At 38.3% G+C, this 64199-nt stretch overlaps 1 protein-coding gene across 1 annotated transcript; it reads left to right on the top strand.

Moving 5' to 3' along the window:
- Nucleotides 1–26972: 26972 nt before the first annotated feature.
- CLCA1 (chloride channel accessory 1) lies at nt 26973–57755 on the top strand. Its single transcript, XM_019414043.2, has 14 exons — nt 26973–27149; nt 31915–32055; nt 32221–32368; nt 34928–35033; nt 40379–40556; nt 43396–43614; nt 44187–44414; nt 47026–47200; nt 49054–49160; nt 51187–51402; nt 52239–52500; nt 53519–53689; nt 56157–56396; nt 57251–57755. The coding sequence occupies exons 1-14, from the start codon at nt 26988–26990 to the stop codon at nt 57637–57639; spliced, it is 2742 nt and encodes a 913-aa protein (XP_019269588.2). The 5' UTR covers nt 26973–26987; the 3' UTR covers nt 57640–57755.
- Nucleotides 57756–64199: the final 6444 nt, after the last annotated feature.

The raw sequence follows: 64199 nt of genomic DNA, 5'->3' as shown, positions 1-64199 counted from the left end.
AATAGAGCCACTAAAAAGGATGTGACATTGATCTTGACCAAATGGTGGGAAATAAAACAGACAAGAGTTGAGCCAAGGAGTATGAGGAATTGTGGTCACTGGTGAACTACCACATGAATAGTGACATCATTGAAGATTTGATCTGAGATCGTAAGAGGAGGAAAAATGTGAGCCAGTCAGTTATCTGGAGGGGGAAGAGAAGACTAGGTAGATATTATTATTATCTTCCAATGCCAGTATGGTTGTTGTTATTCAATAAATAGAAATTTGTTTTGGAAACTGAGAATATCCCCTCTATTTTTTTCTCTACTCTTAAAAGAAAGATAGCAAAAGAAGTTTAAATCTGAATGGAAGTAAGAGAGAAGTAGGAGGTAGAAAATTTCTAGGGGATGAGTTAATAGAGTCTATGCCCTGAGCAGATTGCTATTTATGTATGCACTGTTGACTGCCCCCCAAATATAATTTACACATGCATGTTAGTATCAGAAAGCCTTCCAAAAAAAAGTTACTTTATTTGCTTTAGGATTTTCCCTCTGCTATAATATAATGATTCGTAGAAGAGTTGATCCTGAAAAATAGCATTCACTTAAAACTTAATGTGACAAATCCAATTGCACTAATGGCAGGGTTGTTCATATGAAATGAATCCTCTTGCTAACAGGTATAATTCTATCTATCTATCTATCTATCTATCTATCTATCTATCTATCCATCCATCTATATATATATATCATAACTTGTTGAAGGTATTAGACACCAAAAAAGAAAAAAAAAAGTAGGTAGAAACTGGTAGAAACCCTTGAAAAAAGGGAAGAATTCTAGGTGAGACCCATATTTAACTAGCTTTTCCCTCTGAAGGCATTCCCAGTTTGCTCACAGCATCTGGATAGAGCCCAAGCAGAAAGTGGCAGTCTTACTGGATTGACAAGCTGAGGTAAGAGTTCTGGGTTGCCAAAGCAGTTGGAAATTGAGGGAGAAATTCCCCAAAAGGAAGCAATTACAAGGGGAAGCTCTCAAATCTGTATCCTCACAATCCTTAGGTGAGTCCTAAGCTGCAAAGGAATCTAATAGAAAACAAGAGCTTGGAGGCTAAAAGAGTTAAACATAGATTTCAGTAACTGCCCAGTACTAGGGAGAAAAAAGTTTACTCAAGTTACAGAGGGTTGATAAGAACCTTGTGTTTTCATTGAAACTCCAGGAGGACCATATTAGGGATAAGGACCACGTCCCCAGACTAAGAGTTATGCTGTAGAACAAGAGCAAAACTGAAATAGATCTGCTCTCACAAAGCCTAAAACCAAGTCTCCACAGAATCAAGATGATTCACCAATAATTAACTACTGCTAGAAGAAAACATATACTGATTCTCTACATCACACAGTATATAATAAAAAATTAACAGACATGCCAACAAGCAGGAAATGTGTCCCGTAACTAATAAAAATCAAAATCTGTTAAGAGAAGATCCAAAATTTATCCAGATTAGAAATTAGCATCCAATGAGTTTACAATAACTATTATAAATATAGTAAGTTATAGGTAAAAATAGGAAAAAGTAATGAAAAGAGAAGAAATTTCAGGAAAGATGCCAAAACTCTAAAAAGAAGTAAATGAGAACACTAAAATAGAAAAATACAATGTATGAAAGAAGATTTTTGTAATGGATTAACAACAGACTGGTACTACAGAAAAAATGATCAGATGATTTGAAGAAAGAAAAATGGAAATCATGCAAACTGAAGGAAGCATTTCATTTTTTAAAAATGGAAAAGCCAAAATGATAGGTGGAACACTATCAAAAAGTTTAACACACATAACAATTAGTCCCAGAAGTAGAAGAAGAAAAAAGGGAGCATAAAAATATTCAAAGAAATATTGGTTGAAATTTTTCCAAATTTGACTTAAACTATCAGCCTATAGATCTGAGATCCTCAGTAAACCTAACATAGGATTTATGCAAAAAAAATAGCACCTCAGTATATAATAGAAATAATGACTGATTACTCATCAGAACCAGTTGAGACCAGAAGACAACAAAATGACATCTTTAAGTGATAGAAGAAAAATCTGCCAATGCAGAACTCTCTATTGAGCAAAAATACCTTTCAAAATAAAGGCACATAGATAAAAGCTGCAATCGTGTTCATCAGCAAGAAATACCAAAGTAATTTCTTTAAGCTGAAGGAAAATGTCTGGTGAAAATACAGATCTACAGCATGGAATGAAGATCATTGGAAATGATAAATAGGTAAATGTAATATATTGTTGGTTTTCTTTTTTTACTTTCAATTCCTTTAAAAGGCAATTGACTGTTTAAAGTAAAAATAAAAACAATGTGTTGTGTTATTAATAACATAAAGAAGTAAGATGTATGACAGTAAGAGCAGAACAGACTTACACTGTTGAAAGTTGTATATTCAAGTAGACTGGGATCAATTAAGAAGGCATATTATAATTCCCTTGTCACCCATTAATAATAGAGAAAGGTATATCTAAAAATCTAATAAATGTGATAAAATGGAACACTAAAACTAACCAATTACCACAAAAGAAAACAAGTAAGATAAAATAAAGGAACAAAAAACAGAATGAAATAACAGAAAGCAAATAGCAAGAAGGTAAGCTGAAAGCCAGCTAAATTAATAATTATATTAAATATAAATAGAACTACTAAAAAGCAGAGATTTTTTGACTTGATTAAACAAAAAGCAAGATTCAACTATATGGAATTTATTTTATTTTATTTTTTTCAATATATGAAGTTTGTTGTCAAATTGGTTTCCATACCACAACCAGTGCTCATCCCAAAAGGTGCCCTCCTCAATACCCATCACCCACCCTCCTCTCCCTCCCACCCCCATCAACCCTCAGTTTGTTCTCAGTTTTTAAGAGTCTCTTATGCTTTGGCTCTCTCCCACTCTAACCTCTTTTTTTTTCTTCCCCTCCCCCATGGGTTTCTGTTAAGTTTCTCAGGATCCACATAAGAGTGAAACCATATGGTATCTGTCTTTCTCTGTATGGCTTATTTCACTTAGCATCACACTCTCCAGTTCCATCCACGTTGCTACAAAGCGCCATATTTCATTCTTTCTCATTGCCACGTAGTACTCCATTGTGTATATAAACCACAATTTCTTTATCCATTCATCAGTTGATGGACATTTAGGCTCTTTCCATAATTTGCCTATTGTTGAGAGTGCTGCTATAAACATTGGGGTACAAGTGCCCCTATGCATCAGCACTCCTGTATCCCTTGGATAAATTCCTAGCAGTGCTATTGCTGGGTCATAGGGTAGGTCTATTTTTAATTTTCTGAGGAACCTCCACACTGTTTTCCAGAGTGGCTGCACCAATTTGCATTCCCACTAACAGTGCAAGAGGGTTCCCGTTTCTCCACATCCTCTCCAGCATCTATAGTCTCCATTTGTTCATTTTGGCCACTCTGACTGGTGTGAGGTGATATCTGAGTGTGGTTTTGATTTGTATTTCCCTGATGAGGAGCGACGTTGGGCATATTTTCATGTGCCTGTTGGCCATCAGGATGTCTTCTTTAGAGAAGTATCTATTCATGTCTTCTGCCCATTTCTTCACTGGGTTATTTGTTTTTTGGGTGTGGAGTTTGGTGAGTTCTTTATAGATTTTGGATACTAGCCGTTTGTCCGATATGTCATTTGCAAATATCTTTTCCCATTCCGTTGGTTGCCTTTTAGTTTTGTTGTTTCCTTTGCTGTGGAGAAGCTTTTTATCTTCATGATGTCCCAGTAGTTCATTTTTGCTTTTAATTCCCTTGCCTTTGGGGATGTGTCAAGTAAGAAATTGCTACAGCTGAGGTCAGAGAGGTCTTTTCCTGCTTTCTCCTCTAGGGTTTTGATGGTTTCCTGTCTCACGTTCAGGTCCTTTATCTATTTTAAGTTTATTTTTGTGAATGGTGTGAGAAAGTGGTCTCTTTCAATCTTCTGCATGTTGCTATCCAGTTCTCCCAGCACCATTTGTTAAAGAGACTGTCTTTTTTCCATTGGATATTCTTTCCTGCTTTGTCAAAGATTAGTTGGCCATACGTTTGTGGGTCTAGTTCTGGGGTTTCTATTCTATTCCATTGGTCTATGTGTCTGTTTTTGTGACAAAACCATGCTGTCTTGATGATGACAGCTTTGTAGTAGAGGCTAAAGTCTGGGATTGTGATGCCTCCTGCTTTGGTCTTCTTCAAAATTACTTTGGCTATTCAGGGCCTTTTGTGGTTCCACACAAATTTTAGGATTGCTTGTTCTAGTTTCAAGAAGAATGCTGATGCAATTTTGATTGGGATTGCATTGAATGCGTAGATAGCTTTGGGTAGTATTGACATTTTGACAATATTTATTCTTCCAATCCATGAGCATGGAATGTTTTTCCATTTCTTTATATCTTCTTCAATTTCCTTCATAAGCTTTCTATAGTTTTCAGCATACAGATCTTTTACATCTTTGGTTAGGTTTATTCCTAGGTATTTTATGCTTCTTGGTGCAATTGTAAATGGGATCAGTTTCTTTATTTGTCTTTCTGCTGCTTCATTATTAGTGTATAAGAATGCAACTGATTTCTGTACATTGATTTTGTATCCTGCAACTTTGCTAAATTCATGTATCAGTTCTAGCAGACTTCTGGTGGAGTCTATCGGATTTTCCATGTATAATGTCATGTCATCTGCAAAAAGTGAAAGCTTAACTTCATCTTTGCCAATTTTGATGCCTTTGATTTCCTTTTGTTGTCTGCTGATGCTAGAACTTCCAACACTATGGTAAACAACAGCAGTGAGAGTGGACATCCCTGTCATGTTCCTGGTCTCAGGGGAAAAGCTCTGTTTTTCCCCATTGAGGATGATGCTAGCTGTGGGCTTTTCATAAATGGTTTTTATGATCTTTAAGTATGTTCCTTCTATCCCGACTTTCTCAAGGGTTTTTATTAAGAAAGTTTGCTGAATTTTGTCAAAGGCCTTTTATGCATCGATTGACAGGATCATATGGTTCTTATCTTTTCTTTTATTAATGTGATGTATCATGTTGATTGATTTGCAAATGTTGAACCAGCCCTGCATCCCAGGAATGAATCCCACTTGATCATGGTGAATAATTCTTTTTATATGCTGTTGAATTCGATTTGCTAGTATCTTATTGAGAATTTTTGCATCCATATTCATCAGAGATATTGGCCTGTACTCTTTTTTTACTGGGTCTCTGTCTGGTTTAGGAATCAAAGTAATACTGGCTTCATAGAATGAGTCTGGAAGTTTTCCTTCCCTTTCGATTTCTTGGAATAGCTTGAGAAGGATAGGTATTATCTCTGCTTTAAATGTCTTGTAGAACTCCCCTGGGAAGCCATCTGGTCCTGGACTCTTATTTGTTGGGAGATTTTTGATAACCGATTCAATTTCTTCGCTGGTTATGGGTCTGTTCAAGCTTTCTATTTCCTCCTGATTGAGGTTTGGAAGAGTGTGGGTGTTTAGGAATTTGTCCATTTCTTCCAGGTTGTCCAGTTTGTTGGCATATAATTTTTCATAGTATTCCCTGATAATTGCTTTTATCTCTGAGGGGTTGGTTGTAATAATTCCATTTTCATTCATGATTTTATCTATTTGGGTCATCTCCCTTTTCTTTTTGAGAAATGTGGCTAGAGGTTTATCAATTTTGTTTATTTTTTCAAAAAACCAACTCTTGGTTTTGTTGAAATGCTCTAGAGTTTTTTTAGATTCTATATTGTTTATTTCTGCTCTGATCTTTATTATTTCTCTTCTTCTGCCGGGTTTGGGGTGTCTTTGCTATTCTGCTTCTATTTCCCTTAGGTGTGCTATTAGATTTTGTATTTGGGATTTTTCTTGTTTCTTGAGATAGGCCTGGATTGCAATGTATTTTCCTCTCAGGCCTGCCTTCGCTGCATCCCAAAGTGTTTGGATTGTTGTACTTTCATTTTCATTTGTTTCCATATATTTTTTAATTTCTTCTCTAATTGCCTGGTTGACCCATTCATTCTTTAGTAGGGTGTTCTTTAACCTCCATCCTTTTGGAGGTTTTTCAGACTTTTTCCTGTGGTTGATTTCAGGCTTCATAGCACTGTGGTCTGAAAGTATGCATGGTATGATTTCAATTCTTGTAAACTTATGAAGGGCTGTTTTGTGACCCCGTATGTGATCTATCTTGGAGAATGTTCCATGTGCACTCGAGACGAAAGTATATTCTGTTGCTTTTGGATGCAGAATTCTAAATAGATCTGTCAAGTCCATCTGATCCAATGTATCATTCAGGGCCCTTGTTTCTTTATTGACCATGTGTCTAGATGATCTATCCATTTCTGTAAGTGGAGTGTTAAAGTCCCCTGCAATGACCACATTCTTATCAATAAGGTTGCTTATGTTTGTGAGTAATTGTTTTATATATTTGGGGGCTCCTGTATTCGGCACATAGACATTTACAATTGTTAGCTCTTCCTGATGGATAGACTGTGTGATTATTATATAATGCCCTTCTTCATCTCTTGTTACAGCCTTTAATTTAAAGTCTAGTTTGTATGATATAAGTATGGCTACTCCAGCTTTCTTTTGACTTCCAGTGGCATGATAAATAGTTCTCCATCCCCTCACTCTCAATCTGAAGGTGTCCTCAGGTCTAAAATGAGTCTCTTGTAGACAGCAAATAGATGGGTCTTGTTTTTTTATCCATTCTGATGCCCTATGTCTTTTGGTTGGCACATTTAGTCCATTTACATTCAGTGTTATTATAGAAAGATATGGGTTTAGAGTCATTGTGATGTCCGTAGGTTTCATGCTTGTAGCGATGTCTCTGGTACTTTGTTTCACAGGATCCCCCTTAGGATCTCTTGTAGGGCTGGTTTAGTGGTGACGAATTCCTTCAGTTTTTGTTTGTTTGGGAAGATCTTTATCTCTCCTTCTATTCTAAATGACAGACTTGCTGGATAAAGGATTCTCGGCTGCATATTTTTTCTGTTCATCACATTGAAGATCTCCTGCCATTCCTTTCTGGGCTGCCAAGTTTCAGTAGAGAGATCGGTCACGAGTCTTAAAGGTCTCCCTTTATATGTTAGAGCACGTTTATCTCTAGCTGCTTTCAGAATTTTCTCTTTATCCTTGTATTTTGCCAGTTTCACTATGATATGTCGTGTAGGAGATCGATTCAATTTATGTCTGAAGGGAGTTCTCTGTGCCTCTTGGATTTCAGTGCCTTTTTCCTTCCCCAGATCTGGGAAGTTCTCAGCTATTATTTCTTCAAGTACCCCTTCAGCACCTTTCCCTCTCTCTTCCTCCTCTGCAATACCAATTATGCGTAGATTATTTCTCTTTAGTGCATCACTTAGTTCTCTAATTTTCCCCTCATACTCCTGGATTTTTTTTATCTCTCTTTTTCTCAGCTTCTTCTTTTTCCATAATTTTATATTCTAGTTCACCTATTCTCTCCTCTGCTTCTTCAATCCGAGCGGTAGTTGTCTCCATTTTATTTTGCAACTCGTTGATAGCATTTTTTAGCTCCTCTGGCTGTTCCTTAGTCCCTTGATCTCTGTAGCAAGAGATTCTCTGCTGTCCTTTATACTGTTTTCAAGCCCAGCAATTAATTTCATGACTATTATTCTAAATTCACTTTCTGTTATATTGTTTAAATCCTTTTGGATCAGTTCGTTAGCTGTTGTTATTTCCTGGACGTTTTTCTGAGGGGAATTCTTCTGTTTGGTCATTTTGGATAGTCCCTGGAGTGGTGCGGGACTGTGGGGCACTTCCCCTGTGCTGTCTTGAATAACTTGTGTTGGTGGGCGGGGCCGCAGTCAGACCTGATGTCTGCCCCCAGCCCACCGCTGGGGCCACAGTCAGACTGGTGTGTGCCTTCTCCTCCCCTCTCCTAGGGGCGGGATTCACTGTCGGGTGGCGGGTGGCGTGGCCCGTCTGGACTACTTGCACACTGCCAGGCTTGTGGTGCTGGGGATCTGGCGTATTAGCTGGGGTGGATCAGCAAGGTGCACAGGGATGGGAGGGGCAGGCTCAGCTCGCTTTTCCTTCAGAAATCTGCTTCGGGAGGGGCCCTGCAGCAGTGGGAGGGAGTCAGACCCGTCGGAAGGATGGATCCGCAGAAGCTCAGCCTTGGGTGTTTGCGCGGTGCAAGATCCCTAGCAGGAACTGGTTCCCTTTGGGATTTTGGTTGGGGGATGGGCGAGGAAGATGGCGCTGGCGAGCGCCTTTGTTCCCTGCCAAGTTGAGCTCTGTTGTCTGAGGCTCAACAACTCTCCCTCCCGTTGTCCTCCAGCCCTCCTGTTCTCCGAGCAGAGCTGTTAGCTTATAACCTTCCAGATGTCATGTCCCGCTTGCTGTCAGAACACACTCCATCCGGCCCCTCTGCTTTTGCCAGCCAGACTCGGGGGCTCTGCTTGGCCGGCGGGCCGCCCTTCCGCCCCGGCTCCCTCCCGCCAGTCCGTGGAGCGCACACCGCCTCGGCGCCCTTCCTACCCTCTTCTGTGGGCCTCTCGTCTGAGCTTGGCTCTGGAGACTCCGTTCTGCTAATCCCCTGGTGGTTTTTCTGGGTTATTTAGGCAGGTGTAGGTGGAATCTAAGTGATCAGCAAGGCGCACGGTGAGCCCAGCGTCCTCCTGCATTGCCATCTTCCCAGGATCCCCCAACTATATGGAATTTATAACAGATACATTTTAAATTTAAAGACATAGAAGTCAAAAGTGAGAAGAGGAAATGGTGTATCATGCAAACATTAAGCATAAGATAGTTGGTGTTAGTATATTACCATAATACAAAATAAGCCTTGAGAAAGGAGAAAAAAGAGGGTCATTTTATAATGATAAAAAATAAATTTACTGATAAGATATAGCAATCCTAAATTTGCATTTACCTGTAAACAAAACTTCAAAATACAGCAACAAAAATTTCCAGAACTAAAGGGAGAAATAGACAAACCAATAATCAAACTTGGAGGCATACATATCCCACTGTCAAAAACTGTGGCAACTAGATAGGAAAACTCAATATTATGGAACAGTATTCAACAATGGAACAAGAATTTGAACAACATTATCAACCAATTATGGCATTATAAAACACTACAACCAACTAGTGCAGAGTACAAATTCTTTTTAAGTGTCTAATAGTCACCAAGTTAGATCATGTGCTATACCATAAAACATATCCCAGAATATAGAGTCCAGAAATAGACCTGCACACATATGGTCAACAGGTTTTCTACAAAGGCAATCAATGGGGCAAATCAATGGGGGAAGGCAACCCAATGCATAAAGGAGATTTCTTTTCAATAAATGATGATGGAACAAGTAAACATATGTTTGGGAAAGTGATTTTACTCCTACCTTATAAAAATATGAATTCACAATGAATCATAGGTATAAAAATGAATTAAGACATATATTTGTAGAAAAAATATAATATCTTCATAAGTATAGTGTAGAAAGATTTCTTATAACAGAGATAACACTAAGCATAAAAGGAAAAAAATAAGCTGGACTGCATCAACACTAAATATTTGTGCTCATCAAAGGGCACTGTTAATAATGAAAAGACAAGCCACAGAGTGGAAGAAATACTCACAACACATATGTCTGACAAAGAAGTCAGATCTAGAATATGTAAAAATGTTACAAATCAGTGACAAAAGATAAAGAACCCAATAAAAATGGGGAAAATATTTTTTAAATTTTTTTAATGTTTATTTTTGAGAGAGAGAGTAAGTGAGGGAGGGGCAGAGAGAGAGAGGCAGACACAGAATTCAAAGCAGGCTCCAGGCTCTGAGCCATCAGCACAGAGCCCGATGCGGGGCTCAAACTCACGAACTGTGAGATCATGACCTGAGCTGAAGTCGGACACTCAACCAACTGAGCCACCCAGGTGCCTCAAAAAATGGGCAAAAGATTTAAGCAGATACTTGACAAAGAGGATATATAAATGGCCAATAAGCACATACACACCAAGGCTATCAACACCATTAGCCACCAACAAATTAAAATGATAAATATCACAATATAGTTCTTCATTCCCACCAGCAAAGGTATAAAGATTGACAAGAAAATGTCAACAAGGATGTGGAACAATGGGAAGTTTCGGATATTGGTGAGTGTGCACGCACTTTGGAATACTGCTTGGCAGTTTCTTAAAAGTTATGCATATATCTAACCTTTTACCCAGCAGTTCCACCTCAAGAGAGATGAAACGATGTCCACCAAAAGACTTCCTCAAGAGTTTTATAGCCACTTTATTCATAATAACCCCAAACTGGAAACAACCAAGTTTTTATTAACAGAATGGATAAAACAAATGTTTCTATTTGTATGACTTCACAAGAGAATACCATTCAGCAACAAAAAGAAACAAACAACTGACACATGCAACAATGTGCATGAATCTAAAAAGCATTATCTTGAGTTAACTAAGTCAGACTCAAAAGAACACATACTGTATAATTCCACTTATTAAAAAGTTCAAGAATAAGAATATTCTCTGTATATGGAAATCATAAGAGTGGTTGGTTGTCTCAGAACAGAAGGGTTGGAGGTGACTGGAAGGGGCACAAGGAGGCTTTCTGGAGCAATGAAAATTTATATACATTCATTGGGATGGTGGTTACGCATTTGTCAACATTCATTTATCTGTGTACACTTGATCTGTGCATTTTATCAGACATAAACTTTACCTCGAGAGAAACTTAATATGAATGAATTTATTATATCTTTACCTGTTAGCAATCTTTACAGCAATGCTTCTCAAACAGAGGTAACTTTACCCTTCCAGGGGACATTTGGCAATATCTGTGGACATTTTTGATTATCACAGGTAAGGAGTTCTCTAGTGAGTAGAGGCCAGGGATGCCGCTTAAACAACCTACAATGCACAGGACAGCCCCCACAACAAAGATTTACTCAGCCAAAAATGTCAATAGTTCCAAGGTTGAGAAACCTTGCTTTATAGACAGAAGTGAAAGGGGTCATTGATAGGGATATTCAATACATGAATATAAGAAAAAGTGACTTTAGTGAAGGGGGAAGGGGCAACACAAAACTGTGAGGCAGGGGTGCCTGGGTGGCTCAGTCAGCTAAGTGTCTAACTCTTGATCTCAGCTCAGGTCATGATCTCATGGGTCATGAGACTGAGCCAAGAGTTAGGCTTTGTGCTGACAGCATGGAGCCTGCTTGGGATTCTCTCTCTCCCTCAATCTCTCCCACTTCCCTGCTCCCACACGTGCTCACTATCTCACTCTCTCTCTCTCTTTCTCCCTCAGAACAAATAAACTTAAAAAAAAAAAAACCTGTGAGTCAGATTTAAATGAGGTTGAGAAGACAAGAATGAAGAGAAAAAATATTTTAAATAAAGATGGTCCATGATAGAGGATACAAATTCAAAAGGTTGATAAAAATCCAATTGATGAAAAAATTATAAGGAGGAATGAATATAAAGTAGGAGTGTGTTTTATTACATATTAAGATATGTGTGGTCATTTATGAATGTAAAATATAGGGAAACAGGGAATAGAAGCAGCGGGGAAGCCAGATGAGAAGTGGGCGCTAAGGAAATGAGAATCTGATTTATTGTGTATCAGAGGAAACACAAAAGGCACAGATCAGGCCCAAATAAAGAGACAAAATAAGATATGAAAGTTAAGGATACTGATTATATAGTACATAATGATAGAGAGAGGAGCACTCAAGGACATAGAAACATATGTTCATACCCATGGAGGTAATTAGAGCCTGATCCCCAAGGCTCAAAAGAATGCCTCCCTCTTGCACTTAGAATATATCTAACTCTTATCAGCAGGATGGTTTCTGGGTAGGGTGGAGAGTGACCCAGCTGGCGGCCAATTTTTTTTCCCACTCCCTCTCATCTACAGGCTGCTGAGTCTTATCAAAAAAAGCTGTTTCTGAAAACAATTGCCTCAAGGGCACAAGGAGAAGGAAGCTATCCAGTACAGTGGGTAATTACTTTCCTACCTCCTTGGCTCTGTGGAGCAGGAGCAGTATAAATTAACAAACAGCCAAGAGGAACTTTTCTAAAATTGACATGACCTCACTTCATGCCAAGATAGGAAACAAGAAGCAAGAGCATGAAAAAGATAAAAGGAAAAGAAAGAGTGGGATAAAAAATAGAAAAGTAAAGAAAAAAATTAGAAATTTAGAGTAAAGAAGAGAGGACTCTTATGTCAATATGTTAAGTATTTCAAAAGGATGGTCTTTAATCCAAAATTTTTATTTTTATGTATAAACTTGTTTTAATTACAAAAGTAATACATGCTATTATAAAAAGTACAGATGGTTAAGTAGGATGTGATAAAGTAGACTTGAAATAAATAAGCTTACTTATTTATTCCTTTATTAAAAGAAATTTGAGTAGTTCAGTTTCTTGCTATTATAAAGTAGACTTTTAGGAACAGTTCATATTAACCTTGTGCATATAATCTTATGAGTTTGTCCCTTTCAAGTGTAATCCCATGGACCTGTGTGAGTATATTTGTAGGGTAAATTCCTAGGAGTGGAATTGTTATGTTGAAAGATACACACACTTAAATTTTGATCAACATTTCCCTTCAAAGCAGTTATACCAATTTTACTTGCATCAACAGTATATGAATACCTGTTTCTTGATGGTCTTATTATTACCATTACTAAAAGAGGTAATGAACTAGGAGTTGGAGGCAGGAGTCATATTGGGGTCCTATATGGCAAACACCTTAAAACTGACTCTTAAGTTCCATATCCTTACAATATACTTTGGTCATTCTTACTTGATACAATCTAATTTAATGCTCCAGCTTTCTCTATCCTGTTAGTTTCTCTCCTATCTCTCCCCACAAGGCTAAATTTGGGGTAAGTGGGAGAGAAGGTGAAGTGTAAATAGACTTTGTTTATTAAACAAATTTTATGTGCCAGGCATCGTACTAGCTGTGCGAGCTAGTGTTGTGTTTATTTTGCTTTTATTTTCAGTATTCAAAATACCAGTATACCATAGCAATGTCATTTAAAAAAGTAGATTTGATGCAAGAGATAATATTAGAGAAAATTTAGGTACTACAGAAAAGACATTTTATGATAATGATATAACAACCCTAAACTTATATTCATCAAATAACAGCTTTCAAATATATAAAGCAAAAATTGACTGAACTAAAGAAGAAAAAGAAGAAGAAGAAGAAGAAGAAGAAGAAGAAGAAGAAGAAGAAGGGAAAAGAGAAAGAAGAAAATAAATAGACAAATTCACAATCATAATTAGAGATCTTAATACAACTCTATCAATAACTGAAAGAATAGACAAGAAATTGATAAGAATAAAGAAGATCTGAATAATGTGGTTAACCAACTTGGCCTAACATATTTAGAATGCTATACCTAACTACAGAATGCCCATTTTTCTCAAGTGCCCATGGAAGATTTTACCACAATAAACCATAATCTGATTCAAAAAAGAAGTCTCAACAAATTTCAAGTATTTAAATTTTAGAGTATATTTTCTGACTATAGTGAAATTAAGCTAGAAATCAATAACAGCTTAATTATAGAATTTCCAAAGGTCTGGGAAATTAAGCAACATATTTCTACTTGGCTCATATGTTAAAAAAGAACTTAAAAGCTAGAAAATATTTGGAACTGAATGATAATTAAAATACAACACATCAAAATTTCTTACATGATGAAATGAAAGCAATAGAAGGAAATTTAAGAAAGAAATAATATCGGTTTTAGACAAACTATTCTGGAGAATAGAAAAAAAGAGGAAATTTGTTCCAACTCATTTTTTGAGGCAGATAGCTTTGATACTAATACCTGGCAAGGACATTACAAGAAAGGAAAAGTATAGACCAATCTTTGTCTTGAACATAGATGCAAAAATCCTAAACAAAATATTAGCAAACTAAAAGGATACCACATCATGATCAAATAGAATTTATACTACAAATATAAGGTTGATTTAACATTGAAAAATCATTGTAAGTCACCATGTTACCATAACAAAGAAGAAAAATCAATCACCTCAATAGATGCATAAAAAGCATTTGATAAAATTCAGCACCTATTCATAATTTTAAAAAAGGAAACTCAGGGAACACCTGGGTGGCTCAGTCAGTTGAGCATATGACTCTTGATTTCGGCTCAGGTCATGATCTCACAGTTCGTGAGATTGAGCCCTACAATGGGCTCTGTGCTGCCAGCATGGAGCCTGCTTAGGATTCTCTCTCTCCCTCTCTCTGCTCTTCCCCTGCTTGTGTGCTCTCTCCCTCTCTCAAAATAAATAAGTAAACGTTAAAAAAGAAGAAAGAAAACTCAGAGCAAACTGGGAATAGGAAACTTTCTTAATCTGATAAAGATATCTATAAAATATCTCTAGATAATGGCATACTTTATGGTGAAATATAGAATGCTTTTCCACCTAGGATTGGGAACAGAAGAAAAGATATCCATTCTCTCCATCTGTATTCAACATTATACTGGAAATCCTAGCAAGTGTAATAAGTGAAGGAAACAAAGTAAAAGACCTAAGTTGAAAAGAAAGAAACAGGTTATTATTCATAGGTGGCATAATTATACATAAAATCCAAAAGAGTCTAGAAATCATTAAAAATGAGAATTTAGCAAACTCACTGAATATAAGGTCAATACATAAAAATCTCTTATATTTCTATACACCAGCAATAAACAAGTAGGAAATGAAAATTTATAAAAATACCATTTAGGATAGCTCACCCCCCAAAACAACCTAGGAGTAGATCTAATAAAAGATTAACCTCCACCCCGAAAACAATAAGACATTGTTGAGATCAATTAAATAAAACTTAAAATGAGACATGCCATGCCCATGGATTGAAAGTCTCAGCATTATAAAGATGTCAATTCTCCTCAAGCTGATGTATAAATTCAGTGCAATCCTATCAGACCCAACAGATTTTTTTTTTCATGGAATCGAAAAGCTGATGCTAAATTTTGTATTGCAATGCAAAGGACTTGCAGGAGAAGTTAAGATGGCAGAGTATTAAGGGGATCCTAGGCTCCTTTCATCCCTCTCACACAGCTAGATCAGCATCAAATCCTTTTGAACACCTAGGAAATCAATCTGGGGATTAACAGAACAATCTGCATAATTATTTTTTTTTATTTTTTTTAACGTTTATTTATTTTTGAGAGAGACAGAGTGTGAGCCAGGGAGGGGCAGAGAGAGAAAGGGAGACACAGAACCCAAAGCAGGCTTCAGGCTCTGAGCTGTCAGCACAGAGCCCCGTGCAGCCCGAAACCAAAAACCGTGGGATCATGACCCGAGTCGAAGTCGGTCGCTTAACTGACTGAGCCACTCAGGCACCCCAATCTGCATAATTTGAAAGAGAGAACATTGCAGCTATGTGGTTTGAAGAGGTGAATTAGGGGACAGAAGAGCCACGGTGTCAAAGAAGAGAAGGAGCAGTTTTTGTGGAGGAGAAAGATGAGGGAGAGAGAGAGAGAGCGTGAGAGAGAGCAGCACATTGGGTTTGTATAAGAAAGCACTCCTCCTGAAAGCAGCTAGAGAAAGAATGAAAACACCACAGGGGACTGCATAAGAAAACTGTTCCCCATACCATTAATAGGGAAAAAGGAGAGGGTTTCAATACCATCAGTTTTTTATAAACAACAGAGTACAGTCTCAAGTTTCAGAGGTCAGCCCCTGGTGGTGCTCTAGTGAGGAAACAGGGTGGAGCCCTGGGAACAGGTAGCAGTCCAGTTGGAGGATCCCTTGGGTCTCCCAGGGAGAAGTAGCTCCCCTGCGTGGAGTGCATCTGGTAGAGGTGATACAGCCTCTCTACAGGCAAAAGACCCTTTGGGCAACATCAAGCCTCCACATTCACCCATATAGAAATAAAGATCCCAGCTGAGGGCAGCAAACCCTGGCACCATCTATGTGTTTCAATTTACCATAAACTCTGAGCCACTGCCACTGCATGGTGGGATAGCTGTTTCCTGGGACAAGCTAGCCACAGCGTGGTGAGAACCTCCCCCATAAAATCACTGCAGGTCCAAATCATGGGGGTCTCTGAAGTGCGGGGTTTTAAAACACAGCCACCCAAGATAAAACTCTGGAGAGAGGCACTGTCTGGTAGGCTGACAGCTCGGACACAGATGGGAAATGTAGGGAGCTGATGGAACTGGGGGACACAGGAGGGGTGACTGATCACACATCAATAAGGATGTGAATTTCCTCCTCTGGAGACTAAAGAGTGGGGTAAAGCCATTTTCACCATAGCCTGCCAACACTGATTGACCCCAGTGTGCTAAGGAGTGCCACCAAGTAGAGATGGAGCTGTTAAACCAAGCCCCTTCAGGCACATCTTCAGTAGGGTTAATGGACCTGAGAATTAGAGCAGCAGGCTCCTCCCCCAGAAATCCAACACAAACCCCTTGAAGGCATTAAGTCTACTGATCATAGAGTACTACAAAGTTGCAGCTCTAGGGGAAACTGGATGTAGCTTCCTTTGGGTTTTTTTGTTTGTTCATTTGATTGTTCAAATTTTTGTTGTTGTTGTTGTTGCTTCTGTTTTTGTTGTTGTTTTCTTTTCTTTTGTTTCTCAGATACAGAAATGGCAAAATTTTTTATTTCTTTAATTTTTAATTTGTTTTTCTTCTTTTCTCTTTTCTCCTTTTTCTATCAAGCTTCTTTTAACAAGCAGACCAAAACACACCTAAGATCTAGCTTCCTTTATGTGATTTTTTTAATTTAAAAATTTTTATTTTATTCTATTATTATTGTTGTTGTTGTTTCCTCCTCCAAAATGACAAGACATAGGAATTCACCTCAAAAGAAAGAACATGAAGAAATTATGGCTAGGGATTTAGTCAAGGCAGATATAAGTAAGACATATGAACTAAAATTTAAAACAAGCATACTAGTTGGGTTTGAAAAAAAGGCATAGAAGACACTAGAGAATCCCTTTTTGCAGAGATTAAAGAACTAAAATCTAGTCAGGACAAAACTAAAAATGCTATAACAAAGATGAAAACCCAAATGGAAGTCATAAAAAAGAAGATGGACAAAGCAGAAGAGCAAATTAGTGATACAGAAGATAAAATTATGAAAAATAATGAAGCTGGAAAGAAGACAGAAACAAAGATCAGGGACCATGAAGGTAGACTCAGAGAACTCAAGGACTTATTAAAATGGACTAACGTTCATATAGGAGTCCCAGAAGATAAAGAGAGAGAAAAAGGGGCCAAAGGTTTATGTGAGCATATTAGAGCTTAAAATTTCCCTAATCTGGGGAAGAACACAGACATCAAAATCCAAGAAGCACAGAGACCTTCCATTAAATTTAACAAAAGCCAGCCATCGCCAAGACATATTATAGTCAAATTTCACAAAATACACAGAAAAAGAAAGAATCCTAAAAGCAGCAAGGGAAAAAAGTCCTTAACCTACAAGGAAAGAAAGATTCATAGCAGCTGTGTCCACAGAAACTTGGCAGGCCAGAAAGGAGTGGCAAGATATATTCAACATGCTGAATGGAAAAAAAAATATGCAGTCAAGAATACTCTATCTGACAAAGCTGCCATTCAAAATGGGAGAGACAAAGAATTTCCCAGAAAAAGAAACCAAAGGAGTTTGTGGCCATTAAACTACCCCAAAAAGAAATTTTAAGGGGGACTCTTTGAGTGTAGATAAAAAAAAAAAAAAAAAAAAAAAGACCAAGGCAACAGAGACTAATAAGGACCAGACAGCATCACCAGAAACACCAACTCTACAGGTAACTCAATTTATGGCACTAAATTTATCTTTCAGTAATCACTCTGAATGTAAAGGGACTAAATGCTCCAATCAAAAGACACAGGGTACCAAAGGGATAAAAACAACAACAAGAAGATCCATCTAAATGCTACATATAAAAGACTCACTTTAGACCTAAAGTCACCTACAGATTGAAAGTGAGGGGATGAAGAACCATTTATCATGCTAATGGATGTCAAAAGAAAACCGGAGTAGCCATACTTACATCAGACAAACTAGATTTTAAAACAAAGACAGTCACAAGAGATGAAGAAGGGCATTATATCATAATTAAGGGAGTCTGTCTATCAAGAAAATTTAACAATTGTAATTATGTGTGCCCCCAACTTGGAAACACCTAAATATATAAACCAATTAATAACAAACATACAGAAACTCATTGACAATAATACAATAGTAATAGGGGACTTTAACCCCTCTTCCCCCTTACATCAATGGACAGATACCCTAAGCAGAAAATCAACAAGGAAACAATGGCTTTGAATGACAGACTGAACGAGATGGACTCAACTGATATATTCAGAACATTTCATCCTTAAGCTGCAGAATACACATTCTTCTCGCATGCTCATGGAACATTCTCCAGAACACATCACAGGTCACAAATCAACCCTCCACAAGTACAAAAAGATCAAGATCATACCATGCATATTTTCAGATTACAACACTATGAAACTTGAAGTCAACAATAGGAAAAAATTTGGAAAGCTCTCAAATACATGGAGGTTAAAGAATATCCTACTGAAGAATGAATGGTTAACCAAGAAATTAGAGAGAAAAAAATTTTACATACATGGAAGCAAATGAAAATGAAAACACAATAGTCCAAAACATTTGTGATGCAGCAGTCCTAAGAGGGAAGTATATTGCAATTCAAACTTATCTCAAGAAACAATAAAAGTCCCAAATATAAAACCTAACCTTACACCTAAAGGAGCTAAAAAAGGAAAAGCAAATAAAGCCTAAAGCCAGCAGAAGAAGGGAAATAATAAAGATTAGAGCGGAAATAAAGGATATAGAAAGAACAACAAAAACAGATCAATGAAACTAAAAGCTGGTTCTTTGAAAGAATTAACAAAATTGATAAGCCCCAAGTCAAACTTTACAAAAAGAAAAAAGAAAGGACCTAAGTAGATAAAATCATGAATGAAACAGGAGAGATCACAACCAGCATCATGGAAATACAAACAGTTATAAGAGAATACTATGAAAAATTATACAGGAACAATCTAGGCAATCTGGAAGAAATGGACAAATTCCTAGAAACTCACAAACTACCAAAACTGAAACAGGAAGAAATAGAAAATTTGAACAGACCCATAATCAGCAAAGAAATTGAATCAATAATCAAAAATCTCCCAACAAACAAGAGTCCTGGGTAAGATGGCTTCCCAAGGGAATGCTACCAGACATTTAAAGAATAGTTAATATTTATTATTCTCAAATTATTTCAAAAATAGAAACAGAATAAAAACTTCCAAACTCATTCTACAAAGCCAGCATTACCTTGATTCCAAAACCAGACAAAGACTCCACTAAAAAGGAGAATTCGAGCCAATATCCCTGGTTACATAGATGTGAAAACTCCCAAGAAGATATTAGCAAATTGAATTCAACAGCACATTAAAAAACTTATTCACCATGATCAAGTGGGATTTATTCCTGGGCTGCAAGGCTGGTTCAATATTCGCACATCAATCAACATGATATATACCACATCAATAAAAGAAAGGATAATAACCATATGTGATCTTATCAACAGATGCAGAAAAAGAATTTACAAAATACAGCATCCATTCTTGATAAAAAACCCTCAACAAAGTAGGAACAGATGGAACATACCTCAATATCATATAGGCCATATATCAAAAAGACACAGCTAACATCATCCTCAATGGGGAAGAAAGGAGAGCCTTTCCTCTACAGTCAGGAAGAAGACAAGAATGCCCACTCTCACCATTACTATTTAACATGGTACTAGAAGGCTTAACCTCAGCAATCAGACAACAAAAAGAAATAAAATGTATACAAACTGGCAAGGAAGAAGTCAAACACTAGTTGCAGATGACCCAAATAGAAAACCCAAAAGATTCCACAAATACATGAATACAGCAAAGTCACAGGATGTGAAATCAACTTGAAGAAATCTGTTTAAAAATTTGTTTAACGTTTATTTATTTTTGAGAGACAAAGAGAGACAAAGTGTGAGCGGGGGAGGGGTAGAAAGAAAAGGAGACACCGAATCCGAATCCGAAGAAAGCTCCAGACTTTGAGCTGTCAGCACAGAGCCCAATGCAGAGCTTGAACCCATGAATGGTGAGATCGTGACCTGAGCCAAAGTCACATGCTCAACCAACTGAGCCACACAGGCACCCCAAAATCTGTTGCATTTCTATACACCAAGAACAAAGCAGCAGAAAAAGAAATCAAGGAATCGATCCCACCTGCAATTGCACCACAAACAAAATATACCTAGGAATAAACCTAACTAAAGAGGTAAAAGATCTATACTCTGAAAACTATAGAACACTTATGAAAGAAATCAAAGATGACACAAAGAAATGGAAAAGCATTCCATGCTCATAGATTGGAAGAACAAACATTATTAAAATGACTATGCTACTCAAAGCAATCTACACATTTAATGTAATCCCTCCCAAAATACCACCAGCATTTTTTGCAGAGCTACAACAGACAATTCTAATACTTGTACGGAAACACAAAAGACATCTCATAACCAAAGCAATCCTGAAAAAGAAAAACAAAACAGGAGGCAACATGATTCTGGATTTCAAACTATATTACAAAGCTGTAGTCATCCAGACAGTATGGTACTGGAACAAAAACAGACACATAGATCAATGGAACAGGACAGAAAACCCAGAAATGGACCCACAACTACATGTTCAACCAACCTTTGACAAAGTAGGAAAGAATATCCAATGCAAAAGACAGTAACTTCAACTAATGGTACTGAGAAAACTGAATGGTGACATGCAGAAGAATTGGACCACTTTCTTACGCCGTACACAAAAATAAATTCAAAATGGATCAAAGACCTAAATGTGAGGCAGGAAACCATCAAAACACTACAGGGAATCACACTCATAAATCTCTTTGACTTTGGCTGGAGCAACTTCTTACTAGACACATCACTGAAGTCAAGGGAAACAAAAGCAAAATGAACTATTGGGACTTCATCAAGATTAAAAGCTTGTTCACAGTGAAGGTAACAATCAACAAAGCTAAAAGGCAGATTTCAGAATGGGAGGAGATATTTGCAAAAGACATAAGGATTAGTGTCCAAAATCTATAAAGAACTTATCAAACTCAACACCCAAAAAACAAATAACCCAGTTAAGAAATGGGCAGAAGACAGGAATACTTTTCCAAAGAAGACATCCAGATGGCTAACAGTCACATGAAAAGATGCTTAACGTCACTCATCATCAGGGAAATACAAATCAAAACCACAGTGAGATACCACCTCACACCTGTCAGAATAGCTAAAATTAACAACACAAGAAACAACAGGTGTTGGTGACGATGCAGAGAAAGGGGAACCCTCTTGCACTGTGGGTGGGAATACAAACTGGTGCAGCCACTCTGGAGAACAGTATAGAGGTTCCTCAAGAAACTAAAAATAGAATTACCTTACAATCCAGCAATTGCACTATTAGGTATTTACCCAAAGGATACAAAAATACAGATTTGAAGAGGTACATGCACCCAATGTTTATAGCAGCATTATCAACAGTAACCAAACTGTAGAGAGCAATAACTCTCTATAGAGAGTAACCAAACTATAGAGAGCAGTAACTCTCTCTATAGAGAGTCAATGGACATTGACTGTTGAGTGGACAAAGAAGATGTGGTGTGTGTGTGTGTGTGTGTATACATATACATATATATACGTTTGGGCTCTCTATAGTGTGTGTGTGTGTGTGTGTGTGTGTGTGTGTGTGTGTGTGTATTTATATGTAATGGAGTATTACTCAGACATCAAAATAATGAAATTTTGCCATCTGCAATTGATGTGGATGGAGCTAGAATGTATTATGCTGAGTGAAATAAGTCAACCAGAGAAAGACAAATACCATATGATCTCACTGATATGTGGAATTTAAGAAACAGCCAGATGAACATATGGAAAGGGGGTAGGGAAGGGAAGAGAGGGAAATAAACTACAAGAGATTCTTAATGACAGAGAGCAAACTATGTGTTGATGGGGTGAGGTGGGTGGGAGATGGGCTAGATCAGTGATAGGTACTAAGGAAGACACTTGTAATAAGTACTGGATGTTGTACATAAGTGATGAACCACTGAATTCTACTCCTGAAACCAATATTACACTGTATGTTAACTAACTAAAATTTAAATTTAAAAAAGGAAAAGAAAAAAAAATAAAGAAAGAAATGTAAAGGACTTAAAATAGCCAAAATAATCTTAAAGAAAAACAAATCTGGAGTGTTTACACGACCAGGTATCAAGACATACAAAGCAGCAGTAACTAAGACTATATGCTACTGAGGTAAAGATAACTACATAGACCCATGAAATGGAAAAGAGAGTCCAGAAACAGACCTGCACATTTTCAGGCACCTCATTCAGAATAAAAGCACAACTACAATTCAATGGGGGAAAGTATGGTCTTTTCCATAAATGATCTGGGCCTCTTGGCTATCCATAAAGGAAAACAAAACAAAACAAGACAAAACTTATGAATCTTACCTTACACTATATACAAAAAACACCTTGAGATAGATCACACACCTAAACATGAAAGGTAGAACAATAAAACATAACAGAATACTGTATAATATTTTCATGAACTTGAAAAAGCTGTCTTAAATATGATGCAAAAAACACTACCCATAAAACAAAAGATTAAATTAGAGTCCATTAAAATTAAGACCCTCTGTTCATCCAAGGGCACCATTAAGGCAAGCCACAAACTGGAAAAAGCAATTTACAATACATATATCCAACAAAGGACCTAGAACATGTAAAGAACTACTATAAATCAATAAGACAATCTAATTAAAAATTGGGCAAAAAAATTTGAACAGGCACTTTACAACAGATGACATCCAAATGACCAAAAACATAGGAAAAGGTACTTAAAAACATTAGTCATCAGGGAAAAATGCAAATTAAAACCACAGTACAATATGATTACATTCCTCTTAGAGTAGCTAAAATCATAAGGACTGACAGTACTACATACTGGTAGAAAAGCAGAGCAATCAGTATAACTACTTTGAAAAGTGTTTGGCAGGTCAACTAAAGCTAGACATATGTATACCCTGTGACCTAACAATTCTACTCTTGGAATCTACCCATGAAATCGATGCTTACGGAAGTTTTACTTACAATGGTCCCAAACAGGAAATAATCCAAGTGTTCATCAACAGCAGTTGGTAAGTAAATAGTGTTATATTCTTAAAACGCAATACAATGGATAAAGAACATATTACTATTGCATGCAACCTGGCTGAATTTCATGCAGTGAATGTTATGTGACAGTAGCCAGATACAAGAGGATGTACTGTATATTTCTATTATTTGAAGTTCAAAAGTAAGAATAATTAATCTATGTGGCAATGGAGGTCAGAATAGTGATGACCATTTGGGGGTTTCTGACTGAAAAGGAACACAAAAGAGATTTCTGGGTGCTGGAAATACTCTACACCTTTGGCAAAAGTTTGTCTCTCAGGGTGTTAACTCCCTGTACCTCTGGTTTGTGCACCTCTGGCCCACCTGCCCTGCCTCTGACAAAGCCAGATCCCACTTGCCATGGTGCAATGCTTTATCTGAGCCAAAGCCTCTGTGAATCAGTTTAGACCAGACTTGGGCACCAGAGAGAGTGGAGCTGCCACTCCAGCCCAAAAGAGGCCATGCTAAACTAGGCCCTCTCCCTGGAGAAGTAGACAAGATGAGGAGGACATGAGGAGGTGAGGTGGTCATGGCAGCAGCACAGACTCTCAATTGAGCAAGCAGCCAAGGCCCAGTAAGCAGGAAAGGCCAAGCAAATCTGGGGAAGCACCTAAACTGAGTTTCTCACAACTTTGTCATAGATAACTGCAAAAGCCACAATTCAATAAGGGCAGGGCAACTAAAGGCTCACACCCCTCAGGAATGAAGGCTCTGGTTACACCAACAGGCGAACAAACAATACAGATCAGCCAAAATGCTGGCTAAAAGTGAAGGAAATTGGTGATAAAGGAAGGAGATAAATATGCATACTGGCTGTGAAAATTAATATAGGGAAGCCTCACTAAAAATGGAATCAGGAGGGGGCGCCTGGGTGGCTCAGTCGGTTGAGCGCCGACTTCGGCTCAGGTCACGATCTCGCGGTCCCGTGAGTTCGAGCCCCGCATCGGGCCCCTGTGCTGACAGCTCAGAGCCCGGAGCCTGTTTCAGATTCTGTGTCTCCCTCTCTCTGACCCTCCCCCATTCATGCTCTGTCTCTCTCTGTCTCAAAAATAAATAAAAACATTAAAAAAAAAAATTTAAAAATGGAATCAGGAGGGTAGAAGCAGAGGCTGAAAGGGGGGACCATACCACTCAATGTCAATTACAGGAAGAATTGTTAATTACAGTCCCCAGTAGAGAATCATCAACAGGAAAGAATCATCCATTACAGGCCTCAACAGGGAAAGATTTACATGGCATCTCCTATAAGAAATCAACCGTACCTGCAACTCAGCCAATTTCTCCAATGGACTTTCCTTTGAAACAAACCCTCTCAATCTTCATAAAATACTGTTTCCTTCCTTTTTTTTTTCTTTGACTTGCCTATGGTTTTGCTATAGCTTGCATGCCCCAAATTAAAATTCTCGGTTATGGAGCACCTGGGTGGCTCAGTCCGTTAAGCATCCGACTTTGGCTCAGGTCATGATCATCTCATGGTTCGTGGGTTCGAGCCCCACATCAGGCTCTGTGTTGACAGCTTGCTCAGAGCCTGAAGCCTGCTTCAGATTCTGTGTCTCCTTCTCACTCTCTGCCCCTCCCCTGCTCATGCTCTGTCTCTCTGTCTCTCAAAAATAAATAAATGTTAAAAAATAAATAAATAAAGTAAAATAAAATTCTCAGTTACTCCTGAATAAACCCATTTTTGCTAGCAAAATGACTGACTTTTATTTTAAGATTAACATGGTCTTGAGACAAGTCCTAGCAGCAGACACTGATTTATTCAATAACTCTCTTGCTTTAGGTCTTTTAGAAGATTGCAATTGGCCACCACTTTGTAGGAGATCCTATGAATGATTGGACTTGTACATTCTCTTAAAGAAAAAGCAAAATAGCATGGGCTCGCACACACAAAAAAATGCCACCTCTACATTATAATATTAGAGCTAAATATTATGGAAGGAGAAGGGTGGATATGAGCAGTTCAAGGGGTAAATTGTGTTGGATTAATCTTACAGAACCCCCTTAAGATTTTCTTGGCCCCATCCATGCACTGGGCCCTCAGTTACTCACTCCTTCTTAGTACCTACTTGCTCCTTGAGGGCCCAAGTGGTTCCACTGTCGGAGGTCAACCAGGCACCACTTGGAATATAGCTCCTTATACACCACAAGGCATGGAATCGCTCTTTCCAAGCTACTGCTGAATTGGCTGGACAACAAAACCAGTAAGTTCAGGGGAGCTGATCACCTATAGGAGATGAAAAGCCAAATACTTCCTCTTCCTCCTTCCCATGGACTGTTCCAAGGCATGGTTTCATTCTAGAGCCCATTAGTAGACATCCCAAATGTCAGGGCAAGTACAACTGCAGGGTGGCCCGCTGGGTCTCTTCATTGTACCACAGTGGCCAGTTTAGTAACATTTCACCTTTTATTGCTTCCCAGCCATCCCTGACTATTTCCCCCTTTCCCTCACTCTCACTGCTCTGCTCTGGGATTAAACTCTCCAATTATTAACACATAAGCTTGCCCTAGACTTTGTTTTTTAGGGAACCCCGAAAAGACATATGTAGTTGGGGGTGTGAGATGTTTAAGAATCAAAAATTTTGATGTATGATAAACGCATACATTTTTTCAGTACACATTAAATAAATTACTTTTGCACCAAAGCATATTTAGATCATCTGGACAACCACTTTATAATTAGATATTCCCACTACTTCAATGCTTTACTTTCAATCGCTTAAAGACATGTACTTGAGCAATAAATTCTATTTAGTAGCTGTAAGTACTAACCTAACTTTTATGAGCCAACGTCAAAGAAAGGGGATAAACAAGGTGAAACTGATGCTTATCACAAATGAAGTCTTGGGATGAAGGGATATTTCAAGTAATTTGAATACAGTAAATTGGTAGACCAACTTGAGTTTCCATCTGAGGTTTGACAAATTTAAAAGAGTTTATGAAGTAGGTGGAAGTCCATAATTCATACTGAGAGAAATTTAGCTTCAAAAAATAATTTAATGTTGTTAATTTGAATTATATTGACCCATGAGCTGTGGAATAGAAAAATAGAGGTCTGATGAGGGAACTGGAGGGAATTTGCTTTGCACAGTGATATATAAATTTTATCTTTTCTCTCCATTATAAAACATTCAATAATATCTATGTTGCTTTCTAATTTTGTCGTTGTTGTTGCAAGTGGATTGTGTAAGAGAGCATCAAGAGGTGATGAGGTTATGTCAAGATCAATGAGGATTAAAAAAAAAAAAAAGACCACCATCATAGATAACTGGGTATATGACTTACACTTAATAGTGCTCACTGAATATGCAGAATAGTCAGGCCTCCATGGGGAGGTGAGGGTTGGACGGTGGTGTTGGGTGGGTCAGTGTCCCTGGATCAGCAAACATTTGTAATAAGTAAACATCTTTTAATGGCCGAGCTGCTTGTCACCTGTGAATTCCTCCAAGGAACAGGATGTGGGCTCCCCACCCTCATTCCCAGCATCTGGCACAGGTGTAGACAAGGCTAATAATCCTTTCAAATGAAATATTTGAAAGTACACAGAATTTGAGACTAAGCTATATGTATGGTTCCTTATATTGGAGACAAATGCAATGGTGAAAGAATTTTGGGTCAAAGGGTTAAACACTGTGATAAACCACCTCTGATAACTTGGAAAAATGTGTGTCTATATATTCATATATATATATAGAGAGAGAGAGGTAAAGAAAGATACCTCTAAATGCAGCATTCTCCAAAGAGAGAAATCAAAGTGCAATGTGCAGCAATGCGGTCATTTAAGTGTTCTGTTTTCATCTTGGTCCTTCATCTCCTGGAAGGCGCTGTGAGCAAGTCACTCATTCAGCTGAATAATAATGGTTATGAAGGCATTGTCATTGCAATCGACCCTAATGTGCCAGAAGATGAAACACTCATTCAACAAATAAAGGTAGGTTCAAAATGATAATTATCCATGCTTTGAAAACATTTTTTATCCAATTATTTTTATTTTTATTTTTTGATGTTATTTTTGAGAGAGAGGGAGACAGAGCACGAGTGGGGGAGGGCAGACAGAGAGGGAGACACAGGACCCGAAGCAGCCTCCAGGCTCTGAGTTGTCAGCACAGAGCCCAACACAGGGCCTGAAACCCACGAGCCATGAGATCGCGACCACAGCCGAAATTGGACACTTAGCTGACTGAGCCACCCAGGCGCCTCTATGCTTTAAAAAAAAATAAGTGTAATATTGTCGTAGAGCAAACATGAGTTCTCTAACTCCAGCTGTGTGACATTGCCACATTATTTTCAGGTCTGAGTATGTTTCTTCAGCTGTAAAATGTAAATAATAACACTAAACTATTAGGATTCTTGTGACAGATGAGACCATAAATGCAGTGCACATAACTCAGAGTTTGATACATCATTGGTGCTTAATAAATGATGTCTACACTGACTGGATTTTACCATTGGTTTATATCAGATTCTCCTTTTATTCTCCTAATTGTAATCCCCTTCTCTGTGATCCTATTTAATACAGGAGCCCAGGATGCAAATCTCTGACTTAAGAACAATCCTGACCCTTCCAATGAGAGGAAACTATGCATTTTACCGGCTCCAATGCAAGGGACCCTCTCAGGGCTGCTGGGCAGGCTCACCTCACTTGTTACTTCTCCCATGGGGGAAGGAAAAACTAGGGAAGCATCTAACTGCTAAAAGGTGGAGGGATTAGAGAGGTTGCATACAACAGCAAACTTTAAGAAGGAAATGCATTATAAAAGGCAAAAGTGTAGGTCTGTAAAATGGGAATAATAGTAAGCACCTTCCTCATAGGACTTTGTCATGATTAAGTTTAGCAATGCATGCATATAAGGGAAGCTGAGTTAAGGGTATATGGGAACTCTGTACAATTTTTTGCATGTCTTCTGTAAGTCTAAAATTATCTCAAAAATTTTTTTTAAAAACTTCAAAAATGTATGCATAATGCCTGATACATAATAAGAGCTCAGTAAATGTTAGGTATAGCCATCAATCATCAATCCCACTTTTAATCCTTCTAGATCAAAAGAGTTCCTCCCTCTTAACCAAGCCAAAGGGACTGAAGCTTGTTTCTAGGCAAAGTTCCTAAGTGTGAGTTCAGAAGTTAATAGTGTAAGGGCCCCAAAGGTCGTCCCCAAAGTTTCTTTGCTCTGAGCAAAAGCAAGACCAGAAATATGGAGTTTGGAAAAAGGGCCATCTCTACCACCAAGAGAAGGTTGGGGTTGGAGAAGTGCAGCAGTTGATGGGGGAGGAGAAGCTTACCTGTTTAAGTGGAAGACTATGAGGTCTACCACCATTGGTGAAAGAGAAATTTACATCTTTTGAAATCCCTCAAATCAGATACCTTGGGTAGGTTTTTGATTACCTCTAAATTTAGGCATGAGCAAAAATGAAGTAGCCACTTAAAGTAACAGACAAAGTATGGAAGAAAAAATGTGGCTGGCAATGTTTCTGTCTCTTGCTGGATAGTCAGTAGGGCTCAGGAAATACCAGGAGGAGGACACAGATGCCTTATCTTGAATGACAATGGTCATTTGTATTTATATTGTGCTTTAAAGCTTTCAAAGCTCTTTCATCTCACTATCTTAGGGGGATTTTCTTCCTGAGAAATGTACTTCTCACTACAATGATTAAATCTGCTTCCTGGTAGGAGTCCTAAATGAGTTGGGTATAAGTTGGTTTCTACATCTTCTCTGTAACAGGAACACTTTTAAGGACAATAGTGTACTCTGTGTCCCTGAGTAGTTAACAAAAGTGGGTTCCTCACTATTTGATGTTCCAGATCTGCAGAGTTGAGGGAGCTCACTGTTGGCTTTGCTGCCTTTCCCGGCCATCCCTCACTCTCTGCTTTCTAAGGGGATTCTCTTCCTCAAGCCCTTGTGGGGCAGAAGCTTCTAAGTCAGCTCTTAAATACTGGCTTTAGCAGGACAGTCCCTAACATTTTTTCCATATATAGGACCGGCAGATGGCGCTGCAGCAGTTCTATCCACAGCACCTACATTCTAGTCCGTTTTAGTTGTAGAAACAACAGAACACACATGACAGAGTGAGAGAGACTAAGGGAGAAACTCGCTCTCTGCTTGTGTGAGAGCTCTCTGTCTCTCTCTCTCTCTCTGTCTCTCTGTCTCTCTCTCTCTCTCACACACACACACACACACACACACACACACACACACTTACACACACATTAAAGATATTGAATGGGAGCAGTTTGGGGTGTTCTCAATGCGTGGGAGCCCAGGCACGCCCTGACTTGGCACTCCTGGACAGTTTGCCACTCGTGAAACCGCTTCGTTCATTCATTCTTTGTTCATCCATCCAACAAATATTCATAGAGCATTTACAAAATGTCAGTACCAGGAATCCACTGGTGAATAGTATACTATCCCTGCCCTTAAGGCATTACCAGCGCATCCTATAAACTGTTATCCTCAACCTTCTCCAAACCTCTTAAGTTTAAATGTCTATTTGGATATGAAGCCGCCTTCTCAAAATCTGGAACAGATGATGAAGCAAAGGTTCCTTATTAATGTTTCTATTAAAACATGGAAGACAAGAAAATTTCATGCTGCTCATTCTTCCTGGAGATAATGAAAATTCACATTTCACAAGTCAAATTGTAATATAATACTCTAATGTAGGAAGTTTTATATCTACTTTTCAACTTTTTGGTGATCGTGACTCAGTGTTTTTATTTTTCATTTTATTTTAAAAAAAATTTTTAATGCTTATTTATTTTTGAGAGAGACAGAGTATGAGTGGGGGAGGGAGCATAGAGAAAGAAGAGACACAGAATCTGAAGCAGGCTCCAGGCTCTGAGCTGTCAGCACAGAGCCTGATGCAGGGCTCAAACTTGTGCACCAGGAGATCATGACCTGAGCCGAAGTCAATGCTCAACCGACTGAGCCACCCAGGTGCCCCCAGTGTTTTTATTTTTTTAAACGAGACAATATTATATTATCCTAGTAATTGTTAAAAATCTGGCTTTGGGGGAAGAAGGAAATGCAAATTACAAGAACTTTAATAAAACTGTCCAGGCAGCCATTACTGTCACTATCTGAAGGGAGGGAACCTAAGGCTCATAGACATAAAATAAATTCCCAAGTTTATCCTGTTAGGAAGTGGCAGAGTAGGAGTCACTTCTGCATCAACGGGCAAGTACTTCCCCATGTAATGATGACCTGTTTCTGCCCCTAAGGCCAACCCTGCCAGGCACTGGACTCTAGTCATTCTGGTCTGCTCCAGCAAGGACATTCCTCCTGCAATGACCCATTTTTCTCTTAAATTATCAGTTCTTTTCCATTAGCATATACCTATGTTATAATAGTTTCCATTTTTTTAAAAAAAATAACTAAACCAAACAAAACTCCCTTGTCCTGAAGTCCTCTTTCAGCTAATGTTTCATTTCTCCATTCCACTTTAATCTACAGAAAAACTTGACCTGTTGTCTGTATTCACCGTCTCTGCTTCCTCATCCCCTAGTGTGTTTAACTCATTCATATGGAGCTATCATCTCTGTTCCACTAAAATGGATCACTCAGGTAGCCAAATTCATTGCTCAGTTCTTAGTCCTCATCATACTTGATTGCTCAACAGCATTAGACACCGATGAGGAATCTCTCCTTCCTTAAACACTCTCGCCACTTAAAAACAGTGCCTTCTGATTTCCTCCCCATGCACCTGCTGCTCCCTCCGGATCTCCTTTGCTGGCTTCTCCTCACCTCACCCCTAAATGCTGGGGGCCTGAGGGCTCAGTCTTCAGCCCTCTTCTCTCCTCTGTCTATACTTGCTTTTGTACCTTTCAGTGTTTTTCAGTCCTAGTAGACCCAATACTCCTTTCTATAATAAATTTCTTATAATACCCTCTCTACCACCTTGTCATGAAGCAGCTCAGGGAATGTGCAGAGGCATTTATAATTTAACACTACAGCTCTTTTCATTTTAGAGAAATAAAGTCAGGCGTAACTTGAAGAGAAATTAATTACGCCACTTCCTTATATTGAACACTTAGTTCTATACTAAAAATAAATACTCTCATATCATTTAGTTAACCCCAAAATTATTACAGGAGCCAGCAGTGCTACAGTTGCATTCATTTTAATTTGAGTTTCTCTCCCAGTACTACTTGGTGTGGGACTTTGAGACCTATACTCTCGAACTGTCAGTTTCTCCCTTAAAAGTTTATTGATCCTCAAAAGATCAAATGAAATGAAACCAATAACTAACATTTCATAATGGTAACACAATGTTGAAATGTTAACATTTCATGTTGCTAAGTAAACATGGTTCTAAGTGCTTCCTTGACTTCATTTGCTCCTCACAACAAATTTATGAGTTAGTCGTTAGAATATTTTCTACTCTACACGTGGAGAAACTGAGGTTCAGGGGAGCTTGAGGAAATTGCCTGATGTCCTGCCATAAGTGGTGGAACCACAATTAGTGTCAGCCTCTGGAGTCTGCATTGTCAACCATTATACTGAAATACACAGCATGTGGTAAGTACTCAGAAAAGATCAGCTATTATTATTAATAAAAGCTATTTCCACATTTCCCCTTCCCATCTTGATAAATAACTAGTCTTTGGAAATGTGAAATATGGATATAAATTTGAATGATTGACAGTTTTGCCTATTTTCTGTCATAAATGTGCTGGTTATATGTGTTTTCTTTTTTCCTAGGACATGGTGACCCAGGCATCTCCATATCTGTTTGAAGCTACAGAAAGAAGATTCTATTTCAAAAAGGTTGCCATTTTGATTCCTGAAAAATGGAAGACCAAACCTGAGTATGTGAGACCAAAACTCGAGACCTACAAAAATGTGAGAATATCAAGTTTTTTTTCACATTCAATTTCCTTCTCTAATTCAGATTTTTTTTCATCAAAATATTCTAGAATCAAATGAAATTGTTTCAAAATACTCTTGCATGAAAAAGGTCAATTCATTTGCAGAATTTTGTAATAATGACTATTTGTTAAATTTCAGGCTGATGTTCTAGTTGCTGAACCAACTGCTCCAGGTAATGATGAACCCTACACGGAGCAGATGGGCAACTGTGGAGAAAAAGGGGAAAGGATTCATTTCACTCCTGACTTCCTAGCGGGAAAAAAGCTTGCTCAATATGGACCACAAGGTAGGGCTAGAGATAAAATAATCTGGTATATTTCTCACAATTTAATGATTTTATTCTCAAAGTAGATCAATAATAGCATTATCTGAGTAAGCATATACAAGCAAAATAAATTATTATAACTTTTTTCACTTAAAATAGAGATTCAGTGCAAATTGGTGCAGCCACTCTGGAAAACAGTGTGGAGGTTCCTCAAAAAATTAAAAATAGATCTACCCTATGACCCAGAAATAGCACTGCTAGGAATTTACCCAAGGGATACAGGAGTACTGATGCATAGGGGCACTTGTACCCCAATGTTTATAGCAGCACTCTCAACAATAGCCAAATTATGGAAAGAGCCTAAATGTCCATCAACTGATGAATGGATAAAGAAATTGTGGTTTATATACACAATGGAGTACTACGTGGCAATGAGAAAGAATGAAATATGGCCCTTTGTAGCAACGTGGATGGAACTGGAGAGTGTGATGCTAAGTGAAATAAGCCATACAGAGAAAGACAGATACCATATGTTTTCACTCTTATGTGGGTTCTGAGAAACTTAACAGAAACCCATGGGGGAGGGGAAGGAAAAAAAAAAAAGAGGTTAGAGTGGGAGAGAGCCAAAGCATAAGAGACTCTTAAAAACTGAGAACAAACTGAGGGTTGATGGGGGTGGGAGGGAGGGGAGGGTGGGTGATGGGTATTGAGGAGGGCACCTTTTGGGATGAGCACTGGGTGTTGTATGGAAACCAATTTGACAATAAATTTCATATACTGGAAAAAAAATAGAGATTCAGAATAGTGTATTTCCCAGTTAAAATTTAAATTCTTCATGTTTAGCACACATGTGTAAGTACAGAATTTTTAATTTTTAGAAATTGTTATCAGATAGTATTATAATATACTTTCCAAGTATAATCAAATGCAATAAGTTTTAGATAATTAAGGTAACTAATAACTAGTACTAGGTTTCTTCTCTATCTTGAAAAGATTAGGACCCATTTGATTTTCTTCATTTAAATAGGGAAGGCAGAGAAAACAAACAAAAGAGTACTAGCACCTCAATACCCCACCCCCAAATACACGAATGCACTTATGGACCTTATCAGAAAGAGGTGTCAAACAAATGTACCTCTCTCTTGTTCCTTTACAACATTCCATCTCTACTCCATAACAGGAACAGAAAATTCCCAACCTATGGCTCAATATGTGTTGAACTGATTTACCTAAGTGCCCATCCCACTCCTGAGCCCACCTCAGCCATCATGGTCACCACATTTATAATCCCTTCTTTCTGTACTGTGCCTCCATGCCTGCTCTCCTACAACCTTCCCTTCCCTTTAAGAGGTCATCAGTTGTTCCCCAGCACTGACAAAATAGTCTAAATCTTTAATGTGAGATTCTAGGTCTTCCTTAGCATACATCCCTTCATATAACTGTCCAAATTCAGCCTACCTAGGAATTTACATTCCAGAAACACTGAGCTGAGTGTAAGCTCAAATACTCACTGAGCGCCTATTAAGTTCTAGGCACTATTTGCCAAGGCACGGCAATGAAGTCATGGTGTCTATTCTCATGGAGATGTGTCTAGTGTGACAGACTAGCATTAAAGAGTAATGAAAATATAACATGATAAAGTATCATAATGGGATATAATGAAAGTGCAAAGGAGGGGTATATGGACAGGTTTAGGATGTCAGAGAAGGCTTCTAGGTGGAGATAAGCCTGATTTTGAAAGAGGAGTAGGAGTTATTCAGAGAAAGAGGGAAAGAGTATTCTGAGTCAGAGGAAAACTATGTGAAAAGAACAAGAGACGAGCAAGAACATGGTGTGACTCTAGACAGCAAAAGGAGTTTAGAAATTCACTGTGATTTTAGAGTTTTGGTAGTGGATGAAGAACAGCAAGAGAAATGGCTTCAGAGAGGAGCAGAGCCTGGATCAGGAATCTTGTATGCCATGTTGAGATGCTGGACTTAACCTGAGCACCATAGGGGAGCCATCTAAGACTAGAGATATAGTGGCCAGTGGGTGGCCATTGCAGTGATTCAGGAGTAGGCAGCAGTAAGATTGGAAAGAGGAGACTAGGTCAAAGCAAAAAGCCAGAGGTGTAGTAGGCAGACCTTGAGGGTTAACCAGATATGAACCATGAGGGAGAAGGACATACTGGGGATGCTGGTCTGGCTGCCCTATGAATGCCTCTGGCTCCCACAACAGCCTGCACTGGGCTCCATCGTTATACTTGAACCACTAGGGATTTTAGTTATCTGATCATTTGTGTCATCTGCTAGACTGTGAGCTGTGTAAGGACAAGGCAGTTGTTTCGTCTTTGTATGAATAACTGCCTGGCACCTACTAGTGCCTGATTAACATTTGGTGAGGCAAAATAAGTAGTTATATTTTAAAGAAATGTGCAGTTGTCATTAGATTTTTTTTTTCCCCTGAGGAAATCAAAACTTTAACTGAAAAAAATTAACATAGCAATGCATAATGATGTTCAGAAAAATTACCTTCTCCTAGTGTGAGAAGATAGTTTTGTCATTCTTATTGTAATCCGGTGTTTAAACTATTTTCTCACAGGAAGGGTCTTTGTCCATGAATGGGCTCATCTGCGGTGGGGGGTATATGATGAATACAATAATAACCAGAAATTCTACTTTTCCAATGGAAAAAGACAAGCAGTAAGGTATGTGTATTTTAATTTAATTTTTCCCAACCTATTTTTAAGCTTATTTATTTATTTTGAGAGACAGAGAGAGCATGTGCACACATGGGCACTTGTGTGTGTGAATGGGGGAGGGGCAGAGAGCGAGGCAAAGAGAGACTCCCAAGTCGTTTCCACACTGTCAGTGCAGAGCCCAAGGGGGGCACAGAGAGCTCGATCTCACAAGCCTTGAGATCGTGACTGAGCTGAAATCAAGAATCAGATGCTCAACTGACTGAGCCACCTTCCCAAACTATTATAAAATTGCAATCATTTTTTTCCATGAATTGACTTCAAAAATATCAGTTTTTTAATATTTTTTATCTTTCATTCTCTTAGCGCCCTCTTTTTCAGCTTCCCACAAAACTACTTCTTTTGTTCCCTTTATAAGTGCTTCAATTAGTTGAATTGTCTACTCTGCAGCTACAAATCATTTGCCTCTGTGTGTGTGTGTGTGTGTGTGTGTGTGTGTGTGTGTGTGTGTGCAACGATAAGAAATCCACAGGTACCATGTTCAGTGTCTCCATCTCCCTATATCAGAATCAGGGACATAAGCCAGCCTAATGGGATTCTTTAGTGCCTTGAGGGCAGAATGGTATCTATGTGGACTTGATCAGTACAAATGGGCCTGGGAGGGACTGTGGAACTTACATAAATGACAACCCAAATATTAAAACAAAACAAAATTTATCCCAATTTAAATTAAACTTTCTGTACTGTCAATAGAAAGCAAAACGAATACTTGAAAAGTACTCTTGGCTGCCATTATTTTATGGGTGAGTTCAATTTCAGTGAATATAAACTGCTTTAGCACTAACATAAAAGGCAGGGAACTTCCAATTTACTTTAAAGAGGTAGCATCATTTAGACACTAAAACCTGACAGATGGCATGAAAAATAATTCTGTAGATACAGTTTTCTAAAAAGATTTTAAATTAATGGATAGTAAATTATATCTGGTAGAATTAAGGGGATAACAAACATACTAAGGCCAAGTAGGATATCTTCCAGAAATTTGAAAATATTGTGATATTAGGTAACTAATTAATATGGTATATTGAGTACAGAAGAAAAATAATGATGCCAATAGATTCTCAAAGGAGTTTGATAACCTTGCACACATATGCCCGAGTTTAAAAACAACAACTCCTTTTTAAAGACTAAAATTTGGTACAACACTCCTCTCCACTTCTGCTTCCAGTTCTGTTTGCCTGATGCTGTTCAAGGACGGGAGCTAGGATTGGGTTCAGTTACTGTCCTACGTGGTGCAACTGTTTCCAAGGGGAGCTGCACTTGGCTCAGCACTCAATCTTGGCTTCCCATTTCTCCCACGGGAGCATTACTACTCACCATTTCGCCTTTCTTTACTACATTCAAACTCTGTTAGCTAGGTCCACTTCTGTTGTATCTTCCCTCATTGTTACATAACCTCAGGCATAAATAGACATTACGTGCCTCCTAGAACCAGGCACAGTCCACCAGATTCCTTTAGCTTATTCCCTCTGCACCTCACAGACCACACCCAGGGGCCCTTCCCTGATGTGATCATACATTGGACCAACCTCTACAGTCTCAGCCAATGCATGCCATCCCAAACCCAACACCTGCCTTCCACACTTCTCTTTTCTAAGCTTCTACATAGTTGAATGCTGTATATTCCCTCAAGAGAAAAACTTATTAGTAAGCTTATTAGTCCTTCCTAGAGATATTCTAGACATATTTACATATACAGCATGTTCTTCCACAGATAACATTAGCAAAGCTGACATGATCACCATGTCCTCTTAACAAAAATGTAATTATAGTGTATTAATAATGCTTATTGCTTCTTATCTTCCAAATATTTTTATTGCTTTGAAGGGCTAGGAGCAATTTTAAAAAATGATGGTAGTGACCACAACAGAAAGTTACTTCTTTAATAAGATACAGAACATTCACTGAAAACTGATAGCCTTTCATATTTAATAGGGAAATGCTAGAGACATTCCTAGGAATAAGGATGACCACTATTAGCACATTCTAACTTTGTTTAGAAAGTTGGAGCCAATGCAATAACACCTTAAACTGAAGAGGTTAAAAACAGTGGGGCAGTAGGAGCTGCTACTCAAAGGGAAGAGAGAAAATTGCTTTTAAGCAGATGAGACATAGTCCACTCAGAAAACCCAAGGAAATAAATAGAAATTAAAACTGACAAAGGAAGTCAATAAGGTGACCAGATACAAAATGAATATTCAAATTACCTTTCCATAGATTAACAATAACAAGTTCAAAAATATAATGGAAAATTTCTTCTCCACTTAAGATAGCAATTAAAAGTGTAATAAAAGTAGGGGAGAGGTATCACCTCGCAGTGTCAGAATACCTGAACTCAACAACACAAGAAACAACAGGTGTTGGTGAGGATATGGAGAAAAAGGAGCCCTCTTGAACTGTTAGTGGAAGCGCAAACTGGTTCAGCTGCTCTGGAAAACAGCATGGAAGTTCCTCAAAAAGTCAAAACTAGAACTACCCTATGATCCAGCAATAGTACCACTGGGTATTTACTCGAAGAATACAAAAACACTAATTCAAAGGGATACATGCACCCCTATGTTTATAGCAGCATTATGTACAAATTATGGAAGCAATCTAAGTGTCCATCAATAGATGAAGGAATAAAGAATATTGGAACAATGGAATATTGTTCAGCCATAAAAAAGAATGAAATCTTGTCATTTGCAACATCATGAATGGATCAAGACCGTATAATGCTAAGTAAAATAAGTCAGAGAAAGACAAATGCCATATGATTTCTGTCATATGTAGAATTTAAGAAACAGAACAAATGAGCAAAGGGGAAGAGAGAGAGAGAAGGAAACCAAGAAACAGATTCTTAATTAACTGAACAAACTGATGGCTACTAGAGAGGAGGTGGGTGGAGGGAATGGGTGAAATAGGTGATGAAGATTAAGGAATGAGTGCACACACTTGTTGTGATAAGCACCAGGTAACTAAAATAAAAACTTAAAAAATAAATAAAATAATTTTTTTTAAGTAGGGTCAACTCTAAGAAATGTGAAAGTCATATTAGAATAAAACAGTGAGATCCTTCTAAGGAATTTAAAAGAATATCAAGATAAGTTGAGAGACTTTGAATTCATGGAAGATGTAAATTCAACACAAATCAATACATAGATTTTATGAAACTAGTTAAAATACATCTATTTTTACCTCATTTTTAAAATCCTAGAGATTATTCAGTAGATAGTAGCTAAGAAGAGTTTTGAAAAGAATAGTAATAAGTGGTCATTTTACTTATTGAATTTTAAATATACTCTAAGGCTACATTAATTAAAACAATGGGGTCTAATAGACACATATATAATAATTTATTATTTAATACAGCCAGAATTACATATCTATGAGGAAAGGCAGAATTTCTTAAGATATCAGAGCAATTTTTAACTGTGTGGGGAAAAAATTAACAGACCCTCTTTCCAGTTGGATAGGCTCATTAAGTATAATGAGTAAGAAACTAGATAAATATTAATAAATATTGAATTGTTATTTGGTGAAGTTCTTTCTATGCATTCAGGAATCGGAAAAAGACGTAAATAAAGGAATAATAAATTTGGCGACATATGAATTAAAATTTTGGTTGTACACAAATCAAACGTAAATTAAAGAAAAAGGTAACAACAGAAAAACATATCTATGAACATTAAGAAACCAGACTTTTAAGAGCTTAGTATTATAACACACAAAGAACTTTTTAAAACCAAAAACAAAATGGTAACTCCCTAATAGAAAAATAGACACTGGAGAAGAATAAATAACTCACAAATGAGGAAATAAAAATGGCCAATAAACATATAATAAATGCTCAGACTTACTAGTAATCAAAGAGGTACAAATGTGACTAGGATGAGAATCACTTATTACCTAGTAAGTAAAGCTACTTTCAGCGGGATGAGCACTCCCACAGATGGTTGTTGGAGGCATAAACTGGCATAACTTTCCTTAGAAAGCAATTTGATGGCACATATCAAATCTGTTAAACTTTTCCTATTTTTTGATCCAGTAATTTCATGCTTAAAAATCCATTTTAAGGGAAATGACAGAATGGGTTGTATCCACAGACTTTAAAATGTTCAAACTTTTACTCTGGGAATCAATCATGTAGCAAACTTGGAAACAGAGCCAAAACTTCATGTGAAATTTTATTTATTCATTGAAGTTTTACTTTTAGTACTGAAAAATCAGTACCAAATTTCTACTAATTGGGGGGGGGGGGCAAATTAAATAAATTAGGCTAGATTCATTTTATAGTATCAAAACATACAGCTATTAAAGTCACATTATAAAAGGATATTATGAATTATAATAATACATTAAAATCTTAAGTATACTAACATACCAAGTTTTTTTTTTTAAAGCAGGAAGCAAAGCTATATGTGCAATGCTATGTTGATATATAGAGAAGAAAATGCTTCAATATGTTAACAGTAGCTTATTTCTAATGGTGGGACATGATTTTTTTATATTCTTCTTTATGCTCCTTTGCTATTTTCCAAATTTTCTGTGGTGTTGATACATTACTTATATGTTTAAAAAATAAAATGTAGGGGCGAAGGGTACCAGGGTGGTCCAGTCAGTTAAACATCCGACTTTGCTCAGGTCATGATCTTGTGGTTTGTGAGTTTGAGCTGCTCTGCGAGCCCCACTGGGTTTGAGCCCTGTGCTGATGGCGCAGAGCCTGAAACCTGCTTCCAGTTCTGTGTCTCCCCCTCTCTCTCTGCCCCTCCCCTGCTCACGCTCTCTCTCTCTCTCTCTCTCTCTCTCTCAAAAATAAATAAACATCAAAAAATTTTTAATAAATAAAATTTGGGGGAAAGTCGTCCATTTATAATAGCCACAAACTCATAAGCATATAAAGAAAAATCTAAAATACCTACGAACATATAAGAAATATCAAAAATTGTATAACTAGAAAAACAGGAAATGTCTGTAAGCCTTTTGAGGGAAACAAAAGAGAGTTCCTGATTTTCTAGCAATGAGGGTCCTAGATTAGGAGGTAGCTAAGGACTTGGAAGTTTATTAATTCTGACAACAGCCATAAGCCAGAGTTAGCTTTTCTGCTGCAAAGAAACAAATTCTGATACCGTTTGGGGAACTCTTCAGATACTTTCTGGCAAATAAAAATGACTCTGATGAGAATTTAATAATTTTGCTATTTAAGGTGATCTATTTGTTTATAAGAGGAAATTGTAGACATCAGAACAACCTGACCACAGTCTAATAACCCTTCAAAATGATTACAGCACCTAAACGTATTAATGTGTTTTCAGATGTTCGGCAGATATTACTGGCAAAAATGTAATAAACAAGTGTCAGGGAGGCAGCTGTGTCACCAAATCGTGCAAACTCGACAAAGTAACAGGGCTGTATGAACAAGGATGTGAGTTCATACCTCATAGCCTGCAGACTGTGAAGGCTTCCATAATGTTTGCACAAAGTATTGATTCTGTAAGTATTCTGTTCTTGTATTTTTGTCTTCTTGACACTTATGAATTTAGTGAAGTATCTTATCCCTGATTGCTGCAAGAAAGGATCAAATTTTAGGAAATCACCAGTGAGCAGCTGATTCTCTGTGGGAGAAACTGGGAGTACAAAATCAGCGATAAATTCATTATCTCCCCCCCGCACCCCGCACCCCCTCTTTAGGTCCATTAGTGAGACTCCCATCATCTCCCTCCCATGAGCCTGTGGTTTCACTGCTTAGAATCATCTCAAATATCCTTAAAGGCAGACAAGCACAACAATTTTTGGTTAACTAAGAAATTTACCCAAGAGAATTAGACACTTCTTTTTATTCATTAATAAAAAGTAGCCTTAAATTTAATTTGCAGAGATCTCTTTTCAGTCTGCATATTTGCTTTTGGTTGTTAACTGAAATTTTCAATCCTTTAAGAGTGTTGCTGCCTATAAGGGGTTTGAACATAGTTTTAATAGTTTTAAGTAGTTTTTAAATGTGTCCTAATGTTTTTTTAAATGACCAACTGGTATATAATAAATTTGACAAATTATCCTTATTAGTGTTAAATATATATATCAGCAAATTTGCATAAACTAAAACTAAATGCATCAGTTTATCACTAACTAAAATCAGTGGAGAGACTTTGTGGGGAGATTCTCCTGTCTTTCAGTCTCATATAAAATTATGTTTTCCTTTTGAAATAGAAGGCGAAGTAACTTGCAAGATTCTGTCAATAAAAATGTGGTGTAAGTTTTAAAAATGTGATGTACCATGGTCCAAAAGGCCCATCCTTCACTCTGGCTTTGCAGTCTATTTCTAGACTTATTCAGAAACTTTCAAGAGAGGGCCCTCATTATGTTTTAGATTAACCACAAAGTTAAATTTAATGCATGATCAGGTTTAGGAACCTCTGCCTGGAGTTCACATACAAGTTTTTCAGAACCCCTGCTAATATGTAGCCATAATGATATTATGGAAACACTACCAAAATGACCTGGAGAATGAAAACAAAAAAAAATAAGTGCTTTACACCTAATTATTACTTTCTATATTACTAGAATCCTGGATATTTAGGATTTTTAATTGAATGATAATACTGCGAATAATAGTCTGAGAGGAGGAATGAGGTTACACGTTCTTTGCATACCAGGCCACCTTTTTTAATCCCCCCAAATGCTAGCAATGTAAATACTTAAGAAAGGGGAGGAAACTTTCATTTACTGACTGTGTTAGTATGGACCCTATTCCGTATGTTCTCATATAATTCTTGCATAATAACTATTACCCTTTTGCAGATTAAAAAAAAAAAACCTGACACGCAGATTTTAGAGTTACTCAAAAAACAACAAACTTATATTGAGCTTTTATTATGTATCAGACACTGAACCAAGTTTTGAGGAAGCAAAATTTAATGAGTCAGTTTTCTGCTATATTCGGTTTATAGCCGAATAAGTGTACTAACGATGTTAAAGGGATCTTTAACATCCCTTTAACATCCACGGGGTATTGGAAAGCCAAAGGGCTGAGTAGAAATTCTCTGGAAGGAAGGTAGGAAATGAAAAAACAATTTGAAAATGACCTTTTGGCTGAAAATAAAGGTAAAGTTCACAATGCAGAAGACAGAGGAAAAGGAATTCCTTGACAAAGTGGGAACCATGAGCAAAGGCATAGAGATATAAAACAAGGCAAGTTTGAGAATTTATGGATCACAGTGGGGGGAAATTAAAAGACTTGGGATGCACAGGCAGAGTGAGGATGTAGAGTGATGCAAAAATCTAAACACAGATTGCTCCTTGTTCTGTGAAATAGTCCAAATTACAGTGTATGAACAATGATTAGCCACCAAAGGGTCTTGAGTACAGAAATAAGAAAGAAGATGTTTCTAAAAGCTGCGCAGTGGACCAACTGGAGGGCAAACAAGATGGAAAAGTCAGATAGGAGACCAAAATAGTCTGAGTCACGGACCATGAGGGCTTGAATGAGGGAGATTCCAATGGAGAAGGAGAAAAATGATGAACTGGAGAGAGAGTGAAATATATGGATCTTGGTTATTTGGTAGAGGGAAGACGATAGGATTTCCTGACTTAGGTGGTTGTGTGGATAGTGGTGACTTAAGTTAGAAAACGCAGGGGCGCCTGGGTGGTTCAGTCGGTTAAGCGGCCGACTTCGGCTCAGGTCATGATCTCGCGGTCCGTGAGTTCGAGCCCCACGTCGGGTTCTGTGCTGACAGCTCAGAGCCTGGAGCCTGTTTCAGATTCTGTGTCTCCCTCTCTCTGACCCTCCCCTGTTCATGCTCTGTCTCTCCCTGTCTCAAAAATAAATAAACGGTTAAAAAAAATTTTTTTTTAAAAAGTTAGAAAATGCAAGAGGAGAAGGAGCAGAGTTAAAGGAAAGGGCATAGGTTCAATTATGAACACACGAAGGTTGAGGAGCCTGTGGAACATCTTAGCGGAAAGAGCTGGGATGTAGGGTGTTGGTAAGTGAGTGGGAAGTAAGAGGATGGAGAGATAGGATGGTACCAGCAGAGAAATGTTAAGAAATGGGTGGCTTGTAGATAGTGGTGATGGCTTGAAATGGCAAATTTTAGAAGTAGGAAGGAAGCCAAGAGCAGATCTAGATTGCTGATGAACACTAAGGATCCAATAAGGTTGAAGACATGGTATGAGATTGGAACTCTGAATTATGACTGTGAACTTCCCCAGCAGTGTTCTGGAGTGACTGTGGGATTAAGCCAAGTTGATGGGTTAGCCAGGCAGACTAGGAAGGAGGGCAAGGGATTTAAATACCCTTTTCTATTATTTATCTCTATAATTTTATTGACAATTTCAGGTGGTTGAATTCTGTACAGAAAAAAACCACAATAAAGAAGCCCCAAACCTGCAAAACCAAAAATGCAATCTCCGAAGCACATGGGAAGTGATTAGCGATTCTGAGGACTTTAAGAAAACCACTCCTATGACGACACAGCCACCCACGCCCACATTTTCATTGCTGCAGATAGGACAAAGAATTGTGTGCTTAGTCCTTGATAAGTCTGGAAGCATGGCGGTATGTTCACTGGGTCTTGCTCTTCTGGACTCTGGTCTCACATTTGCATATGCTATGATCTGGACTGCAATTTGTAACAGGTTGGGAATAAACACAACCCTTAGGGTCAGAACAGTTACAACAATAACATGACCATCAGAAACACCCACCTCAACTCTATTCAACAGAAATTTCAGCATCAAGTGTCTCATTTGCCAAATTAAATTAGCTTTCAATTTATGAGCACTGATCTGATAAAGTGCATAGCCTTAACATTTTTTATGTTTCACTGATAATATGTAGATCTATAGAACTGTTACTAAAGCAGTGATCTAATGATCAAACTAAAGCCAAATCTGATTTGCTCTTTTAGGGCCACTTACACAAAGGCCCTAAAATTCTACCCAAAGATGTTACTAAATATAAAGGAGAAATTTAATACAGAAATCTAATTTAATATAAAGGCCTTGAATAAGCTTGTTGTCATTTACTCTGTGTTGAGGGAGCTACTTCCAAATTTCCTCTAGACTGTTCTGTTATTAGTCCGCTCATCTAAACCCAACTGACTGCCTTTCTTCTACTTCTTCGTTCAGAATGGTGACCGTCTTAATCGACTGAACCAAGCCGGCAAACTTTTCCTTCTGCAGACGGTTGAGCAAGGGTCCTGGGTTGGGATGGTGACATTTGACAGTGTTGCCCATGTACAAAGTGAACTCATACAGATAAACAGTGATGTGGAAAGGAATGCACTCACCAAAAGCTTACCAACCGCGGCCACAGGAGGAACGTCCATCTGCTCTGGGCTTCGATCGGCATTTGCTGTAAGACAAGTTCCCTATAATCTGTCAATGTTTACAATTTGTTTCCTAAACATCTCTCTGTTTTCAACAAATTAAGTCAAATTTCCTCTAATATTAAGTTCTATCATAATATGGGGCCTACCTACCTTTCTGTGTTTACGTGGCAGGGATTCTCTTCCAGGTGTCCTATGTTTAAGCAAATTAGATCACCTGTCCTTCAGCACTTTCACACCTTTGCTAGGCTCCCCACTTGGAATACTTTCTCCTCCCTCTCCTGTAATTCAAATCCCATTCATTCTTCAAAGATCCATCACAGACGCCACCTACTTCTTGACATCTTTCCTGATTCCTTCAACTGTAGAGAATCTCTCTAAACACTGTGAACTTTAAAAAAAAATCTCTTACGACTTCTAGGTCTTCTGTCTTACTTTCTAATCATGCACTTCACTCAAGCAAAATTTCTTTAGGAACAGGACTTATCTCTTTACCTCCCAGGCTGCTGGCACAATATCTTTTATACAGAAGGTTCTCAATAAATAAAATTGAACTGAGTTATCTGATGGCACCTGATTCTTAATTGCTCCAAATATATCAATCAATATTGAATATTTCTTTAGAAGATATTTAGCCCCATGAAACAAAGAATAAGAGGCTGAGAGAAGCTGGCTGGCTAAGGTCTCAGAATATCTGTGGCATCTTGGGCAGGTCGGCCTTCTGCCTGATGTGGAGCACAATACATCATTGGGGCTGTTCCAGATTCCCAAGCAGCAGCAGGAATAGTTAGTACCCAGCTCACACTGTTGCATGTGGACAACAGACACTGTTGCATGTGGACAATTTCCTCACATTCGGTCTGTCCCTCTAGACCTTTTATTCCACCTTGAAGTTTAGTTCTTTAAAAGTGGTTTCCATTGTTTGTACAGTCAGCTGCAGATCCCTTCTCCAGATGCCTGTGTGCATCTGGATTCTCTGGCCTCTACCACTCACCCAAGCTTTGATTAAAGAACCAAATGAAGGAGGGGAACTGACATTGAAATCGCTGATGTGTTAGACTAAACTCCCGCTATGCAAAACCTTAGGGGAGATGACTAATGCCAGATGGCCTGGTGGTGAAGACAGAACTTCTGGTTCTGCATTTTCCTCTCAGATGGGTGAGAGAGAGTGTGAGAGACACAACTGGAATTTACATGCTCCTCTTGCCCAATGGAGCCCAGATGTGGGGTGGGAGGAGCTTATATGTGACTTTACAGTGATGAGGTAAAGGGCTTTGGGTCCTACGCTGTCCTTAAGTTCCCCATTGTTTCCTGCTGCAGGACCCATGTCAGGTCTGTTCTGGGCTCTTGTATCTGCTGAAGTGCCCACTGGACTTTGCTCTCCAGGTTTGATCAGGGCCCGGTGATCCTTCCTGGCTGACTCAGCCCCACTCTGGCTCTCACTATTGGAGCAGAGCCCTGAGCACCCCATGTCCTCCATTCAGCCCCTGAGCAGACTGTACACCCCTCAGCCTGTCTGGCAAGATGACCTGTTCTCTTATCTGCCAACTTCTGTCTTCCCTACGGTGTATGTGGGAACTTCTGCATGTTTTCCATGGCATGTAGCAGTGATGGGGAGTAGGACACAAGAATCCAAATGAAGCCCTTTCCCTGGCCTCTCAGGCTCTGCAACTTGGTCAAATCAAGGCCACAGCCATGGCTGAGAGGATTGTGAGCTCTGGACTCCTACATGCAGCAGCAGTCGTAGTTCTTCCCTCTTTCCTTGGGTGGCAGCCCTCTCTCAGAGTCCAAACAGAGTGGGGCAGAAGTCCCCTCTGTTCTTAGCTTTCATTTCAAGCTACTTAAGGTGCCTTCCCTTTCTGACAGTCTGGTCCAGAGAAGATTGCTTAGGCTTGATTGCTTGTCTCCCCTACTTCTGGGTCTCCCTTCTACTCTTCTTAGGGGAAGAGTGGACTCTTGCCTTCCTCTTCTGAAATGAACATCACTATTTTCTAATCTAATTTTCCTTCTATCATAACTTATCCAACATTGGTAAAAGGTTGGTTCTATACAATGTAAAAAGCTATAATCTGTGTCATAAGGAATGATTGAAACGTAGATGTCATAAGACAACTAGGAACTGTGGGTTAATAGTAATGAAATTATTTGTTTTTATTAGAGGGAATATTAAAAACTATTAACAACTCACGGGACCCGGGTACTTACCAGTCAGAACCAATGCCAACCATTTTATAAGCTAAAATCTGCCCTGAGTCTCATATCTCCAAAATATTATTCTCATTCAGTGAAGGTAGTTTCTGAGAATATCTGGGGACCTCTGAAAGCTGTCAAGGAGAGATCATGTGAAAGAAACTAGAAAAACCTCCTTTGCTGCTTCCACAGTGGTGTCCATCCCTAGAACTGTCTTGTATCCCTCTTAACGGAGCCTGCTCCATAGCAGGGTAACCAAGAGAAAACACTACTGTCAAGTTCCATGAAAGTTGTTGATTTAAAATTAATCATTTCAAGATAGAAAGATATGTGACCATTCTCAGGCACTCGTTTATTGCCTCTGGAATTTCTCTTCTCATTCCCTTTAAATGCAGTTTTCCCAACACCTTGGGCACCCTGGTAACTCATGCCCTGAATTATGTTCTCAGGTTATTAGGAAGAAATACTCAACAGATGGATCTGAAATCGTGCTACTGACTGATGGGGAGGATAACACGATAAGCTCATGCTTTAACGAGGTGAAACAAAGCGGAGCCATCATCCACACAGTCGCCCTAGGACCCTCTGCAGCAAAAGAACTAGAGGAGCTGTCTAAAATGACAGGTGAAGAGTGGCCTGCTGCATCCCACTGAATTGCCGCTTCTACTGCACTGCAAGCTCCAGTGAACTGAGGAGAAGGAGAAGGGTGGGATATATAGAGAGAGGGATAATCTTAGTAACCAACTACCTGCCCTTCCTCCCAAATGACCATTAGAACTAACTCTACCCATTTATTTTAAGGCCTTGGTTCTAGGATTAGGGCAGTCTGGAGGAAGATGGGAATCAGCACAGCACTCTAGTTAGGATGCAGGTCTCTCCTCCCAGACACTTTGTGAGGACTGGATAGAATCTAATAGGTTACCCAGGAACCACTCTCTTCCAGTTTTCAGCTGGCTAAGAGACCCAGGGGGGACAGATGACAAGCCACTAACCACATAATACCATGATACAAGTACCATATTAGCGGTAGAAAGCACTTGAATAAAAAGAAAGAATAGAAAGCCTTGACTTTATTGAGGAAAGAAGGTTCCAGGAGGATGATCTCCAAGCAGAGACTTTAATAAGGAGTAGCAGAGGTAGAGCAAAGGGTCTACTGAACCACACAGAGAGAAAATCACTCTGAAAATGTAGAAAACAATGCAGTTTCTCCATAAGACATTAATATTTTGTGCTTCTAACTCACATACAGAGACAGAAGGTTAACATAGATTCCATATATGCCTGGCTTCTTTAGCAGAGTAAATGGGCACATTTTTTTTTAACTTAGGGCCAGGATTATGCATATCAATTATTATGTGAGTTGCCTTCTGAGGCAGGTAAAATGATAGGACTGCTTGCTCCTATCTGCTTAAGACTGCTTACTTGTCTTAAGTTGGGTTTCCTAGAAACAGAGCCTGAGACAGGGAGTTATAGAAGGAGAGCCCTCAGGAGAACAGGAGAATTGGAAGTAGGATAGGGCAGGGGAAAGACGTAAGCACAGAAATGGATTTAGAGTCTAGCTGAAGTCTAAGCCCACAGTGGGCTTTCGATCTGGAATTGCATCACACACCTGGTGCAATCTTGAGGTAAAAGGGCTGACCTTTTGTAGCACTGTGTCCATCAGTCAGTGGCTATGAAGAGTTGAGGCAAGTTGGAGGTGAAGGGGCATGTTATTTCTCTGGCAAGTATAGCCCCTTTGGGTAAGACAACTCTCTGGACAAAGGGGTAGCTATCTGCCATTAGCAGCTAACACTCAGAGCAGCTGGGGAGAGATTCACTTGTCTAGGTAAGGGTATCTGAGTGAGGTTCCAAGAACATTACCAAAATACTTACCTTAAACTTTGGATGGCATTAATTGTTTAAAAGTACTTTCACATCAACTATCTTAGTTACATATGTTCTAAATAGCCCAAGACTGCGAGACCTGGTTTATAATCTTGTTTTTTTTTTTTTTTTTACTACATATTACACTTTTCTATAACTCTTCTTTGTCAGCTGTTATTTCTTGCTGTTGCTACATATACATGTTTTATGATTTAGGGGAAAACTCAAAATTGAAGCTTGTTAGGATTATGTCTAAAATAAGAATAAATCAATAGGCTTGGAATAAGGCTTAATGAATTCTCTTATATGAAAGTGCATGACTTTTAAAACATGAAATTTTATGATATTATTTTTGACCTATCAGAGATCCATGGTTGCTTTACAAATAATTGACATAGTTGGGCAACTGAGATGTTGCTAAAGCTATTATTTAGTATGATTAAAAAATTAGTAGCAGCTTCTGAGTTCATCTGGATGCCTATTTGATATTGCTCAATTAATACCTTAATAATGCAACAAAATATTTCACATATTCTGCTGTCTTAACAATAGCTAAAATGCTGCAAATACTTGCTTTCTAGAAAACAACTTCTGATAATGTAATTGCATTTTAGGAGGTTTACAGACATATGCTTCAGATCAGGCTCAGAACAACGGCCTCATTGATGCTTTTGGAGCCCTTTCATCTGGAAATGGAGCTGACTCCCAGCGCTCTATCCAGGTCAGAATTTTTACTCTTTGGTTTTTCATGTTTATAAATAATCATAGCCAAGATGGAGAGTTTAATGGTTAAAACTCCTAAGTACTATATTCTTCTAGTAGTAGATTAAAATTAAAAATAGAAGTTTCAGCCTGACATTAGACATTATTCCTAAAATAAAACACTACTTATTTAAACAAAGCAATTAGTGTTTACTTGTTTGGAAACAATGCTAACTGACTTCCTCATGGAAACCAGCAACATAAAATATAATAGGTCCAAGAATTCATTTTTAACATCTGCTAACAAGCACCCATAGCAATATAATTGGGTCAGAATTTTCTTCACAGTAGATCATCTTAAAACAAATTTTCTGGAACAAGTAAGTGTTCGGGGATTACTTGCTCTATTTTTCCATTACCTCAAACCCCTTATATTTGCCAAGACTTTCTTATAATGGGTGGAAAGTGTTTTGTTCTGTGAAAAGCCCATGATGTCAGTCAAGACACCTGGATCCTGGGCCCAGGCCTGCCATTGACTCTATAACTGTGGGTTAAGAACTTCATCTTTCTGGACCTCAGCCAGGTATGAACCAGAAAACATTCTTGGACCCTTCTGGTTCTAAAATTTCAAGAAAACCAAATTTTCTTTCAAAAGTCTTGAGGCTATTTTTTACGAAAAGAACAAATGTATTTTAAATGTTTTCCTTGAATAGTTTCAAAAGCTACTCCTATGAATTTTTAAACCTCAGAGTGAACAATCAGAACTCACATGTGTGTGAATTATGAGTTTTATTGTGATAATTTCATCGTGATTTCACAATTTTATTGTGAAAATTTGGACAAACGTAAAGGAATACTATAATGTCAAAACCAAATAATGACAAATTTTGAAGCAACAGGCTTTCTGGGCTACCAGCGTAGCATTTATTCAATTAGAGAAGACTATACTCATTTGGGTAATCCTAGCTCAGATTCAAAAAATTAAACTCAGGAGTCCAGTCTGGAAATTGGAGGATGGTGTCTGAAAAAAAAGTAATTAAACTGATGAAAGGACAAGTTCATAATCAGGCAGTTTCTGACCATTATTTTTGTATTTTGGAAACCTAACGGGGAGAGAGATAGAGAAATGAGCAGAACTCATTTACCTACCTGCCATAAAAATCAGATCCAAGAGCCCTTCAATTTCTCCACATCCAAGATCAAAACTACCTATGAAATTAGAAAATCTGATCCCATCACAGGTCACCCTGCCTTCTCATAGATATCAGTTTAAGGATGAGAAATAATTATCTGGGAGACAATCCTTGAGGTCACATTCTCTGTAAAAGTCCTGTTAAGTCTTCCCCACCTCAGTTCCTTCTCTACCATTCCTTCATTCTGCTCCAAACAGCAAATCTGCCTTGGCCCTTGACTTACTTCATTTATCTTCACAGGGCCTGCAATAACACTTGACCTAGTAATTGATTATTTGCAATCCAAATGATCCATATGTGGATGGAAAAAAAAGTCCCAGTCAGTCCCCTTAAGAGTTTATAGTCTAGTAAACAAGATGAGGTATAAACACTAGTAGGTATAAAGCAAAACACACTCTGAGAATATCAAAGAACTGATAGAATCAAGATTCTATGGGAACTCACAAGAGGGAGAGATTATTCTCAGCTAGTAAGTCAGATGGACGTCAGAAAAAGTTTCACAGAGAAAGTGACATTTGAACCAAATTTTGGAGGATTGATAAAGCTTGAACAAAAGGAGATTAACATACAGATTTCCAGGGAAAGCAGAGTGTAATAAAGTCAGAGTCATGGATTCATGAGTGTCATTTGGGGAAGTAGTCTGGTTTGGGTATAGGAATATACATCTTGGAAGCTAAGATTGGAAGAAAGGTAATTTAAAATTCAATCATGACTAGGCCTAAGTACCAAACCAAGAACTCAGGCATCACTGAAAGCTTTTAATGGGGCAACTGAGAGCTGGAAGCAGAGTGGAAGAGACTGTGTGATGCGGGCTCTATTCTCCAGTATGTAAAGAGTTGTTTTTCTTAACAGCTTGAGAGTAAGGGATTAACCCTCCAGAACAATCAGTGGATGAACGGCACAGTGCTTGTGGACAGCACTGTGGGGAAAGACACTTTATTTCTCATCACCTGGACAAAACAGCCTCCCAAAATCCTTCTCTGGGATCCTAGTAAAAAGAAACAGGATGGCTTTGTAGTGGACGCAAACACCAAAATGGCCTACCTCCAAATCCCAGGCACTGCCAAGGTATGGGGCCAGGTTTTATCCTTCTCACATTTGGACAAAATAATCATAGCTTTTTATTTATTGTTTTATTTTTATTTTTTGAAATACATTCTCATTTTTATTTATTTATTTTTTTCAATATATGAAGTTTATTGTCGGATTGGTTTCCATACAACACCCAGTGCTCATCCCAAAATGTGCCCTCCTCAACACCCATCACCCACCCTCCCCTCCCTCCCACCCCCCATCAACCCTCAGTTTGTTCTCAGTTTTTAAGAGGGGAAGGAAAAAAAAAGAGGTTAGAGCGGAAGAGAGCCAAATCATAAGAGACTCTTAAAAATCATAGCTTTTTAAATGTGCATGGTTGCTAAAAGGAGAGTTAGTATTGAATGAAAGGGAGAACACGGAAAATTCTCCATCTAATTCTCTGTCTCATTAGTATGACAGCAAATCAAGAGAAAGGAAATTGGTGATGTTTTCTCCATGTACTAAAAGGAGAACTTTCAAATTACGTAGGAGTCAAGATGCAAAATGGTCCTTGAAACTATGGGATCATGAAAAACATTTTCTCTACTTCAGGAACCCAATTATTTGATACTGCTTTTTCGAAACCAAGCAATGATAAGGACACAGCTTTCTGACCTCATTTTCCCAAATTACAATTTTCTTGACGATGAGAACCATGTAGTCATTCCAAATGTACCTAAGTTTCCCTTGGCTGACAGAATATCAAAGATCTTCTTCGATATGCTTGTAAAATGCTTGTATCAGATAAGCTTTTCCTATAGGTGGCATTGAAGTCAGGTCTGTGTCACCTATGGTTATTAATTGGAAATGTCTCCATTTGTTTTGATTAGGTTGGCATTTGGAGTTACAGTCTGCAAGCAAGCTCACAAACCCTGACTCTGACTGTCACTTCCCGTCCATCAAGTGCTACTGTGCCTCCAATTACAGTGACCTCTAAAATTAACAAAAACACAGGGAAATTCCCTAGCGCTATGACAGTTTATGCAAAGATTCATCAAGGAGCCTCACCGATCCTCAGGGCCACTGTCACAGCCATAATAGAATCAGTGAATGGTAAAACAGTTACCCTGGAATTATTGGACAATGGAGCAGGTAACCATTCAAAAAATTGGAAAATACATCTTTCTTTTCCAAAAAGCAACCAAGAAAACAGAAAGAGGGCATGGTCTGATGAGGATAGTTAGAAGCGGGGAGTCCACTACTGGGGGTCTGGTTGGGAGAGCTCTCTGCTTCCCCACAATTCCTATATTTTAAAATGTTGGACAACATGAAGACAGGCCTACCTTTTGCTTCCACAAAGGCCAAACACATTAGTGGCTTAAGCTCAATAAACTCAGAGACTCTAGGGAGTTGTCAGAGGATATTGCACACTCCCTAAAAGGGAAGGAGGAAAAGTAATAACTATCTTACGTTATCTTCATTTTTATCTTCATCACACACTTTTGAGATATAAACCATACATTACAGATGAAGAAACTGAGGCTTTCGTATTTAGAAAACAGCAGATATAAATTCAAATGCAGTCATATGTTACTGCTCTGTGTATGTAGACTCTGTATTAGCTTGCCCCCAAAGTGAAATTATTGTCCATTATTTTTTAAAGAATCTAACACAGAGAGTGAGAGAAAGAGAATTCCACATTTCTTTTTAGAAGGAACATGACTATGCTGCAAGTAATCTTACTAGAACAAATTCTGTAAATGAATTGCCTACCTAAATCTACCCTAGTGAGAAGTCATGAATTAAAAAAAATAATCATATAACATTTTTTTCTCCCCAGTAATGTACAGCAATTCAATTCAGTTCAAAAGATACTTATTGAATAGTTACCTGGTGCTATGTTGGATGTAGCAGAGACACGCGGCATGATGTCAGATTTCAAAAGGAAAGATAACAATTCAGGAAGACAAAATATACACACATAAAGCTACACACACACACACAAAGAAAAAGTAGATCTCATTCTTAACACAGTCAAATCCTAAACTCTCTTGGAGATAGTGTGACATTATCCTTGCTTTGAAAAATTTTAACCTTCATATAAGTTGGAAATATACAAATGCCCAGCTGCCTTTAGGATATTCATTAATCCCTTCATTTCCCTGTCAAGGTGCTGATGCTACTAAGGATGATGGCGTCTATTCAAGGTATTTTACAGCTTACGATGCAAATGGTAGATACAGTGTGAAAGTGTGGGCTCTTGGAGGAATAAACGCAGCCAGTCAGAGGTTGATACCCCAGCAGAATGGAGCCATGTACATACCTGGCTGGATTGAGAATGGTAAGAAGTTTGTAATAACACATCTGACGTGAGTAAAAGGCTTGAGATCAAGAGAAAACCATTAAGCCTGTGAGGAGAATGGTGTAATTTAATTTCAGGGTTTCTCAGTATTAAAACTACTGACATTTTGGGACACATAATTCTTTGTTGTGAGGGCTGTCATTTGCATTGTAGGATGTTTACTAGCATTTCTGCCCTCTACTCACTAGTTATCAGAAGCAACCCCCACAGTCATGGCAATCAAAAATGTCTCCAGACATCATCCACTGTCCTCTAAGAGGCAAAATAACCTCCACTTGAAAACCAATAGATTGAAAGTAGCTTTCAACTGCCTGGGTTCATATTAGAGCCCTCTAGCAAATAAAGTATTTTAGTTAATCTCTTTGTGCTTCATTTTCCTCACTTGTAAAATAGGAATAATAATGGTAACCACCTCATATGGTGGCTGTGAGGAACAAACAGGGAAATACATCTAATAAGCTGTTGCTGGTAAATAGTAATGTTCAATAAATGTTTGCTATTATTTTTAATAAATTTTAAAACATTTGTTTTTAATTTTTTTAACATTTATTTATTATTAAGAGACAGAGAGAGACAGAGCATGAGCATGGGAGGGGCAGAGAGAGGAGGAGACACAGTATCTGAAGCAGGGTCCAGGCTCTGAGCTGTCAGCACAGAGCCCGACGCAGGGCTCGAATTCACAAACCCTGAGATCATGACCTAAGCTGAAGTGGGATGCTCAACTGACTAAGCCACCCAAGCGCCCCATTTTTAAATATTTTTTAATGAAGCTCTTTCCACTGATATTGGCCTTTCCATAGAATAAGGAAATTTAGGGCTTATTATATATATCAGTATCTCAAGTCCACTGTCTCCTTTCTCTTGCTGAGACCAGGGAGACTAGTAGATGAATCTACAACCAGCCAGCACACAGAGCCCACATGCAAGCGTGCGGGGAAATTATGTACCAAGAAACAGACATTCCTATACCACCTTTGGTAATAAACACATCCTCTAGACTAGAGCTGGAACTGGGACCAAGACTAGTCCTCATGGGTTCCAGGACCTGTTTTCCATCAATTTCTACTCTGTCTTGGGCAGAGTGTGTTGGTGCTGGTGTATTATAAGAACAGCTCCTCCGAGTAGCTTCCCACTGTCCTCTTTACTTGGTTGGGTGTGTGCTCAGTAAAAGGAGGATTCTAGGACACGTGGTATCTGATGCAAAGGCGATCACAGAAAAGAAAAAAAAAACACTTTAAAAGACACTATTGCTTCCAAAGCTCTTTTATATATTTCACCTGAGTTTATTTTCATTTGTTCGTCTTTCTGAGTTAGGGGAAGAAGGCAAGGGGAGATCGGTGTGGTGGCTATATCTAGCCTCATGCTCAGTGTTTTACTCACATTAGGACATTACTTTCTCCTAATTATCCCATTCTATAGATGGAGAAACAGAGGCTAGGGAGACTATTGGTCTAACTGTGATAGAACTAACTGTGGCAGGACCTGGACTGGCATTGGAAAGTCAGTGTTTTTCCCTCTATCCTTTGATGAATCTTAATACCAAGAGAGATAGTCTCTATTGTTAAATTGAATACTAACTCTGAACTTGCTATCGTATACACTTCATCTTTGCCCAAGACGAGATTGATGGGTATGAAAATCAATCTGTCTCTACAGACAAAAATTTTAAGGGCTAAGGAAGTAGAGTTTATAAGAGAGTAAATTCTGACTAATGCCATGTTAGGGTATTATGGAATATTTTTATTGAAAAGACAGTCTGAGAACCCTACTGACTGAGCAGGGCAGGGTATTTGTTGAATTCCAGGATTACTTTTATAAAACCTTTCAACAACAATGTGACAAAAATTGAGATTGCTTCATGCACTAATTTCCCATGCATTCAATGAGAAAATAAGAAGTCTTCCAAAAGCATAACGTTTTAGAACCCCAACATAAAACAGTTCATGAGAATCTGCAATCTAATAAGGAAGATAAAACATGAACATGGAGAAAAGAAAAATGTATAGAATAAATAATCAAGGCAATTCTTGATAGTCCAGATGATTACCAAATAAATAGGAAAAATAATAAAAACAACAGTATTACCTAGGTGCAAGAGATTTCTTAAAATCTTAAAACAGAGGTAGGATTTAAACTGACTGAGGAAGAGTAAAATCAGGATAGACAAAGAGATGGGAAGAGAAACAATTCCAGGACAAATGTCATGAAAATAAATTATGAGAATTGTTATTCCTGAAAATGTCTGATTCTCTGTTTTTTTTCCCCAGATGCAACCTGATTTGGGATCTTTATACCAAATAGTTAAAATTAATTTTGTGTATGGGAGGAAACAAGGCAAAGGGGAGAGTAGCAAGAGGGCATTCTGATAACCAAAGAGAAGGAAGTATAGTCATACAATGCTTACAATGTAATGTAACATAACATAACATAATGTAATATAATGCAGGTGAAGTAAAATGGAATCCACCCAGACCGGAAATTAATAAGAATGATCCTCAAAGCAAGCAAGTGTGTTTCAGCAGAACATCCTCAGGAGGTTCATTTGTGGCCTCTGGTGTCCCACAGGCTCCCATACCTGATCTCTTCCCACCTTGCCAAATCACTGACCTTAAGGCAAAAATCCACGGATACAAATTTATTAATCTGACTTGGACAGCTCCTGGAGACGATTATGATCATGGAAGAGGTAAGCAGAATGTGGTATGCACCCTGTAAAGGAGTTTAGCAGCCACGCAGGGGTGCAAAAGAAGGTGAGGCAGGCGGGTGTGTTGTGATGCATGTGGAAGGCAGAAGGCAAGAGGGCTCTTGAATGTCCTCTGAAATGAAAGGTTAGGATTTTTAAATATGATTGGTTTGGAACCCAAAAAACTAGCGTACTTTAAGTTTTAAGAGGCTTCAACCAGTAACAGGCAATCCTTAGGGTTTTGTTTTTTGTTTTGTTTTGTTTTTGAAATATTGCCAAGCTGTCCTTTAATAAACCCCATTTTTAGAAACAACTCCTGGAAAGGATTGGGAGTGGAGCATAGATTACTAAGGAGCAGAACTGGCCTTTGGAAGAAACCTACTAGATTTTTGCTGCACCGTGTAGTCTTTGGATTGCAGCATGGGCATCACATGAATCTTGTTAGAAATGTAGAACCCCAGTCCCCAACCAGACCTACTGAACCATAATCTGCATTTTAAGATCCCTGGGTGTTCTGTATGCACATTAAAGTTTGAGAACCACCACTACCAAAATCTCCTCTATAAGTAATAAAGCAATAAGCAGTAATTTTAAAACTTCCTTTCTCAGTCAGGTGCATGCAGCATGCACAGAAATATGGACCAAGGCTTTAGGTCATGCCTGATCCAGTTTTATATTTATCACTCTGTCAAGATACACAAATGAGAATGTAAAAAGTATACTAATACTTATAAATATGGACCATCAATTACATTTATTCATTGGAACATAGGGGATGGTGATATAGTTTCTAATAGACTTTTAAACTTCTTTACAACTTGAGAATCACATGCCACAAACTTTTTTTTTCTTTTCAGCTCACAAGTATATCATTAGAATAAGTGCAAATATTCTTGATCTGAGAGACAAGTTCAATGATTCTATTCAAGTGAACACATCTGATCTCACCCCGAAGGAGGCCAACTCTGAGGAAGTCTTTGTGTTTACACCAGAAAACATCACTTTTGAAAATGGCACAGATCTCTTCATTGCTGTTCAGGCTGTTGATAAGGCCAACCTGAAGTCAGAAATCTCTAACATTGCACGAGTGTCTTTGTTTATCCCCCCCGAGATTCCTCCAGAGATACCTAGTCCTTCTCTTCCTTGTCCTGAAATTAATGTCAACAGCACCATTCCTGGCCTTCACATTTTAAAAATTATGTGGAAGTGGCTAGGAGAATTGCAGCTGTCAGTAGCCTTGGGCTGAGTTTTCATGAAATGAATAAATCATCCATCCTTTCTTTGATTATAAAATTTTCCAAAATGTATTTTAAACTTTCCTGTAGAGGGCGACATAATGAAATAAAATGTTAAACAACTGGCTATGCATGAATAAAAACTATCCATTCAAATCCAAAAGTTTTATCATTGCTCAGGCATTTATTAATGAAAGTATGTTTTAGTTCATTTTAAGGAGCTTTTCCAATTAAGAAGAACATGTAATTTCACGTGAAAGATGCCAGAAATGGCCAACTAGGTTAGTACCAACATTACCAGGAATGTGTATTCTTTTCCCTAAATTTTGGCAAGGATGCATTTCAAGAAGAGATTGCATTGTAGAAAGAAATAGTAGAATTAGGAAATCTCCACAGGCATAGATATGTATGTTATGTGCATGAAATTACAAGTCAGTGATGCTTAAAGCCACAGCGGTAGGACGTGAAGTGGGAAAAGTGGGTTCAAGCCTGATATGAAGGGAAAGTGATTGAGAAATGAATTATACTGTGTATGCTTTGTACAAATGCTCTACTAATGGCTTATATGCATTATCTTATGTAATATAATTCATTCAACAAATGTTCATCAGCTGCCTATTATATTCTAGGCCCATTCTAAGTCCTGAGTACAAACAAATGAGTAAGATTTGGCCTCTTTCCTGTAAGCAATAAAAAATATCTGAGGATTTGTTTTTAATGAAGAGGCAGATATCATCAGAGCTACGCTTCAGAAGAGGGACTTTGAGGACCATGTGAAGAACTGGATAAAGTCGGGAAAGTTATGACAGATGAAAGGAAAAGGAGAGGAAAAGGAAAAGGAGCCAAATAAACTTAGCAGTGTGGCAGCCTCCATACAACTAATCACAAATTCCAGGGCCTTCAAGGGGAAGTATCCTTGTAAAAGGTATTTCAAGTTCTCAGTTCATTAGCATGACGAATTCAAGATGTGGGTGGCTCTCTGACTGAAGGCCCCAAATTTATTTCTATACAGATCTTCCTTCTTTCAAAATAGGATTTCAGGCACTTCAGAGACACATCCAATACATATATAAGAAAGATTAAGAAAATTTTTAAATGAAGTGAAATAAGTATATAATAAAAACAAGTGGAAGGTTCAGTACATCCAACGCCTAATATAACATTCTATACAATCGATACAATCAGATCACACATTTCATTTTGAACCTCCAAGCAGGCAGAACAAAGGAGCCCTGCAGGGTAACAAAATTAACAGAGTCTACAATGGAAAACACACCAGAGGCTCAGGAGGAGCCATGTGAAGTTTCATCAATGGATGCTTAATAAATTAGGGTACCGTGATATTAAGGGCTGTGCCCTCAGCAGCATCCATATAATAATTGCAACAAGTTTAATATAGTGTTGGTCACAACATCCTGCACTGTGATCACACTTCACTGTGGTGTTACAATAGAGTGATACCCCAGCATTGTTTAGGAAAGACAACTCTACATTGACCCAAACAACCCAAATCTAGCAAGTAGCTCTTGAGTTTGCTCCAAAGATAAATTTTGGAGACATGGATTGTATGTCCTTTAGGCCATTTTCTATGCCAAATTGTTCTTATATGCAAGTTTGTTATAGTAATTGAATGGCAGAGCGTTCTGAGGCTAGAAGCACACCAATGTCCTAGAGTTCAGTACTGTTGATTAGGGGCACTTTCAGGTACTCTGCCAAGCAAACGGACAGAAGGTCAATTCGAAGGTTTCTTTGAACAGTTATAAAACCAAACTGGGACACGTGACTGACCAGAGGGCCACTCACCTGCCCCATGTGGGAAAGTGGGTCTGAAGTCTTCAACGCAGTCTCATGGAACATGGCTACTAAGGGTTTAGCTTCGAAAATGTCTAAGTCACTCACTGAGATTTTAATTTCCCATTTGGACAAACTCAATGGAATATACTATGGAATATAGAAGGGAACTTCATAGGGATATATAATGTTACTTAAGGAAAGGAGGTAAATGCCAGCATGTAAATAAGGCAGAAAGTAGAGAAGAGCAAAGGAAAACATGCTTATGTACTCTGGGAATGTAGGGAAGCTTGTTGCAAAATAGATCTGGAGTCATACATGGTAAAATGTACCAAAATTTTGCCTTATGCCATCATTACCCCAAAATGACCTTAGTTTTTTTAGTTTCTCCTAGGCCACTTAAGTGGGTGGGTAAATCTGGTGAATATATCCAAGACACTGGTAACATAGAACTTTCAAATAAAGGCCTGTGTCCTACATAGATTTTTTTTCATGTAGAGCCACAGCTTCATTCTGCTTCCTTTGTGAATGCTTTCTCCGCCTTTGTTACTTAACTGAGCTTGAACTCTTCTTGGAAGACTCCCTTTCTTCTAGAAGAGACTTCTCCCAGTACCCAAGAACTAGGGATGGGTGGGGAGAAGTATTCTCTAAGCTCCCTTTGCAACTTCCAAACTAGGCCATTACTCCTCTGGTCTCATGGTGTTTTTTTTTGTTTTGTTTTGTTTTTTAAAGCCTTCATCCATTTCTGTTCCTTCACTGTCACCTACCAATCCCAAGACAGGTGCCTGGGTAACAATCTTTCTTCCCCTTGCCTCCTAAAATCTCTCTGTCTGATATCATAATCTATATGAATGAGTCAATCAATATCTTAACCTCAAAATTCCTTGATCTTCACCTGATCTCCACTAAACTTTAACAAATTGTTAGTCTGAATCATGAAAGTGCCTTTTTATAAATTAAAAAATGATTGGCAATTCCATGTGGTGTGACCTAATACTTCTAAGGTCCAATCTGGACCTAATAATTGCATAGAACAACCCCACCTATGAAATCTTAAAATACAATAGCCTATTCTGGGACAAGCTCTTAACCCTCTTCCTCACTTCCTATCCTCCTAAACTGTCTCTGCAATTTCATGATGCTCTCTCATTACTTGACTGCCTCTTTTTACCCAGCCCATTATCTCCTTTGCTGTACAGCCCCTATATGGTGTGTCACTTCAAGTCCTTCCTTGAAAACCCCTTCAATTCCCTCATCTACTTCTACTTATCTTGTTATCACACCTGCCTGGAAAATCTCTAGCTTTGCATTAAACATACTGTCTGTGTGCTTGAGGCATTCATTTACCCATTCAACAAATATTTTTTTTAAGTATCTACATTATGTCCCTAGCACTGCATTAAATGCCAAGGATACAACCAGTGAACAAACCAGGTGGGGTTTCTGCTCTCAAGGAGTTTATAGGCAGCTGGCAATAAACAAGCAAGTGGGAAATTAACAATGCACAATATGTAGTTGCTATGGGGGCAGGGGAAGCATCTATTTTAAGAACCCATGATGTGGTAGCCAGTCCACATGTGGTGTGGTATCTGCCAAAGGAAGTGATACTTCTACTTTCATAATGTCTGGCTAGAAGCATAAAATAAGGAGGGAAAACCAAGAGAAAGATAAGCATAATAATCCTAATCAAACTTCCATTTCTACAAGTATTATTCCATCTTTCATGTTGGGCAAACTCTACTGCCACACGCAATCTGGAATGACTCTGGGGATCAAATTCTTTTCATTTACTCAATGAATTACTTGGTGATATCAAGATCAGCAAAAGAATAAGGACGAGAATATAAGCACTATGTTTTTAAAATTATACTTAAAAAAAACTACCTGACGTGTGGCCTCAGTGAATTAATTCTACATCCTCTCAAATAATTCTACAAGGCTTCAGACTTTTGAGCAAATGCCAAAACCTTTCCAAAGAACATGCTGTCCAAGCATTTTCAACATTGAGGGATTGATTAAAACTAAGAAAGAGAAGACAAATCTATAAAACAGTGTTCAAGGAAGCTTACGGTAAAATTTCACCAAAATAGTCAAAGATGAAAATCCAGGTAAGAACCAAATAATGAGGACAGGAAATTCATTGAATTAGAAAGCCTAAGCAAAACATAGTTATTGTAATTTAGAAAATCTATTTAACCCAGTTGTTGGCACGCAATATGAAAAGGGGAAAATGTTAAATCGATCTTCTTAGCCTATTCAATTATTACTAGAGATAAGTTTTTCCTAAATTTCAAAAATAATTTCAAATCCATTAGAAAAAGAAAAAACCAAAACACACGTGAAGAGCTGCAGAATGTATAGCACAATCTATACTGTTAGTGGCCATAGCAAGCTCATGCGTGATTCCAGCGGGCATAGGACTGTAGTTAGTCCTACTCATAGGGCATAGCTATGGGACCCAGAGCAATACTTTGAGGAGCCAGACAATCAGGCTATTTAGAGGAAGGTTTCATTTAGTATCTGGGGGTTGGAAAGCAGAGTACTAGCATTACCACCATCACCCCCACTGGCTTAGGGGGTGAGGAAGAAGCGCTGATGGAGGGAGAGATGATAGGGTTTCAAGGCCATGGCCAAGAAGAGGGAAGGCATTACATTATCCCCATCATCATTTGGTATATTACCTAATATTGATAACAACCATAATTTATTAGGATTTTACTAAGTGTCAGGCACTAAGTGCTTTGCATATTCACATCCAGGTCCTGACCTAATATTAAGTACAAACTGATGACCCACCTAAAATATGTCTAAATATGCAAATATTACAAATTGGGCTAACAAGCTATAAAAAAATGTGTTTATCCCCTATCTTCACAAATATACCGTCATTATGACTTCAAAACCCAGATTCAGGGTTAACATTCCTGGACCCTCACAATGTCATCCTGGAACATGGCAGCCCAGGAACAGATGGGCCATGAAGCAACCCTTTTTTTCCTACTCTTCCCAACTCCAGTCCTCACCCTGAGGGACCTCACATTCATGGGTATGGCCTCTTTAAGCCCATGCACAATATCAATAGCTGCTCTTTATCCGTCTCTTTAGCCTGGAAGTGCACACACCTTTGATGCAATCTCTGCCCTAGGGAGAACTGATCCTTGCACCCAAGTCAGTTCTGGGCCATAAAGACCATGAAAGAAGGGCCATTAACTAATCAGAGAATTTCAGGTTTCAGGCATGAGTAGCATGTTTTAGAAGTGGGGAAGGGGGGTCATTCACTGGATGGGTATAATTCCTTGGCCCTCTGGACTCTTTACCCCAGAAAAAGAGAACAGGCCAGTTTCATAATTATGGGGACTCAGTGCAACATGAAAATGCAATACCCCTTGTTCAAGCAGCAGTAAAAAATAATGTTATTAAAGCTACTAAGGGGCACCTGGGTGACTCAGTCACTTAAGCGCCCAATTTTTTATTTTGGCTTAGGCCATGATCTCCCAGTTTGTGAGGTCAAGCTCCATATCAGCCCATGCTGTCAGTGTGGAGCCTGCTTAGGATTCTCTCTCTCTTTCTTTCTCTCTGCTCTGTGCATACATGTGAACGCACACACTCTCTCAAAATAAATAAATAAACTTTTAAAAAGTTCCTAAAATATAAAGCTTTTTCCTTTCTTCCATAGTCTTTCTCAGCTTTCTGTGATATTTTTGTTATTTAAAGTTATTCCAAATAAAGATAAACCACTATTTGAAAGTACATATATGAATTTTACTATTCATTTTCATATTGTACAATGCGAGGTCTAAATGCAAATGTAAGAACACTTAACTTGTATGTGGAACACACAATTTGTATTTTGTAGCTTGTACATGCATGTATATTTCATTCTTGCCAGAACAGTGAAAACACTGAACAAAACTGACTCAAGTCAGTTTTTATTTCACATCTTGTTATATATATGTTCTCCACCTTTCACTTACCTGTGAGTAAGCAGGACAAAAAGAAAAAGGAACTACGGTTACCCTATTTTTCCCTTTCCTTCTATCTCACCATTTTCAACATAAGTAGTTGGCTAATAAAGGGAAGTAACAAGAATAAGAAAAAAATACAATACAATTTCTTGGTTGTTTATGTTTCTTAGAATATCATTGCCTTCTTTCTGTGTTCAAAGAAAAGTTCTGGGTTGAACTGAAAGTACAGACTCTCAGGACTGTCAGGGCACCACCTACTCAATTGCAGACGTAACATGCTCACCTGGTACTCACTTTGAGTCTCACTGAACTCCAATGCATTGTGGGTCCAGCCAAGTTCTATGCTTACGAGACATCGTGAGTGCTTTATGCAAACTGGGTGGCAAGGAATGTTGGATACACATAGTGCATGTATTTCCTCTACTTAAATGCATGAACCATTGTTCCAGCAGATTTCACTTACAAAACATAAGCTCAAAGACAAAATTAATAAGGATTTCAAGACAACTACAGCAAAGCATTAAACCAAGCACAGGACCTTTCTGAGTAGAGGGCCCTGATATGTGACTACACAGATCTTGCCTGTGATGCCAGACCTGAGAGAGACACAGCCATCAAAGAGCCAGAGCAAGGTCCTCTAAAGGGAAGAAATGTCATATCAAAAGGCTATATAGATGGGCAACTAAGGCTCAGAATTAAGTAAGTTTCCTGCAACAACTGATAAGTGACTTAAGTAGTATTTAAGCAGAGTTAGTTGAAATCTAGAGACCAACCTCTTTAATCAGTTTACCATAGTTCCTCATGAAACAGAAGCT

Source organism: Panthera pardus, unplaced genomic scaffold, assembly GCF_024362965.1.
Source record: "Panthera pardus isolate Hobbes unplaced genomic scaffold, ASM2436296v1 HiC_scaffold_11, whole genome shotgun sequence".
Lineage (NCBI taxonomy): Eukaryota > Metazoa > Chordata > Mammalia > Carnivora > Felidae > Panthera > Panthera pardus.
Note: the sequence above shows the minus strand (reverse complement) of the source record. Positions and strands in the feature narration are given on the sequence as shown.

Coding starts and splice junctions, on each gene's coding strand:
- CLCA1 (XM_019414043.2), top strand. CDS start 26,988: ATGCGGTCATTTAAGTGTTCTGTTTTCATCTTGGTCCTTCATCTCCTG. Junction 27,150..31,914: donor CACTCATTCAACAAATAAAG/GTAGGTTCAAAA, acceptor CTTTTTTCCTAG/GACATGGTGACCCAGGCATC. Junction 51,403..52,238: donor AAATCCCAGGCACTGCCAAG/GTATGGGGCCAG, acceptor TGTTTTGATTAG/GTTGGCATTTGGAGTTACAG.